The sequence below is a fragment of the Temnothorax nylanderi genome, unplaced genomic scaffold (genome assembly GCF_030848795.1).
Source record: "Temnothorax nylanderi isolate EJ_2023f unplaced genomic scaffold, tnyl_v1.0 TNYL_tig0201_pilon, whole genome shotgun sequence".
NCBI lineage: Eukaryota > Metazoa > Arthropoda > Insecta > Hymenoptera > Formicidae > Temnothorax > Temnothorax nylanderi.
The window spans coordinates 128,771-200,253 of record NW_027249263.1 but is presented as its reverse complement, the minus strand read 5'-3'; the positions used below and the strand labels follow the sequence as shown (position 1 = coordinate 200,253).

At 40.6% G+C, this 71,483-nt stretch overlaps 6 protein-coding genes and 2 long non-coding RNA genes across 14 annotated transcripts; 3 read left to right on the top strand and 5 right to left on the bottom strand.

Moving 5' to 3' along the window:
• The first annotated feature begins 15,668 nt into the window (after window positions 1-15,668).
• On the top strand, window positions 15,669-16,159 carry LOC139778911 (uncharacterized). Its single transcript, XR_011719725.1, has 2 exons — window positions 15,669-15,871; window positions 15,939-16,159. It is a non-coding gene; the product is annotated as an uncharacterized lncRNA (long non-coding RNA).
• Window positions 16,160-16,473: 314 nt separating this feature from the next.
• LOC139778894 (craniofacial development protein 2-like) lies at window positions 16,474-17,593 on the bottom strand. The gene is made up of 3 exons (XM_071717034.1): window positions 17,580-17,593; window positions 16,724-17,231; window positions 16,474-16,533 (listed from the first exon to the last, which is right to left on the bottom strand). The coding sequence occupies exons 1-3, from the start codon at window positions 17,591-17,593 to the stop codon at window positions 16,474-16,476; spliced, it is 582 nt and encodes a 193-aa protein (XP_071573135.1).
• A 4,952-nt stretch (window positions 17,594-22,545) lies between these two features.
• LOC139778893 (uncharacterized) lies at window positions 22,546-23,355 on the bottom strand. Its single transcript, XM_071717033.1, has 3 exons — window positions 23,266-23,355; window positions 22,852-23,191; window positions 22,546-22,757 (listed from the first exon to the last, which is right to left on the bottom strand). The coding sequence occupies exons 1-3, from the start codon at window positions 23,353-23,355 to the stop codon at window positions 22,546-22,548; spliced, it is 642 nt and encodes a 213-aa protein (XP_071573134.1).
• Window positions 23,356-24,435: 1,080 nt separating this feature from the next.
• On the bottom strand, window positions 24,436-25,023 carry LOC139778892 (proteolipid protein DM beta-like; the record flags this gene model as incomplete). Its single annotated transcript, XM_071717032.1, has 1 exon — window positions 24,436-25,023. A coding segment is annotated over one exon (588 nt), but the record flags the coding sequence as incomplete, so codon positions are not given.
• Window positions 25,024-27,777: 2,754 nt separating this feature from the next.
• Window positions 27,778-28,986, top strand: LOC139778890 (uncharacterized). Its single transcript, XM_071717031.1, has 2 exons — window positions 27,778-28,717; window positions 28,802-28,986. The coding sequence occupies exons 1-2, from the start codon at window positions 27,778-27,780 to the stop codon at window positions 28,984-28,986; spliced, it is 1,125 nt and encodes a 374-aa protein (XP_071573132.1).
• A 15,811-nt stretch (window positions 28,987-44,797) lies between these two features.
• LOC139778912 (putative nuclease HARBI1) lies at window positions 44,798-46,164 on the bottom strand. The gene is made up of 4 exons (XM_071717050.1): window positions 46,150-46,164; window positions 45,882-46,024; window positions 45,633-45,810; window positions 44,798-45,539 (listed from the first exon to the last, which is right to left on the bottom strand). The coding sequence occupies exons 1-4, from the start codon at window positions 46,162-46,164 to the stop codon at window positions 44,883-44,885; spliced, it is 993 nt and encodes a 330-aa protein (XP_071573151.1). The 3' UTR covers window positions 44,798-44,882.
• A 14,905-nt stretch (window positions 46,165-61,069) lies between these two features.
• LOC139778905 (uncharacterized) lies at window positions 61,070-65,776 on the bottom strand. 3 transcript variants are annotated; one of them, XR_011719719.1, is made up of 6 exons: window positions 65,335-65,776; window positions 65,171-65,236; window positions 64,564-64,700; window positions 64,399-64,452; window positions 63,367-63,651; window positions 61,070-63,063 (listed from the first exon to the last, which is right to left on the bottom strand). It is a non-coding gene; the product is annotated as an uncharacterized lncRNA (long non-coding RNA). The 3 variants fall into 3 exon arrangements; XR_011719718.1 differs by having other exon boundaries at window positions 64,399-64,700; XR_011719717.1 differs by lacking the exon at window positions 64,399-64,452.
• Window positions 65,777-65,806: 30 nt separating this feature from the next.
• On the top strand, window positions 65,807-70,038 carry LOC139778903 (uncharacterized). Of its 5 annotated transcripts, XM_071717047.1 has the most exons (10): window positions 65,807-65,939; window positions 66,117-66,244; window positions 66,409-66,625; window positions 67,100-67,224; window positions 67,647-68,126; window positions 68,242-68,416; window positions 68,519-68,587; window positions 68,814-68,929; window positions 69,286-69,499; window positions 69,571-70,038. In XM_071717047.1, exons 3-6 carry the CDS (start codon window positions 66,415-66,417, stop codon window positions 68,413-68,415), a joined length of 990 nt encoding a protein of 329 aa, XP_071573148.1. In that variant the 5' UTR covers window positions 65,807-65,939; window positions 66,117-66,244; window positions 66,409-66,414; the 3' UTR covers window position 68,416; window positions 68,519-68,587; window positions 68,814-68,929; window positions 69,286-69,499; window positions 69,571-70,038. The 5 variants fall into 5 exon arrangements, 4 of the variants coding, with proteins under 4 accessions (XP_071573148.1, XP_071573149.1, XP_071573146.1 ...); XM_071717048.1 differs by having other exon boundaries at window positions 65,807-66,244; window positions 69,286-69,452; XM_071717045.1 differs by having other exon boundaries at window positions 65,807-66,244.
• Window positions 70,039-71,483: the final 1,445 nt, after the last annotated feature.

Genomic DNA, 71,483 nt, shown 5'->3' with positions numbered 1-71,483 from the left:
AATCTCGACATCGCAGCACTTGCCCTCTTGACCAGCTCCTCTTCAGCCAGATCATCTCGTCGCCTCGCCTCCTTTCAATTTACTGCGCCAGATTCAAATCTCATCTCGAGTTTAAGTTAAATTCTGTGCGCGAACTTAAACCCATCGAGTGCCAACGAGAGCCTATCCACAGGACCCAAGGAGAGCCAGATATTTCAAAAAGAACCAGCTATTCGATCAGCGACAAGTAGTAAGTTCTACACACACCATATATATATATATATATATATATGCTCCCCTTCTTCTTCATATATCCACGCGTTAGGGAAGTCTCCCAGTATAACCCTTCCATCCCTCTTGCTACCCCTGTTCCGAATTAGCCGATTTATCGGTCGATTCCGAACAATCTCTATTGCTTTGAGTTAGCTGGCTCGGTGGACTCGGGGTATATTGCTTTGAGTTAGCTGGCTCGGCGGATCCGAGGTATGTTGCTCTGAGTTAACTGACTCGTCGGTGGACTCGGGGTACACTGCTTTGGGTTAGCTGGGTAGGCGGACTCGGGGTATATTGCTTTGAGTTAGCTGACTCGTTGGTAGACTCGAACTACTCTTTAGATTTATTCTCCAAAGCATGAGGAGACTTCCCCGCACGTGACGGACTTAAATTTTAACAATCCGCTAATTCGTAGTGGATTCGGCCGGTCCCACCAATAAGAAGTCGCGAAACGCCGCGAAACACGAGAGACGTCGCCACAAGCGGGCACGCAGGGAACCGGAAGAACCTTGTTCCACACAGCCCGGTGCTTCGCGTCTCGCCACTCCACCGCCCCTACCAGCCTTCTCAGAGAAACCCTGTTCTTCACAACAGTGTCGCCCCGTCATACAATCTCGCCCCATTATCCTCCCATCTCGGTTTTCCCCCGCACCTTATCGTCCGGTTTGTCGGGTGGCCCCATTTCGCGTGGTCCCCGTCAACCGCGATCCGGTCGCCCTCCTCGAACCTCCCGACTCCCCCTCCTCTTCCCGAACTCCGTCTCCGGCCCCGTCAACCGCCTCGACAGTTATAAATCTCGAGGAAGTAGACCAACCCGAAATGATAACCTTGGAATAGCAATTATAAAATACACTTTATTTATTTTAATTCTCATATGTTTCGCCTCAATAGAGAATTTCATTAAATGTAACCACGCAAATCGTCCAGAATCCGCATAATGTACTACAACCGTTTACACAACTCTCTTTTGTTTTATTGTATACACATACACATTTTACATTAACGCCTATATAGTCTATAGTTAATTATTATTTTTTTTATATACTAAATAACATCTTACCTATGTCAAATAAAATTAAGTATTTATGTTAGAAGCATCTCCATTCATTCTAAATTAAGACCTCCCCTACTCATCTTCCCTCTCGGAATTGCACGAGGTCCGATCCCGAGTTAAAGGGATTAAATTCCTTGACTCGAAAGAGGACCGACGATCGCACCGCTCACGGAAGGCGTCTTAGCGTCCCTACAGACGTTGACCCTTCCTGAGTCATAAAAGTGCGTTCGGGCTCGCGCCACGCGCCGTAGAGCGCGTACCTGCGAGCAGTATTCTTAAGCTTCGAGTTGCGTCCTTCCTTACCCCGACCCCTCTGGTTAGCCTTTCCTTCGCTTCCCAGATTTTCTTATCCTAATCCCGGGGTTGGACGTAACAGTTCCATGATTTTATCTATGGTAAAGCTTTAACGATACTTACCGATCACAAACCGCTAGAATCTATTAGCAAGAAGGTTTTGGCCAACCAACCACCACGACTCCAGAGGATTTTTTTTGACATCCTTCAGTATACTCCAACAGTCAAATACGTACCGGGCAAAGACATACCCCTGGCAGACACGTTAAGTAGAGACTGTAGAAGACATCAAGTAGAAGAGGAAACCGAAGCAGAAATTGAAGTATGTGTCGTTATTCCTTATTCACAAACAGCCCTGGAGCAATTAAGACGGGAAACTAATGCGGATCCTTTAATGGCATCGCTCAAAAGGACGCTTATGACAGGATGGCCAGACAATGAAAAGGATTTAGATTACCCCTTACGACAATTCTGGAATTATCGAGACGAAATTACGGTGATAGATGACATCGTTTTCAAGAACTGCAGACCAATGATTCCTACGTCGTTACACGCCAAGTATTTGCAGTTGGCACATAAGGGTCACATAGGAATACAATCAATGTTACATCGAGCACGTGAAGTCATGTTTTGGCCAAAAATGAACAATGATATAAAGGACGGTGTGAATAGATGTGCTGTCTGTCAAAAGACACAACGAATTCCGGATAAAGAACCACTGATCTTAAAGGAAGTACCAAAACTACCTTGGGAAATTGTAGCAGCTGATTTCGCAAGTATAAAGGGTAAACAATACCTTGTTATTGTGGATAGTTATTCAGGCTTCTACGACTTCACATTAGTATACCCAACAGATACATGTCAGACAGTGACAGCATTCAAACGCTGGTTTTCTGTACACGGTGTACCACGCATTCTAGAAACAGACAATGGGCCACAGTTTGCATCAGCGGAGTTCAATGAATTTACCAAGAGCTGGAACATCGAACATCGTACATCGAGTCCCAGGTTCCCGAGATCAAACGGCCTAGCAGAGAGAGCTGTGCAAGCTGTTAAACATCTGTTCCGCAAGTGCGCCATTGATAAGAGTGACATTTACGAGGCACTACTAAATATACGTAACGTACCGCGGAACAATGTCTTGGGCTCGCCGCACAGTGGGAAATTCTGTGCTGTTTTTGGACAAAATTCTTGTGACAGCACAATTTTTAAGATATCCCGTTGATTTTTTTTTTAAATGCTCAGGAAGACTTGTGCATTAATGCAGTACTGCGGAAATATATTTGTCGCACAACGAAAATTGTTAAACATAGAGTGCAATCCAGTAAATATGAAATTCATATGCAAAAAACGGTAATCCCTTCATAGACACAAGCTTCTAGGGTATAGTTTAACCGAGATGGATATCATTTTAATTATGTTTCAAGTCGTTGACAACAAATTCAAGCTTTAAATTTCAAAATTAATTTGTTTAAACAAATTATCTCAAAGTAAGATGTTTTATAAATTTTTATTTCAAAATCTGTGGATAGAATTACATAGAAAAAACATAGTAGGCCTTCAAAGTAATATCTTTTAGATCCAAATTGTTAATAATAATTTACAATTATTTTTTTAACTTAAAGTATAATATCTCCTATATCTTTATTTAAAGGAATTAACGGAAGATTATCAAGCGAAATGAATATAATTTTCATGATTTTTGATAGCTGATTACGAATTTAACCTCAGAATTGCAAAATTAATTTGTTTAAACAAATTTATTTAAACAAATTATCTGAAAATAATATTTTTTATGAATATTCATTTCAAAATCATTCTGCAGATGAAATTACATAGAAAAAATAGAAAAAGCCTTCGAAGTAACACCTTGTAGATCTAAATTGTTAATAATAAAGGTTGATTATATTTTTATAATATTTTTTATTTAGTATTACACAATAAATATATATTTGTATAATTTTCTCTGAATTTTCACTGAGTTTTGTTTAATGATAATAGTAATTTTCTTTTATGATTAACTGTCTTTGGTTATCGTTTTTAATATTAAAAGATGCTTATCTTCGCCACACAACACGTTGCTGAAGAATTGTCGAAAATCTTCTTTACATGGGGAGCCCCGACTATTTTACAGAGCGATAACGGTCGAGAATTCGTGGGTGCAGTAATACACAAACTTGTTTCCATCTGGCCTCACTGCAGGATTGTTCATGGACGTCCGCGACACCCACAGAGCCAAGGTAGTGTCGAAAGGTCAAATGTGGACGTTGAAAACATGTTAAGAGCCTGGATGGTCGATAATGATTCGACAAATTGGAGTCGTGGTTGCTACGAAGTCCAAGTAAGCTCTCACATATACAATTAAATTAATATTGTGTTGTTGAATACATACTTGAAAATTAACATACTGTAAATATTGATTTTAGTGGCAAAAGAATACATCGCGACATAGAGTCATAAACAGGAGCCCGTACGAAGCTCTACTTGGACCGCTAAAAAGAGGTATAAGAAATACGTCTTTGCCTGATGAAATTTTAAATTCGCTTCAGACAGAGGAAGACTTGGAGCAAGCTCTCGAGGAGCAGAATGTACAATTGAACGCGAGGTAATTGACTTAAAATATAATAGAACTAGTTAAATATAATGTAATAGAACTCATGTAGCGATTTGAACTTTAGTGTTGAGCAGTGCGAAGACGTAGGCAAGAGGAAGAGGGTACGAGAGGATGAAGAAGAGGAGGGAGAGGAAACACGGAAGAAGCGACAGATAGAGGTCTCGAGCAGTATACTTTGCACAAAGTGCAAAATAGAAATGCATAGCGACCGCGGACAGGCTACTATCTGTTCTTTGTGCGCTAGGGGCGAACAACTACTTGACACTCGGTCAAATTGTTTTGAGCGTCAAAAGGCAGAAGCCGAAAAAATGGTTACCTTTTCGAGTATCACTTTTCCACCCCTTCAGATCAATGACACCATTACATTATCTGTTTCCGCTGTTGACCGTGGGCCTCTAGATTTTAATAACATATTTGGCGTTGTAACTGATACAAAAAATGACGTATATCAAATTGGAACTAAGGATGGAGTATTGAAAGGGTGGTTTCCGCGTACTGAAATTGCAAAATCGGGCACTAATCTTATTAACATTGCTGACATTCCCAAAAATGTTCTTACTTTGAGGGAAGCTGTTGCGAAGCAGTCGGCAAGTGGTGGACAGGGATATAAAAAATGCTATTGCAAAATTGCTAAAGATCAGTGTCAGACAAATAGATGTGCTTGTTTTAAAGCAAAAATCCTTTGCAATTCTCGTTGCCACAGTAGCTCATCTTGCATTAACAAATAGTAATGTAGTGATAATTGTTTAGTAAATAAATTGACAACGCTGTGACAAGCATTTCTCTAATCGCCTAAATCGCGCCAGGCCGTTAGGCGAAAAGCCGACTTCTCGTCTAACAGGCTGAATTTTTCAGGCCATTAGACTATATCGTCGTCGATTAGCCTATCGGGCGGCATTTAGCTAAACGCCTAGGCTTTTAGCTAAGTGGCTAATTTCGCTATCGGGCTACGACATATATATAACCGAAAATTAAAGAACACTTTTTTGTTACCTGAAGACTCCGCTATTGAATCTTCGTTAATCATATCTCCTGTATCAATGATTGTATCATATTTATCAATTATATGAAGCGCTTCTTCCACCATGTCTTCCACAATTATAGGAGTCATTTGAGAGATATTAGTTGTCATTTCATCATTCTCATTGTTTGTGCCCACTTTCGTGATATATTTTGTTCTCCTTTTCCTCATCACATTCAGATAAACTCTGCATATTAGAAGTTTTTGATGATACAATGTTTGAGCAAGTCCTAAAATAAAAAAATATTTTTCAAAATAACACAAACTTTAAATATAAATGAAATATATACTTTAAAGAAACAGAGAAAGACGAACTTACTTTCTTGGCTCAATATGATCTACTAAAAAGAGCAGATCTGAATAATAATCCCATGTGGGTTTATACTGAGTTGTAGCACCAGCACCAGATTTAGGTTGCATATTGACGCATATTGCATTTTTCTACTTTTTTTACAAAAAATATCTCTCAGTGACTTAAATTTTCTTGCTGCTTCTTCTCCTAAATAAAAAAATATATAGAATAAATTATTGTTAACATTTAGATCAGAGATTAACAACTTAACCTATAATCTCACCAATATTTTTGAAGCTTTACATCTCTGAATAAAATAAATTATTGTAATAAATATTTATTATGAAATCTTATAAATTTACTTACCAAAACAAGGAGGACGAAAAGTTTTTCCCAACTCTGTCCATGTCAAGTTTTTTTATTCTTGGTTTTTGTACACTTTGGCACTTTTTAGCGTACAAACCGGAATTTCTTTCCACTTTATAAATTAACTCCCGCGTTGCCGCGGAATCCCATTTATATGTCATTTGGATATTATCTCTTATTTTACAGAGAGATCACCTTCTCGTCTCTCGTCTCGCCGAAACACTACAATGTGCATGAAAAACTGAGTTGCCGCGTTATAACACGATACGCTGATTGGCTGATCGCTTCGACGCAAGACGCGAAAGTTAAAGTTCGCCCAACTTCTGTGCGTCTTGCGTATTGAAACCTGCGGCCGGAAATACGTCACGCTGCGTCTGTCTTGCGACCTGCGACCGGACTGCGACTCGCGTTCTGCGTCTTATGTAGATAGGCCTTTACGAGGCTTGCGTTTTTCGCGGCGGTTTCCGTGTTCTTCAATTCGGACCGGCACACTTTAGCGATGTGGCCCTTCCGAGAGCACTTGTGGTATAACGCGTCGCGGAATGAGCATTTTGATCGTTGGTGGGCACAACCGTTGCATTTCACGTCTGTTTTCTTATTCGATGACGAGCGGTTTGACTGAGTCTTGCTTTTCTGTTTGGCATGGACGGCGTTGATAGCTGCAGTAGATGAGCTTGCTACCGGGAGCATTTTTAGGCTAGTTGATACGTTCATGTGAGCCTCGAGTTCCGCGACGATGTCCTTGAGTGAAGCGTTTGGATTCTTTTCGTAAAGTTATTTTTTTCAGCTCGTCATTTTCGCTTGAGTAGCAGAAAGATTGTAACAGCAGATTGTAAAGGACTCTGAGATTGTCATCCGTGAGCTTAGCGCGATCAAAGTCTGATGCATGACGGTTTATGCGGTCGATATGTTCTGTGATGGGAACGGACTTAATGCATCGATAGTTTAGGATCTCTATGCGGCGGCGCGTAATCGGCACTTTATCGCGAAAGAGATTTTTCAGCGTCTCGATGACTTCGTTTTGCGGCATCGTCGTCGGGTTTTGAGGCGCGACGTGATTCACTAACCTGTCGAACTCTGTTTGTCCGAGCTTATCCAAGATGAGTCGAGTCTGCATTTCCGGTAGTAGTGACGCTGCCTCTGTGACGACGGTGTATTCGTGGCGTTGCAGCCATTTTGTGAACGACTTCGTTTTATCGCCAAGCCCATATGCGTATTTTTCCACGCGAGCACTGAGCTGATTGTAGAGATCAGAGATGTCGTCGGATTCCTCGATGCCGGATTTTGCCTCTCCGTTTCGTTTCGTAGCTAAATCTGGAGAAAAGAGTTAATGGCCGCCGTGAGGGCCTTGAGTTCTTCCGATGTCGACATTGCGTTGGTTTCTTCTCACCTTTGTTCTGTCCTCTTTTTTTACACAGGTCTAATTAGCCTCCGCAGCGCCAGTTGTTGTGCCTCATATAAGGACGAGAGTGTGCAAATGAGTATAGACGATGAACACAGGAAGTATGCTAAATACGTATATTTATTATAACGAGACGTATCGTACAAGGGCCTGAGACCGACTAACTGTAGTTGTGGTGGCGCGCACGTACTGCCCTTCGGACGTGGCGCACTCTGTCGACACGCTAGCGTAGCTTGTGGTCCACAACAGAGACAAATATATTTTGTTAACTTATTGCACGAATGTGCACCAGTTCAGGAATTTCTTCGAAAAAGAATAGACGTCATAGATGGTATATGCATAAAGCTTCTAGTAGAACATTTTTACGCATGTCTCAAAGACGTCATAAACACGTTCAAAAGACGTAAAAAGTAAGAATTTTAACTCATTTTACTCATGAGAAACGTTTCTAGAAATCGGAAATAACGTTTCGGAAAAAAGCTTATAAAACATTTCTGAAACGTGTATGTGCTACCTGGGAATATACACCTATGCCACAAACTGTGATACACTATTAATGTACATATTACTTACTGATGTGAGTAGGGTAAATATGAGGATTCTACCCCGGGTGCTCTGAGGGGGGTGAGGGGTGGTACCGCGGGGTGAGGGGGGGCCGCGTTCGCGTTTTTGGGCGCCGCGGGGAGAAGGGGGGGTGGAAGTACTGCGTACGATCCGCGAGGAGTGGTCCGCGGGGAGAGAGGGATCCGCTAGGAGGGGTCCGCGGAGAGAGAGGGATCCGTGATGAGGGGTCCGCGGGGAGAGGGGAACCGCGTTCGCGTTTTCGACGCCCCGCGGGGGAGGGGGTCCGCATACAACGGCCGCGTCGGTCCGCATGACGTCACACGGCGCGCTCCCGCTCGCGTTCTCTCTCCCGCCTGCATCTTCTCTCTCCCTCTCACTCACACATTCTCGTTCTCTCTCGCTCGCAATTGCATTCATACCAGATCTTCACATTATTTCTCTCTCTCTCTCTCTCTCTCTCTCTCTCTCTCTCTCTCTCTCTCTCTCTCTCTCTCTCTCTCTCTCTCTCTCTCTCTCTCTCTCTCTCTCTCTCTCTCTCTCTCTCTCTCTCTCTCTCTCTCTCTCTCTCTCTCTCTCTCTCTCTCTCCCTCCTCTCCTCTCTCTCTCCCTCTCTCCTCTCCTCTCTCTCCTCTCCCTCTCCCTCTCCCTCTCCCTCTCCCTCTCCCTCTCCCTCTCCCTCTCCCTCTCCCTCTCCTCTCCCTCCCTCTCCCTCTCCCTCTCCTCTCCCTCTCCTCTCCCTCTCCCTCCCTCTCCCTCTCCCTCTCCCTCTCCCTCTCCCTCTCCTCTCCCTCTCCCCTCCCTCTCCCTCTCCCTCTCCCTCTCCCTCTCCCTCTCCCTCTCCCTCTCCCTCTCCCTCTCCCCTCTCCCTCTCCCTCTCTCTCCTCTCCCTCTCCCTCTCCCTCTCCCTCTCCCTCTCCCTCTCCCTCTCCCTCTCCCTCTCCCTCTCCCTCTCCCTCTCCCTCTCCCTCTCCCTCTCCCTCTCCCTCTCCCTCTCCCTCTCCCTCTCCCTCTCCCTCTCCATCTCCCTCTCCCTCTCCTCTCCTCTCCCTCTCCCTCTCCCTCTCCCTCTCCCTCTCCCTCTCCCTCTCCCTCTCCCTCCCCTCTCCCTCTCCCTCTCCCTCTCCCTCTCCCTCTCCTCTCTCCCTCTCCTCTCCTCTCCATCTCCCTCTCTCCTCTCTCTCTCTCCTCTCCTCTCTCTCTCTCTCTCTCTCTCTCTCTCTCTCTCTCTCGCACCGATGTTCACATTCTCTCAGGCTTACCTTTCCTACTCACCTTCTTACCTGTGTGTCATCCGTGCACGTCTTGTCTCACACTCGCCTATTTCTCTCGAGTGTCCTCTTCGCGTTCGCCTTCTCCATCATTTGCATCTAGTAGAGTATATATGAGGATTCTAACTAGGGAGCTCCGAGGGTGGTGAGGGGGGTACCGCGCGGGAGGTACCGCGGGGAGGGGGGGAACCGCGTTCGCGTTTTCGGGCGCCGCTGGGTGAGGGGGGGGCGCGTTCGCGTTTTCGCGCGCCGCGGGGGAGGGAGAGGGGGGAACCGCGTTCGCGTTTTCGGGCGCCGCGGGGTGAAGGGGGAGGGGGAAACCGCGTTCATGTTTTCGGGCGCGCCGCGGGAGAGGGGTCCGCATACAACGGCCGCGTCGGTCCGCGTGACGTCACACGGCGCGCTCCCGCTCGCGTTCTCTCTCCCGTTCCCCCTCGCGGATGTTCTCTCGCGCTTCCGTCCCCCGTTCGCGTTTTCTCTCCCCCGTTCGCGCAGTCTCTCGCGCTCCCGTCATCCGTTCTCTCTCCCCCGTTTGCGCACGTCTTCTCGTTCGCGTTCTCTCTCTCCCCCGTTCGCGCGGTCTCTCTCGCTCCCGTCACCCGTTATCTCGCCACCGTTCGCGCGCGTCTTCTCGGTCACGTTCTCTCTTTCTTATTCACCCGCCTATTAATTAAACTACATGCCCTTCTCTCTAAAAACTAATTTTTTAAATATATTAAGTATGTATTAAACTATGCCATAAGAATTCTAATACCTCAAAAATCAAAATCTTTTTAAAAAAAAGAAGATTAATAATGCAGCTTATATTTAAGTATCTGAAAATATTCTTTAATCTACATAATTATATATCGCAAATATTTTTATGATTTGTAAATATTCTAAATATATTTTATTATTATATAATTGAACTATGTAAGTGAGAAGAAAGGGGAATAGATATTATAATTATTATTTAATATTTTTTTCTTTTTATTTCAAAATTTTGAAAATTTATAACATAAAATTAAAAAACCATAAGTGCAGTATATCTATAGACAATTGAGCAAGTGGAGGATCTTTACCTAAAACACACAAATGCAATAATATGATTAATATAAAGATTCAATATTTTTTATTGAAAAAGCGATTAGCTTACCAGTATTCTTCTTCCTCCTCAAACTCCTCCCCGAAGAGTCTTTGTAAATAGAAAATATCAAATTGGTTGTGCTCCCACAATATGTCCTGCAGTTCTCGATTTGCCCGCCTCTCCGATTGCATCCACCGCCAATGATCAATGTTAATAAAACCTGGTATATAATAGTCCATACGCGACTGTAAAATCAACATAAAAAATATTAATTTTGTCTTAAAACACGCGCACGCACGCACAAAGGAAAAAAATAATACTCACATAATCTCAGGAGATGCGGATCCGCACCCACCACTCTTCCATCTGCACCTCGATTCTGAGGAATCGCCGCACCCATCGCGGCCACATCCACTAAACAAAAGAAAAACATATTTAAAAAACTCTATATTATATGTCACTACACTTTGTCACACTTCCGTACCATGATGTCCCTTGGGAAAAATACTTCTATGAACTCCATACTTAATCTGTCTACTGATGTCCGTTATACTGACCGCGCTCTAGCCCGAGTTCAATTTATAGGGCATTGAAAAAATGAAGAGAGAGGGTTGTACGTGATTTATCTGTGACATATTATATTATCAAAAACTAGCTATCATGAAACAATAATCTTCTACTTACCTTTGCATCTTGCAATCGCGAGTGGAGACTTTAAACCGCTATCGAATAAAATGAGGAGCGAGGATGCGCGTGATTTATCTGCGGCATATTATGTTATGCGAAAATAATCCTCGCGAGACAAAAGACAACTATTGAACAAGTATCAAACAACTAAAACATTTTTAAAAACAACTAAAACCTCTTTAAAACATCTTTAAAACAACTAAAACATCTTTAAAACATCTTTAAAACAGCTATTGAACAACTATCAAATAACTAAAACATCTTTTAAACATCTTTTAAACAACTAAAACATCTTTAAAACAGCAAATAAACAACTATCAAACAACTAAAACATCTATATTATTATACTACAAACTATGTCGGAAAAAGAAATAAAACATTGTAACATTTATATATACATATATAGTTTATTTCAAAAAATAATAATTATTTCTGGTGTTGCGACCACCAGTTAAATATTTTTAATACATTTTGTAATTCGCAGTTCTTAATATGTTTTCCAAAGTCTCAATGTTTAGGTTTTTTCTCGCATAATTCTCGAGCAGATCCACCAGCCATTCTCGTTTCTGGCATCCCTTGACGTACACAAGAGTCGACGTCTCGTCACCCTCTCCAAGCACGGCCGATGTAATTAGACGTTTCGCCATGCTGTACGGCACGTTTCCGTCCTCCGATCGTAGTCCATGATGATTCGCAATCAACCAGGAAGCGCATGACATGTCGGATTTTGTGAGGAGACTCCACGGCATGGGGCATGTAAAAATGTAATGCGCCAGAACGGTCCCGTTTCTCAGAACCGCCACCTCTTTTACGATAAATTTCATCCAGACGACGAATCCTTGCAAATCTACAAACGTTGGTACGATCATGACGAAACGACGGAGCAATCTGTATCTTATCGCGATACATCAATGCCTCTTATATTGTAATATCCGCTGATATTGCAATTTACATGATTTTGCGCACTACGTTCGACAACGGACAGTATTCGATTACGCGATTATGCAAAATGAGACAATAGGCGGTAGTATATGCCGGTACATTCTCTTTGCAGTCAAATTCTATTCGCACATCCACGGTGGCGCTCTTGACAGATTCGTTTTGTCGCGAGCAATCAATGACAACAAAAGGTCCTTTTGTCAGGAATGTAACCACGGTGCAAAGCGTATCGAAGCAGTCGTATCCGTAATAAGCTTTACGAAAACGCGCATACATATCGAAAAGGACGGCGTATCGATTTTTGCCAAAATCCAGATTCAAGTCATCGTACGGATAAAATTCAGAGTTTAGATAAAGTTTCACGTTGGTCAAGTTACAGTCATCGAATACGCTAACATCTTCATCATCATCAGTTGCGCTACAACCCAATGCGGGTCTCGGCCTCCTTTAATTTTTCACGCCACACATCCCCGTTCTGCGCCACATTGCGCCAGTTTCTGACCCCGATCTTTTTTGCGTCACGCACGACTCCATCTTCCCAACGTAGCCTTGGCCTTCCTGGTCTTCTCCTGCCACCTGGGTCCCCGTTGAGAGTACGCTTCCGGATGTTGCCGTCCCCAAATCTCGCCACATGTCCTGCCCACCTCAGTCTCCCAACCTTTATAAGCGTGACCACATCTCTTGAGTCAGTCTTCTTATATAAGTCATCCAGCTCGCAGTTGTATCTTCTGCGCCATAATCCATCCTCACATACTCCTCCGTAGATTGTTCTAAGGACCTTCCTTTCAAACCCAAGCAGAAGCAGTTCGTCTGTTTTACTTATGGCCCAAGTCTCTGATGCGTATGTGAGTACCGGTAGTATGAGCGTTTTATAGAGCCTGATCTTTGTTCTCCTGGTTAGGTTACTGTTTCTTAGATGCTTACGCAGTCCAAAATAGCATCTGTTCGCCAAAACTATCCGTCTCTTTATCTAATCAGTTACACAGTTCTGCGTGTTAACCGATGACCCCAGGTACACAAAGTCATGCACGACCTCCAAATTATGGTCTTCAATTGTTAGGTTCTGTCCTAAGTTTTGCGCTCTTCGTTGTGAGGTGGGTGACAGTAAGATCTTGGTTTTATTCTCGTTTACTTGTAGCCCCAGCTGTTTCGTCGCATCTACCAGGCTCAAATAGGCCTCCTTTGCGTCAGTTACCGATCTCGCGACGATATCAACGTCATCTGCATACGCCATTAGCTGCGTCGATTTTAAATAGATTGTCCCAGTTGTGTTTATCCGTGACATTCTGACTACTTTTTCAAGTGCGATGTTAAAGAGCATACACGCAAGCGCATTCCCTTGCCTGAGGCCATTTTTGGTCTCAAATGTTTCGGATATGTCACTTTGTATTTTGACCGCGCAGATGACCCTACTCATTGTTAACCTCGCGAGATCTATCAGTTTCTTAAGGATCTGCAGTTCTGCCATGGCATTATATAGCTTTACTCGCACGATACTATCATATGCTGCCTTAAAGTCGACAAACACATGGTACGTATCTATGTTGAACTTGAGGGTTTTTTCTAGGATTTGGCGCAGCAGGAATATCTGATCCACTGTGGACCTACCCGGACGAAGCACTGATAGTCCCCAAGAAGAGCTTCGGTGTATGGCCGTAGTCTTTCACACAGGATGTTGGAGAATATCTTGTACACAACATTTAGTAGTGTTATCCCTCTGTAATTTGAGCAGTCTAGCTGATCACCTTTTTTGTGCAGTACGCATATCAGCCCTTTTCCCCATTCATCCGGCATGGCTTCTTGCTTCCAGACCTCAGCCACTAGCCGCTGGAAATAGGTGGCTAATTCCTCACCCCCGCACTTATAGAATTCTGCAGGTATTCCATCCGCCCCCGGTGACTTGTTGTTTTTTAGCTTTATGATAGCGCTCTTCACCTCCAACAGGGTTGGTGGGTCCTGCACTTCAGCGTTGGTTTCCACCTCCTCCTCAGCATTGTCGGGTTCCTGCAGCATTTCAGCACCGCGGATTTCTCACTCAAGATGTTCCCGTTCTCGTCCTTGCACATTGTGACTCTTAGCTGAAATGCCTTCCGCTGTGCGTTCACACTGTGGTAGAACTTCCTTGTTTCATTCTGATCCCTCAGTTGTTCCAGCTCCTCCATTATTTGGTTTTCAAATACCCTCTTCTTCGTTCTGTGTATCCCCTTTTCGTCCCTTCTTAGGTCTCTATAGCGCCCCACATTTGCCCTCGTTCTTCGATGCTGTAATTTTGACGTAGAACTACGTCTTTCTCCGCGGTAGGGAGGGTACCCACGGATGAAACAATTGAACGCGACTATGCAACGAAAACATGTCACACTTTGAACGTTTATATCTTCGAAACTAATAATCGTAGAGTAATCATTGACATCTCATTTTAAAGCTTAAGAAGTCCCATTTATGATAAAACAAGTCCGAACTCTCTATTTTTTACCGTTTAGATACAGTAGCGTTAGAAAGTTTAGTTAAATTTCTTGTAGATGCAACGAAAACATGTCACACTTTGAACGTTTATATCTTTGAAACTAATAATCGTAGAGTAATCATTGACATCTCAATTTAAAGCTTAAGAACTCCCGAGAGAGAGAGAGAGAGAGAGAGAGAGAGAGAGGGGAGAGAGAGAGAGAGAGAGAGAGAGAGGAGAGAGAGAGAGAGAGAGAGAGAGAGAGAGAGAGAGAGAGAGAGAGAGGAGAGAGAGAGAGAGAGAGAGAGAGAGAGAGAGAGAGAGAGAGAGAGAGAGAGAGAAAGAAATAGCTTTATTACCTTCTCGGCTATTTTATACATAAAATATTCTTAAATTAATTTATACATATAATAAGCATGGTTTTTAAGATAAAATATTTAATTTTGCGCACACATGTATTCACGTACGTACACCCTTACATACACGCACAAACACACACACACACACACGCACACACACACACACACACACACACACACACACACACACACACATACTCTCAAATCAAAATATAGAATTCAGCGATAACAATAATAAAGAGGATTTACAAAATATTAAGCATGGTTGTGTGCGTGCACACAAACAAAAACACACACACACACAAATTAAAATTTAGAGTTCAGCGTTAAGAATAATAAAGAGGATTGACAAAATATTAAGCATGGTTTTGAAGAAAAATATTTAATTTTGCATAAATATGCATGTACGCACGCACACCCCTATATACACTCGCCCGCGCGTGCACACAAACAAAAACACACACACACACAAATACACACACACACAAATACATACACACACACACACACTCATTCACAAACACAAATATGCTTTAAGACACACACACACACACACACACTCATTCACAAACACAAATACGCTTTAAGATATACACACACACACACACACACACACACACACTCATTCACAAACACAAATACGCTTTAAAAAATATAGGCGACGTTGATAAAAATAAATGTTTATTTTGAACTACATATCAAAATAGCTATTATTTTAATATTTTTTAAATCCTCTTCCGTTTTCTTGTGGTGTTTCAAATTGTGATTTTCTCCATCAATTTCGTACCAACCGTTTTCCAATACTATAATTTTAAAAAATCAAGTGTATTTTATTTATATTTATAGTAAAGTTAAACATATTAAACATGTATATATATATATATATATACACAAAAGTTTACCCCCCCCCCATTGTCCGAAGATTTGGCGGAACGAAAGTTATGATACGTATTCTCAAAAAAGGAAAAGAAAATTTTGACATCAAGAATCTGAGATTCTCATGTAAGTTTGAACAACGAGTATCCTGCGAGAATTAAATAAGTTTCCTTATTCGAACATAATACACGTTTTTCGAAAATTACTGAGAGTATACTACGTTTTCTGCCATTGATCTTCTTCGAGCATCTTGCGATTCATGTTTGATTTCTCTAAACATCGAATACTTTATATAGATTGGCGAAATTTGCAACAAATTGGGGAGAACTGGAATATCGCAATGAGTTCTTATATCTTTAGTTCCCTTTTGAAATGTAAGTAAAATTAATATAGACGAAAAATATAACAATATTTGAAGTTTCGAAAAATATCGTTTTTCAGATATTGATTGATATGTTAACTGTGAGACAGCTATAACGAGAAAAGAACAAACGATCATACAATTCTTTCAAAAAAAAACATCATAAAGTGTACAGCGAGTTTGGACAAAGATTAACATGCGAGCATTCTGTAAGCTTTATTATTCAAGTAGCGTGGGCATTCTAACTTGAATTATATGAGTATCTTATGTTTTCTGACATAAAAGTAAATATAGAAAAACATTTATTGTTTTATTTCTTTAAAATAAATTTATGTTTGAAAAAATCAAACTAGCACAGTAAACAACTGTGCCGCAAACACGTAGAACTACGTCTACTGCACAGTATGGGCACAGCAACAACTGTGCCGCAATCAACACGTAGAACTACGTCAACTGTCAATGATGATGATTGACGTGATCAAGGAAGGCCAAGGCCCAAATGTAATTTTTTATACGCGACATTTTTTATGTTCGTCGCTGTCATACAGTCGTCATCGAACCATTCCGCTTTATCCTGTCGCCTGCACTCCCCCACGACCTCATTCCCTGCTATTGTTAAGGCGTTTCTGCATCTATTCCAGATTTCAGTATTTGACATGTTTTGCTCTTCATGCTCTTGCGGGCACAAATGTTCATTGATTGTTTCCTGAAATCTATGCACTACCTCTTCATCCTTGAGCCGAAAGACGTTGTACTTTTTTTGCCTCTCACTCGCGAGCTTTTTTTTATTTGAAATTCTGGCTCGGAATTTCGCACCAAGTAGGTAGTGGTCAGAGTCAATGTTTGCTCCTCTATAGCTTCTCACATCTAGCAGGTTTGACGCGTGCCTGGCATCTATTAGCACATGGTCTATTTGATCCAGTGTTTGACCATCAGGAGACACCCATGTAGGCTTTTGCACATCCTTGTGATTGAACTTTGTGCTTCCTATGATCATATTTTTAGAAGCGGCAAAGCCTATGGCCCTATCCCCATTTTTGTTGGACTCTTTGTGCAAACTATATTTACCTATATGCGGTTGATACCTTGACTCCCTGCCAATTTTTGCGTTAAGGTCCCCAACAATGATCTTTATGTCGTTCTTAGGACATTTATCGTATGCATCTTCCAGGGCAGAGTAGAATTCATCCTTCTCCACATCCGATTTGTCTTCTGTCGGTGCATGCACGTTTATCAGACTGATGTTAAAGAATCTTCCCTTGATTCTGAGAACGCTCAGCCTAGGTGATATCGGCTTGAATCCAATGACGAGGTGTTTTAGACGCTTGTGGACTATGAAAGCCGTCCCAAGTATGTGCTCCCGCTCATGACAGCTGTAATATACATCGTATTCCCTTTTTTGTAGTGTGCCTTGTTTTGTCCACCTCATCTCCTGTATAGCTGTTATGTCCGCTCGGTATTTTTCCAGGGTTTCGCCCAGCACTCGCAGCGCTCCTCCCCAGTAGAGAGTCCGTACATTCCATGTATAAATCCTTAAATCATTGTCCTTTTTCCTAAGCGTGGGTCGTTTCCGTGGGTTCTGTCCGGCATTCTCAATTATTGGCTTCACAACTTGTAATTTTTTACGGGAGGGGTTGTTAGCCCCTCGCCAACCCCCTTTTCGGAGGGCCATTTCTCCCGCTCTTGTTAGTCCTGACCACAACTTCCACCGGGGTTAGTACCCGATCTCCATCATGGTTGCTCAGGCTTCCAGGGTTCACCAGCGAAAAACGCACTCCGGGTGAGAAGATGAAATGTCCCATCCAGCATTTTGCATAATCTTTGCTTTGTCATTTGTAAACGATACATAGTTCTTGATGGTACTGGTTATTCCAACGTTTCTGTTGCGATCAATCTCCACACCATTGAGCTCGTATCGAATTTCATCAAACATGAACGCCACGCAATTATTCGCAAGCGTTGTCTCAGACTCGTCATTTTTTCTCTTTATCGTCAATCTTCCTTCAACGTAGAGAAAGCTCTCGCACGGCAACGTGTATAAATCCTGCTGTTGTATGGGTATTCTTATCTCATCGTTATGTCCAAACGTTGTGTTGGCGTACGGATTGTACGTGTATGTCTCAATCTTCATCGTATTGTTATTAGCCCGAATAATAATCAATGGGTGCTGTTCATCTTCGTTTGTCGAGACATTATTGGATTGATCCCATAAAAGAGCGCGTTTTAGATACATGTCTATATCACGCAGTTCGTACGATCCTTCGGGAATGGTAATCTCCTTGTCGTCGTCATAGTAGAATTTATTATTCGACGAATTTACATTCGGTATCGTGTGATAGGTTTCAAAATCTGTCAGACCGAGCTCGTAATCGCCATCGCTCAAATCCACGGCGGGAAAGTAGCTTACCGCGAGGATGCTGCTCTTGCCGGTGAGCGTAAATGTCAGTGACATGTTTGAATGAATACTGAGATTAAACAGCGCAATGCCGGTCTTTAAGGAGGTTCGATGGCTTCATCGGGGGGAGAGTGGGACGCGGGGGTTCTGGCAACAGCGCACTAGCGTTTAAAGTAGTGAGAGTGAAGGGGATTGCTCTGATTGGTCGCCGCGTGTATAGTGCGTGCTGCTGCTCACGACCGTGGTAGTCTAGCAGACAAAAAATCAAGAAGTTTATGCTTTAATAATTAATTTTTCTACGAAATGTGCGGTAACCTTTCCCTTTCTTTCACTCATTTATTTGTAAATTATTAAGTTACATGAGCATATTTTTTTTCCTATCATTTGCATTTTTTCTTGCACTTATTTTATTCTGAAGGTGTGCAATATGTCATTTCCCATAAGAACCTATGCTAAAAAGTACAATTTTTGGAGTAGATTTTTTTCAAAACGGGACGGTGAAAAATTCCCAAAAAATTCACATAATTCTATTTTGCATTCCAGAACAACATATTAAAATTTCATGAAACTGGCTGCATTTTTTTGTAGCCACTGAACCACCTTAAATTGATTGTCAACCGTCTGTAGAAAGCGCAGGCACAGTTGTCCGCAATTGCTCTGATCGTATCGCTGATAAGGCGTGCGATTGTACTCTATCTTCGTCACATTAGGTTTGTTCGCGTCGCATACTCCAATAAACACCAAGAGCACTTGGATCACGGATAAAAGGTGGCGACTGGAGCAGATGAGTTTTTGGAGTGCGTTGGCGTTGGGGTGATTAGGAGCATGGTGGGGCATGCGACGCGAACAAACCTATTGTTCTTTAGATACTGCGCCAATTCTCTCGGTGGTCGAAGATTACCAAAACTGTCGAAATATATGACACAATCTCCCCTCTTCGCGTAATCCACCCAGTGAGTACCCGGCCCCTCAGCATTATCCAAATTCACGATGCCACATTTGTTTCGACGTATACCGCCGATCGGTAACGAGTCGCGCATGAAAATACCTCTAAAATATGGAATGCGCATACGTTTTGCCAGTTGTTGCAGTTGTACGTTGGTAGTTACACCCTTGGGGATTTTTAGCGCCTCTTCGACGTTTTTTTTCTCGAGACTCCCCGTCCGCGTTTGTACGGAGCGAGATAAAGTCCGTGACCTTCCATGGCGCGATTGTGACGTTGCATCTCTTCCAGCTGACGCCGCGCGGCTTTGTTATCGTTCACGGTCTTTGCGACTCCCGCCGCTCCGCCGACCAACGAACCGAGAACCCCCAACAACGGCAGGATCGGCAGGATACCGCCGCGTTTCGCTACCGGAAGTATTCGCTTGTCTTTCTTCTTTTTCTTTGTTTTCAAACCCATACCGAGTTTCGTTTTAGCCTTCATGCCGCCCAGACGGCTGTAGCTGCAGCTCTCTCTTCGAGAGTCGAATCTTTCGCGGTGACACGTTTTCGCGCTTTCGCGGCGAGTATATTGTCGGCGACGTGTCGTTCTGCGAGATCGTTGCTAGGCGAGTAGGCTATGTCGTGCTCGCGACACGCTGCGTCCAATGGATTAATACCCCGATCACCTCTTGCCAATCGTGTTTCTAAATGAGTTTCCGGACCGCAAAATTGATAACCGGGGATATGTAATTCGATCGGAAGCGCGTTTATCGCGCGATTCAACAGACCTCGACCTATCTTCGGTGGCATTCGCCGCAGTTTTTTATCAACGGCGGCGGACCGTCAATGTGCGTTTGATGACACGGCAAATTATAATGTATTAAACAGCGTCGATATTGCTGAACCTCCGAATCTGCCTTGATATGTTCGGGAAGCTTATCCCACAAATAATCTATGTAATTATAAAACTGTCGTAGTAGAATGACCTTTGGTATATACTTTAACTGCTCGGCGGTTAAATCGTAAATATCGCTGTTATCCGACACGAGCAAAAACATTTTAAAGACTGAGCATCTCAGCTCTACGCGCCTCTATAAATAGGCCTGCTTTCTCGATACTGTTTTTCATTCGTTGTGGAGGGGAGATAAAATGCGGTTCGTACGACAATCGCGGACGATCAAAGTGACAAACTTTGACGATAGGATACAGTTAACGAAAGAGGTACGCAAACATGGAGACATGCTACCGATTTCTATACGCGGTATCATCTGCGGTCCGTCGAATTGCGGCAAGACAAACGTCTTGATAAGCTTGATGGAAAGTCCGCACGGTGTACGTTTCGAGAACGTGTATGTGTACTCGAAATCGTTGCAACAACCGAAATATCGATATTTGGAAAATATACTAACACCGATAGAAGAGATTGGCTACTTTACGTTCTCGAATAACAGCGACGTCATTCCACCGAGCGAGGCGCTCCCGAATTCTATTTTTATCTTTGATGACGTGGCGTGCGACAAGCAGGATACGATAAGAGAATACTTTGCAATGGGCCGGCACGCGGACCTTGACTCTTTCTATCTTTGTCAGACGTATGCAAAGATACTGAAGCATCTTATACGCGACAACGCGAATTTATTGATTATGTTTAAACATGATGGTACCAATCTGAAACATGTATACAACGATCACGTAAACACAGATATGTCTTACGATGATTTCAGTAAATTGTGTCATACATGTTGGCAACAAAAGTATGGATTCGTGGTGATAGACAAAGACAGCGCGATTTCGAATGGTCGATACAGAAAAGGATTTAACGACTTTGCGATACCGTAACGTGGTTAGTTGTTGTCGACGCGTCGATTGAACAACGGGTAATTATTTAGAATACACGCTGCACCTCGAATATCAATAAAATTATGCTCATTCGACGCGTTTTGACACGAAACAAAAGAATCTGGCAGCAAAATGCGGCGGTCTGCCATGCGAAGCGAGATATTTAGCGTTAAAGTTGACGACTCTCAGGTTAAGAATCCTGTCATACCGACGTGACGTAGCGACCATGAATATGCCCCGCGGCCACATGCGCATGCTCCGTGGTCACATGTGCAGCGACGTACCTTAACGCGCTCAACTTCGGATCGTTATTTACAACCTCCAAATCTACTAATGTCGTATTCAGTTGAGCAAATACATAATAATCCGTGGCTCGCGGTACAAGATGTTGTTGGCGATGCGAAGACGGCCGAAATTTATTAGAAAGATGTTTTGGGAGAAAAATTTTAAGGATCATAACAGAATGATTATTGTGAATTTTGCAATTTTAAATCACATTTCCGAAGATTTTTTGCATGATATCTTAAGTTTTACGTTAAAAAACGCATACACAGAGGAGATGTTCACGAAATCGCTGATTAATCCCGGCGTTGGAAGCGGGATGAGAAGGACGCGCGTGGAAGGTGTTAATTGATTACTCGTTGAATTAGCATGTAACTCAGAGCACAGTCTGAGCCGTCTTTAATTGGCAATAAATGTACAATCTGACCTGAGAAACGATGAGCGGTGTATAAATGAGAAGTCTGTTTGATTGTCCGTGTATTCGAGAGGCGATTATATTAATCGCCTCTTTCGTGATGAAGAGCCCGTGAGCCGGTAGGACACGTGGCGGTCGGCACTCGCGCACGTGTGAGCTTGAGCTGTCGTGTTGATGCACCAGAGCTGATGAGCGGTCTCTTTCACACGTTATAAATGTATCTCTGCAGCGTAAGTGACTGCGATGGCACTTCAATTCGTAGTTCCACTAGAAAAACGCACAGAGCACACGTCGTACGTCTGGTCACGGCGCGGACATTTTTTTTTATTCTAGTCGCGAGGGAGAACTTGGCGATGAGCGCGCCCGTGCTTGCACAAGCTGCCGCGTCGATCCGGCCTGTCGATACCCGATTGATGCTGCCACCTGATGGGTTGGCGCAACGTGATAACGGAATCTCGAACAGGAGAGGAAGCGGAATATTAAGGATAGATTCCGTTATTTAAAGCACGAGGTAATTCTTTTACTTTTAATTGATAACTATATGATCAAATAAGTATTATTATGTTTTTTATACTTTGTAGGAATTCGGGCAAATTCGACGCAGCGCTGTATACAGCTACAGCGTTTATTTGCAGGAAATGTTAGATTTAAATTTCAATCCAATTAACAAATAATAAAAATGTATTTAAATATCTAATATATATACATAATATGTTATTAATACAACAAATATTAAAATGTTATTTCGCAACGGTGTGTATCAAATATTAATTGTGAGAAGTGTGGATGTTGCAACACAGTTTCTTGTTCCGATGTCTTGTGTCTCCAAATGTTATTCTGTTTGCCCGGCCTCGACAGTAGACAATGGAGGATACATCTGGGCGATGACGTCGAAGAAGATTTTTATTCTCTCAGCCCTAGGATGAGCGTGTTTAAATAGAAATTCGAATAAATATCCCTCGACATGGTGCGATCGAGTCCCGTACTTTGGAATATTTGCTCGAACTTCTCTCCAAACACGCTCAATATGCTGAGTATGGGCGCCTGTAAATTAAGAAATATTTATTTTAACATATAGGTACTTGTAACTATATATTCATATCGTTAACGTTTTACTACATGTTTTGCCGTTACTTACCAGTATCTGGATCGACAAAGTTGTAGGTGTGATTGACTGTCAGATGTTGGAAGCCCTCATTGTTAAGACAATTATAGGACTTCCAGCAATCTGAAACAATCGTCGTTCCTGGCATGATCCACTCCTTAATGCATGCCAGGAGCGTTTCTTCCGTTCGATCCTCTACTGGCACAATAAAAATTTTCTTTGACTCTCGCTCGTATCCTCCAAATATCCAATTGCCTTTCAAAAGGCGACCACGGTTGTATTTACGATGGCCAATTTTTGCCTCGTCGATTTCAACGGTGCGTCCTGGACCTCCAAGTTTCTCGCTGCACTTATCGGCCCAGTAAGCACAGACCTGTAAATATCAAAAATAATAATAATAATATATATAAATATATAAAAGTAGTGCATAAAATTAAAATATATTACCTCGCGACAAAAACTGAACCAGTCGACAACCGTGGTGGAAGAAACACCAAGTTCTTCCTCGAGGTCTTCCTGTCGAGGAGGGCGTAGCATTAGGAAACTCGCTATAATCTTACAAATTGTAGCGAGTTCCAAATTACTGTTTCCAAACTACGTGCCTACTTTGGCACTTTTAGAAAAATTACATGACTTGGAGACACGTTTCTTTTTTGAAGACGTTGCTGTGGAATATCTTCTTTGACATCGGAACAACAATGTGTTTTTATTAATAGTTAATTCCACACCACAATTCCCACAATTAATTTTTGATGGCAACACACCGTGTTGAATTAGAAAATCTATTAAGTTTTCTTTATTCGCCATTAACTGAATGAATTCAAAGAACAGCATTTTATTTAAATAATTTTTATTACGATTCTTATAGGCACGCAGTGCATACGACATAGGGGAGACCGGGGCTAGACCGTTAGTTTTTTTTCGGTGCCGATTTTTAACAACAAAATAAATAATTGTAGTTAAATGTGGTATACCACTGTAAAGAGTGAACCTTTAGCTACAAAATTTATACAGGAAATTTTTATCTACGTCGCTTTGTTTAACCGGTATAGAGCAAAAACGACAACGGTGAAAAAATTGAAATCTCAAAAATGCCAGGGTTGAACCGCCACCCCCCCGGGGTTAATCCGTTACACTGCATTTTCAATACATATACGTACATCTAATCCTGAAAAATGATAGGATACATTTTAATAATTGTTTTTTAAGAAAAAAAATAAAAATTTATTTCAAATTTTTATGCGAAACATTAAAAAATAATTGTTTTACCTATTCTATAAAACAATTTAGGCACTTGAATACAGAGGTTAACCAAATCGTAAACTCCCCAACGGCACGTCACATTGTCAACGCGGGCAACCACGGGGAACACGCGTGACGGCGTTCCGGTGCCATAGGATCAGCGCGGACCCTCGAGCAACCTAACCAAGCCGCGTTTCTCGCGGGTGAGCGATAAATAGCGACAGGGGGGTTAGAAAAACTCGCGGTGGAGCGCGACCATTTTACCGACTCGACGGCGTCCTCGCGCCGATTCCTCGACGCGCCGACGACGACGACGGCCACGACCACCAGGTCACGACAGCAGGTCTCCAAGGTAAAGAGCCTCTAGTCGATAGACTAATGTAGGTAAGGGAAGTCGGCAAATTGGATCCGTAACTTCGGAATAAGGATTGGCTTGCCTTGCTGCGAGGCTTCCGTGGCGGTACCCATTCCTGGCTGCGGGGAGTCCGGATCGGTCGCGTCCTGTAGGTACTGCAGCTCCTGCAGTTCCTGGAACTTCTCGTGATCTCGTATGTGCGCGTAGTTAGCGGACAAGCACATCAGGTAGTGTATCAAACTTAAAATCACGAGCATGCTCGCCACGGTCGCCAAGATGAACATCACCTCGGCCTTCTCCACAAAATCCTTGCAGAAGAGCTTGACCTCCTGGGGTCCACACACTTGCATGTCCTGCACCCGTGTGTTATTTGGAAACATGAAGCCAAATTGAGTGAAATCAATGCAGTCATCAAGAGACTGGACACGTGGATTGCTGCACAGGCCCCAGAATATGGTAAATATCAGCGTAGTAATAACCAGGAATGCAAATATTAGAAGCCAAACTATTTGCAGGATGTAGATGATAGTCATAAAAACAGCACAGGAGATACGCCCACCCACTCGGGATCTCCACGCACGGTAGACTTTGTGCCTCGTAGCACCGACGACGACGACGACGACGACGACCACGACGACGACGACGACGACGACGACGACGATGACCACCACCGACACCACCACCATTACAACGGCGGCGACAATGACGCCGAGACGATGCGGCGAACGCTGGACGATGCGGTCGCACGCGCGACTGTCACTGACACAACGACCAACAACGACGATCTACCGCGCGCGCGGCATGTCAACTCTCGCGCGGAAATCGCGGAATCTCAGAGCCGTGCCGTGTCTCGCCGTACCTCGCTGACGTGCCGTGAGCGCGAGCGATCTCGAAAACAACGGTCCGCCATCTTTTCGGTCGGCCAAAACACCCGTTTTGCTACGATACGTGCGTACCATTTCCCTCCTATACAAACTGACGCACGTGCAAGGGAAGACAGAATCACGCTCGAGGGAAACCTAACCTGAAATCGCCGTGTGCTGAAGTCGTGCGCCCGGCGCGCCACAGTGACGAGACTAGCGGACCAGCCCCGGGTGCTTACTAGCGGATAAGCCCCAAACATAAATTTCAGGTTTGATCGCCCACGAAATATTAGACATTAACGATAATGAAAAAACTACACTGAATTCGTGTTCAGCATGCAATACTCTTTATAGAGATTTGGAGAGCAAATATTATTGCAGATATTACAATATTTCCACGCGCAGAAAATTTCACTTTCACCTTCCGAAAACACGTTTGTCCTCGTAAAAATCATAACACGGCAGGTAACCTGCTGAAACTCCGTTGGTCACATGGGTACCATAAGCAGCGTCTACAATGTTAATAGCGAGTTCGCACAATATACAGGTTCCGAGATATTTGATTTGGCGGATTTACCCCGTTAGCGGTCTAACCCCGGTCTCCCCTATATCAGACGTAATATTGGCGCGCTTCACTTGTTTAAAATTTCGCGATCGTGTCGCTACATTTTGTTGGTATGACAGAGATTTCATGACTTGTCAAGTCGTCAAATATGTACTTTTTATATACCAACTATTCTCTGCTTTAACAAATTATATCTGCTACAGATATTAAGCGTCAAAGTTAACGAAACAGAAATAATTTGTTAAAGCAGAGAATATTTGGTATATAAAAAGTACTTTTTATATACCAACTATTCTCTGCTTTAACAAATTATTTCTGTTACAGATATTAAGCGTCGAAGTTAACGAAACAGAAATAATTTGTTAAAGCAGAGAATAGTTGGTATATAAATATGTACTTTTCATATATACCAACTACTAGGTGCGCAACTAAGTTTCCGGGTTTCACACATAGATGGCACCAATAACACATGTACTCGACTTACATGTCTGAAGTTGTCTGAAGTTATAGCTTGGACATCTGTTAACAATAACCAGTCGTTATATAAACACATATCGCAACGCAAAAATATTTTTTCTAACAACGGAGATGTCGAGTTTTGTGCCAAATAAACAGCATTTGCGGGAAGCTTTGCTTTTCTGCTTTAACTTGAAAAAAAAATGCAGCTGAAGCACGTCGTTTGCTTGAGGAGGCCTACGGCGAACATGCACCATCGAAAACTACCTGTGAAGATTGGTTTAAACGCTTCAGAAGTGGCGATTTCGACACTGAGGACAAGGAGCGCTTTGGTGGGACCAGAAAGGAATCGTGTACTATGAGCTGCTGAAACCGGGCAAAACTGTCAATTGGCATCGCTACCGACAACAACTGATCAATTTAAACCATACATTGCTCGAAAAACGGCCAGAATGGGACACGAGACACGAACGAGTGATATTGCAGCACGACAACGCTCTGTGCCATCGCAGTTCCATCGTCCAGGACACCATCAAAACGCTGAAATGGGATCTGCTACCGCACCCGCCGTATTCGCCAGACCTGGCGCCTTCCGATTATCACTTGTTCCGGTCGATGGCGCATGGCTTGGCTGGGCTACACTTGACCAATTTCGAAGAAGTGCAAAATTGGTTGGATGAATGGTTTCGGTCCAAAGACGCGTCGTTTTATTGTCGCGGTATTCATGTATTGCCAGAGAGATGGCGAAAATGTATAGCTAGCGAGGGACGATACTTTGAATAAACCATTTTTTGTATTTCTCTTGAAATTTTCCATTTTTTATTGATAAAAAAAACCCGGAAACTTAGTTGCGCACCTAGTATTCTCTGCTTTAACAAATTATTTCTGTTTCGTTAACTTCGACGCTTAATATCTGTAGTAGAAATAATTTGTTAAAGCAGAGAATAGTTGGTATATGAAAAGTACATATTTATATCTACTTATTCATTGTACATATTTATATGTTCTATGAATAGTTGGTATATAAATATTTACTTTTCATATACCAACTATTCTCTGCTTTAACAAATTATTTCCGTTTTGTTAACTTCGACGCTTAATATCTGTAGCGGAAATAATTTGTTAAAACAGAGAATAGTTGGTATATGAAAAGTACATATTTATATTTATGCATTATAAGTATGCATACGTTTCAAATTCGCGCACTTTTGCATGCGCGTGCGGCCACAGAGCTTACAGAGCATGCGCATGTGGCCGCGGGGCATATTCATGGTCGCTACGTCACGTCGGTATGACAAGATTCTTAACCTGAGAGTCGTCAACTTTAACGCTAAATATCTCGCTTCGCATGGCAGACCGCCGCATTTTGCTGCCAGATTCTTTCGTTTTGTGTCAAAACGCGTCGAATGAGCATAATTTTATTGATATTCGAGGTGCAGCGTGTATTCTAAATAATTACCCAACAACGTTATCGTAACATGGACAGCGGCGAGGAGATTAGAGAGCGCGAAAGGATAGCAAATCAAATTCCGAAAACGAGCGATTCGATTCGCAAAAAGTATCACGCCTTGAAAACTGGTAAAATGGAAGAAGATATCGCATTGGAGAGACACTTTAAGCCCATCATCGAGCTTCTAAGGCAAATTGCCGAAAACACCGTTGGCAAAGAATCTGATGTGTCAAAGATTGAGAATGAAACGGTGTGGGAAGACGAAGAGCCAAAGCTCAAACGAAAACGACCAAACGCCTCGTTTAACGACTCTGTAATGGCTTCAACTCCGGTTACGTTGAAACGATCGATAAATGTGCCATCTAATTTGAGCGAAATAACTAAAATTTTACAACTGCGTAAATTGAAACGATCGAAAGGTCCATTGAATAAACCACCGATAACCTCTGCGCCTTCCGTACAACCCATAATGCTCGAATCACTCGCAAACGAGGATGTTTTCGAAACTACGGGTGACTCACTCGTGACGTCCGTTCGACAGCAGTTGCAAACATCTGAGGGTCGAGAAACGTTGCGAGATTACTTGAGTCCATTGAGCCAAAAGTACGTCGGGGCAGTTCTGAGCGGCGATCAAGAAAGCGGTATAGACACCGTTTACGGTGTTTATTTCAGCAATGATGGAATAATGCTCGGTAATAAACGTTTTGACGTGGACAACGCGGACAACAAAATTATCGACGGCATACGATACGCAGGCACACGCGGTCTTTACGAGTTGATCTTTAAGAAAATTCCCAATGACGAGATCTACACGGGGGAGGACGACATGCAAAAGTACAAGAGCATTCTGTTGATGACGAATGCTCATAAACGCAATCATGATGCTCACGCTCGATTAAATGGCAACAGGGGATACAAGTACAGACAAATAATCGCACCGTTGATTTCGGGTAAAAAAGCTGGAAAAGGTATACCGCGTGCCATGACATTAAACGGCAACAAGATCGAACATATAATTGCATCGTCGATTTCGGGTAAAAAAGCTGGAAAAGGTATACCGCGTGCCATGACATTAAACGACAACAAGATGGACTATGTTCATTGGGACGACCCCAACGAGCTTGTAGATCGTCTCCAATTGCTCAAGGCTTCGCGCCTAGCGGGTCACAACGGTCACGATAACGAGATCCTGTCGATTATCGAGGAACTTTGTGAGGCTGGACTTATTATAAATTAAACCGCGCGTCGGCGAGTCATTCAATCAACATCGAAATGCCGATCAACAAGTTTGGTATATTGCTCGGAAGAGGCGGTGCGGAACCGTACTATCAATGGAGCGGATTAATCAGAAATTACGTGCGCGATAACGCTCTTTGCATGGTCGCCACCGACTTTGACGCGAAATCGCGCAAAATTCGACGGATAGCGCCGTCTGTAGATGATAACGATGCCGCCAATAAACGTTACGTGCAGCAGAGCGTGCAAATTTTGAAAGATCGACAGGATGAAATCGAGAGAAAGATGGTCGCATTCCAGAATAACGTGCGAATTACCTTAAACAAACTTCAAAAGGTGATTCAAGATGTAATTGCGAATCATCGCGAATAGATAAGAACGTACATCTGATCTCTGCATCAGCTGCGCGTCATCGTCATGGCTAGTAAGAAGCAATCAACTGAGAAACGGAGGCTGGTAGAAGAATTACACGCTCCTGCGAGAAGAAATTTTTCGCGAAGACGCGTCATAGTGCGCGGATACGATGACTTGAGGCAGGCGGATGTGGTCGAGATGCGTCCATACACGCGATTCAACAGAGGCTACCACTACATACTCACCATTATCGACGTGCTGAGCAGGCACGCATGGGCCGTACCGCTCAAGGCCAAAAGCGGAACCGAGGTTACTACGGCGATTGCAAAAATAATTCGAGACGGCGAAAGATGTCCGAAAAATCTGCAGACTGACAAGGGGAAAGAATTTTACAACGCCAACGTACAGAAACTCTTGAAGAAACATAATATCAATCACTATTCGACCTATTCCGTAATGAAGGCATCGGTCGTCGAACGATTGAATCGCACGCTCAAGAACGACATGTGGAACATGTTTACGCGCAATGGAAATTACAAATGGATCGACTCGCTGTTGGGTCTCGTATCGGATTACAACGCGCGAAAGCATCGAACTATCGGCATGCGACCCATCGATGTTACCCCCGCGATCGCCGACAAGCTCCTAACAACGGTGTACAGTAGTCACGTAAAGATCGCTGCTCCCGCGCGATTCAAAGTGGGCGACTCGGTACGCGTGAGTAAATTTAAGACAATCTTCGAGAAAGGATACACGCCGAATTGGACCACGGAGGTGTTTAGAATCGCCAAAGTGCAGAAAACTAATCCCGTGACGTATCTATTGGAAGATTCCTGCGGAAAACCCATTGCCCGCGGCGGCTTCTACGAATACGATGTCCCCTCGGTCTCGCCGGCCGAGAAGGAGCGCCCCGTCATTTGCTTTATCGAAATTCTTACTCTCCACTCGTCTCAGATGGTAGCTCAACCAATCCTAATTTCCAAAGCTTAATATGGGCGCCAGGTGCGAGTACGCGCACCACGTTACTCTAACTCCATCAATACTTAAGCGCGAAATATCTCAGGTGTGGACTCTAGATGTTTTAGATCGCTGTTCGATCTCGGAGAGAGGGGAGAGAAAGCGTAGCGCAATCACACACATGAAATAACCCAAAGGATAATAACAGTAGAAAGTATATTTAACAATAGAAGGAGCATATAAATCAGTCCGACGAGACACTCGCGCGCAATCTCCGGAACGACAATTAGCGCGAAGGTACAGCGAAATCTCTTAACGCGCGATAAGCTCTTTTAGCGCGAACCTGGCACGATACTCTAACGCGGGACGATTCATTAACGCGGAGCGACACATAAGCACAGAACAATACCTTACTATACGTCAACGTAGAGCGATACTTTACAAGCATTCACGCAGAATGATACTTTACGATGCATTAACGCAGAACGATACTTTAACGATACATTAACGCAGAACAATACTTTAACGTGGCACGGTGCATCAGCGCAGGACACGACGACTCTAGCGCGAAAGGTAGTTCGCCCTTATGCGACCCTACCTGGCTCTCAATAACGCGAAAGGTAGTACGCCCCGATGCGAACCTACCTCGCCTCCAATCACACGAAAGGTAGTCCGCCCTTATGCGAACCTGCCTCGCTCCCCAAAAATCCGACGCAGAGGACGCCCCGCACGCCACGACGCGATCACGCGGAGCCCACACTGCGGCCCCACGACGATATGGTGCCGGCCCGTGCAAAGGCTCCCCGTCCACTTTATTTCACGCCACGATCCGCGTGCACCGCACCCGTGTGACTTTAACAAGACCCAAAACAATTACGCGACACTCCTGTTAGGCATTTACCTGTGTTCCCCGCGCGCTCAGTTTTACGGCGCGACCTACACGCCCTGTTCGCGTGTGACTCTCTTAACGCGGAACAACACGATAACGCCTACGCGACATTCTACGCTCGCTCATTAACAAACCGATCCCGATTACGCGACATTTCCACGACACGATCTGCACGCCTTAACGCGGAATATACGCTAACAATTTCCCTCGCTCGCGGACTGTCGGCGGCCGCCCGCAAGTCCCCGCACTGTGCGGCCAAAAGTCGAAAAGTTAAGGGAACGATCTACAATTTCGTATTAGGGGGTTTTTGGGGTCGCTGATTACGAATCCGTTATCAGAATTAAAAAATTCAAAATGGCGGATCCAATATGGCGTCGTGTTATACGAAAAAACTTGTCAAAAATAAAAAAAATTTAGCAATTGGTCTAAAACTTATTGTTTTGTGGTTATTAGGGTCTGTGATTACGAATTTATCAAAAATGAAAAAATTCAAAATGGCGGAATGCAATATGGCGATACAAAAATTTTTATTAAAATTAAACATAGTAATATACAAATTAAGAGTTTTTAACTGTAATGTAATATGCATAAATAAACTTTATATAAGATACACTTAAATTCTACGTTTACAAAATATTCCCTACGCGTAGCTACGTAAAAAAATTTATGGCTCTGAAAAAAATTATATTACAAGAAAAAGTTTTCATTGTCGTAAGAGTCGTAAGCCTCTACATCTGTACCTGACTCAGAGGCCGAGCTACTTTCAACCATTTCTTGTTCATATTCTTCTTGAATATTTACAGATGGAGGTGATAATAAATTAATAGTTTCTGTGGACAAAGATTTGAGCGGTTTAACAGGCAACTTTCGGCAACTGGAAATGTACGGATCAGATGCAACTAAAAATTGCAGTCTCGTAAAGCCACCTTGAGTCGAAGTACTGAAACCTAAAAAACAAATAGCACTGTTATATGATAGTTATGGGAAATATGTTAATATATCATATAAAATTTGTAACTTAAAAAAATTAAACAACAAATCTCTCTCTTTCTCTCTTTATCTCTTCTTTTTGTTTTCTGTATTATATTATACATGTATATTTCTGTCTTTCTTTTTCGATGCTCCTTTTTTTCTTTCTTTTTCTCTTAATTTTTTTATTTGTATGCTTTATTTCTTTCATTTATTATTATAACTCTTGAAACGAATATCCTACTTCATTTTTGAAAAAAATTCATAAAAATTCAATAGGCAGATATAGGCAGCTGAATTTTGTTTTATTCAGTAGATAATACTTTTATGTATAACCTCCAAAAAATTTTAAAACAGCATTTTACGGCAATCTATTACTTTTTTATCTAACAATTCAAATTTTCTTAATAAAAGAAAAAAAAACTTCACTTATATTTCTATTTCTAACAATTTTCTATTTAACAATTAATTCCCAGAAATTTTTTCACATATTTTACTAACCTTCAGATGTTGATTCCATTTTGTTCCGCTTGATTTTCTTTACTTCAAAAACTTTCACACGTTCGTAACGAAAGCGTCCACCGTCCGCTCTGTATCTACAATAGTGTAGCGCTCGACGAAGGCCACATTCCGACTGAGATTGAGGAGGGGATTTAGGGAAAGGGACGTTACTGTGAACGGTTTTCGTTTCTTAGGGGATCCCTTTAGCCAACCCAATGATGAAAAAACCCTAACTAGAAACTTTTTTTTTCAACTTTTGGCCGCACAATGCGGGCTTCGGCCGCACTGTGAGACGGGCTGTTGCGGCCCTACTCTACCGGGCCCTCCCGCGGTATTTTTCTCAGCGTTACTATTCGGATTTCATGATGTTCGCGGCACACCGCGACTCCCGGGAGGGCCTTGGAATCAAGGCGGTCTTACTTGTACAATACGCGGTGCCTGAGCAGTGGCCTTACAATATGTCTCCTGGCAGCCGGGTGTCCTGATCGCTCTCGGGCAGCACCTCGCTATCAGACGGCTCGCGCGACAGTGCCGGCTCCTTCGGCCCGGCGGGACCACGCTGGGCCCGCGCGCCTGCGCGCCGGGGTTGCGAGCCCTTTTCCGCTGCGACGCCTGTGCGATCGCCGCGCCCGACTACTGCTGTGCCCTGTGCGATCTTTGCGCCCGACTAAGGCGCCTCTCGCATCCGCCTCCACCCACCGGCGGGGGTTTCAAACCCGCATCGAGTCCGGCTGTCCAGGCCGCGACTCGTGAACCGGTTCGTCGACGGCCAGGCTGGACGGGCCGTGGCCTGTCGACCGGTGGCGGAACTCCGGTGGTGGTTACGTGTTCGACGGGGACCTTCGTCGGGGCGTCCCCCTCCCCGGTTCCTCCGTACTTGGGCCGTTATACATAGTTGCGGGCTACGCGCTCTCCTTGTTCGGTGCTCTGCTGTCCCGGCTGTTGGCCTCAGCGTGACCCGCCCGTCGGCCGTCCGTCCTCGGTAGGCTTCCGGCTGTCCACCTGCAATAACCCCGCGGTGCGACTTTACGTCGTTACATTTTTCAATGGCCGCCTGCTCAGCACCGCCCCGTGATCTGTAAGTCTCGCAGAAAAGGCATTAACCTAACCTTAACCTCTAACGCCTCGCCCCTCTCGGGTGGAGGCACCACCCTTGACGCCTCCCTCGGCCGAGCTACCATCTGGGCCGGGGACGTGACTTTGTCACGTCACAAGTGGTTAGGATTTGATAATTCACACAATTCATGGATACACAAGAATAATGTATTGTAAAAATTTATTACAATATAAAAACATATTAGACATACAAATGAGTCATTTATTTTCAAAAATATCTAAATGTAATTACAATATATATTTACGATGGAATTTTATAATGCCCCCATGGCAGCGTCTCGGTAGAACCGGGTATAATGTATCGCTTATCGTCGTACGGACTTAGAGCTATTTTCGTTTCGGACACGGTGTATACCTTGTGTAGTTTGAACCTTATGCAAGCCTGCTGTCGCGTCATTTCAATTTTGTCGCGCAGACACCGGGTGTAATCGTCGAACGTTATCGACCTGGCTACGACGTTACTCTTAACACCTTTAACCTTTTTCGTATCTTTCTTACCGTCGACTCGCAAGGCGTACATCTTTGCTCTAAGCCCAACGAATTCGGTCATTATCGCACCGTTGTTTTCGTCTTTCATCAAACCCGGAACTTTTTTATTGGCGAGTGAGATACCGTACGCATTATCGATCGCGTAATCGCTAGTGTCAAATCTATTAATGTCGCGCTTCATGGTATCGTATACTCGTAAACTATTATTTACTGTATATCCCCGTAGGGTTCACAGTCTAGTATCTTACGGCGTTTTTGCAGGGACGTACCCAACCCTATCCCACTCTCATCCATTTCCTTTGGACCAATGGTTTAACGTCTCTTCCGAAAGACGGAGCCCAGTTTTTTCCGCACAAGATCTTATCTTGCACGGAGGGCGCAGTTTCTTCGGAAAAAAACTTTTTCCATACTACATGGCTCTAGTGGACTCGAACCTGGTTCCTCAGATTACGAGTCTGGCGCTCTACCACTAGACCACACTGCCGCCCCTCATGGTATCGTATACGTCGTCGCATTTGATGTGATAAATGAGACTGTCCGTATCGGTGTACATAACTTTACACCTGTCGCGATACAACGGTAACATGTACTCGTGATGAAATTCATACAAACATGTCTTGGATATATCGAGGATGCACATACCCACGTAGATTGGTTTGTTGAAGTTCACCTCGAGTTTTCGCATTTCTATTGCTACTAGATTCTCCGAAAAGACGCTTCGACTGTGAAAATTTGGTTTCGCGATCATTGCCTCCGCGCCGTATCTATCCTCCCAATGAGTCACGAGTCGCACGTCAACGTGATTGCGCACGTTCTCCATGGTTTTGCCAAACACAGCGTTGTTCATCAATTTGTATAAAGTTTTTTCGAAATCATTCTTGGCCAATGTTCTAAATTTCGTATTAAGTTCTATATAATCGCGAAGCCATGGGGATTGCGCGAATTTTAATACGCGGTGAATCTTTGCTATACGGAGACCGTGACGAGTACACTGCTGCAGGTTGCGATAATGTATGACATAACGTTTCTTATCGTATAATGTTGCGAGGAGCTTGTCCTGACGCTTACCGGGTGGTTTATCGCGCGTCGGACAGAACGGTAGGTCAGTGTGCGCGTCGTGAAGATGTTGAGGATACCCCAAGTCGACTTCGAGAATGTAGCCTATCGAGGAATCCAACGCGACATCCATAACATTAAAATCGGTTACGTCGTCGATCCATTGAAAATCTGCGTAAGGCAATGGTTGACACATTGCCCAGCCGTACAAGTTGTTTACATCGAAATACATCAGGTAGACGTAGAGTACGACGGCGGTTTCGATGGATCGTACGACTGCATGTACTTGTTGTTGGCCCGCGCGTATCTGTTTGAACATTGACTCAAACCGCCGCGTATATCGCGTTCGATAAACATGACCATGTCAATGTCGGTGAGCAGTTCGAAATTGAATACGTGTATGCTTCAACATAGCGTCCCACGTAAAACCTGTTAGAGTGTAATAATACGCGGGATCGAGTCCATAACTCGCGACGCAGCTATCGCGAAAATTTTCAAAGATATCGGCCAACAGCAAGACATCGGTTTTGAGATATAAATCGCTGTAGTCACCGAGCGTTCGAATGGAGAACCGCTGCCAGACGTTGACGGCGTGCGCGTAATCGTTCTCGGATACGGTGTCAATGAACTGTAAAACGAGTCGCGCGGTGGTAAACACAAGTCCTCCAACTTTTCGACGCAGTCAATGTACTCGTACGGAAATACGCCTTTTCGTGTCAGCAAATCAAAATTTTCTGCGGATAATTTACAAAATTCGCGTTGTAATATTCGCAGTTTATCCTTGCTGAGATAAGATGCCAATTTGTCGAGACTAGCGGTGAAAAACTTGTATGAATCGATAAATCGCAATTTGACGCAAGTTTTCTTATCTTTATCTTCGGTGCTTTTAACGTTTTTCGTAAACAAAATGTATTTTTCCTTCGTGATTGGAAGTAAGTCTACACGTCCTTCGTACGCTGTAGCTATTTCCGTGATAATAAAATGCGCGTCGTAGCCCGATAAATTGTGAAAAACTATGGGAATGCAATGCGAATCTTTGTAATTTAAGTTGCAATTTGAATGCGCGGGACCTCTGTATCGACCGGTCAGATGACAATGCTCGCGTACTCGCACGTCGTCTGGCTCGAACGGTTTTTCGCACACGTGACAGTGCGTTGCGCTGTTAAACTTTTCCCACTCGTCTCGCGTGAAATCCGCCATGGGTACATTACCGGACAAAATAGTCTTTACGTCATGTGCTAAACGTCTTAGCTCCTCGGCGAACCACGCGACGCAATCCTTATCGCGACGAAACCGATACATTGATAATGAGTCGTCGTACGAGCAACGCACGTAGTACCCTATGCTAAATACGCGATGATGTCGATATGTGTACGTGGACGTTTTTGGATCTGCTTCCATCTTCTCCAGGGTACATTCCAGGTCGGCGTATACGATAAACGAAACTCGTTCCTTCCTGTTGTAATTCTTAAAAGTCAACCACTTGTCGTTATCACTCGGTAACTTGATCGCGCAGTCGTTCATCTGTCGACAGTCGACAGTGTGGGCTTCCAATTTCTCGCTGGAGCTGAAGTAGTGCAAACATCTGTAAATAATAAAATTTTTAATATATTTTTCACGTAAGAATTATTTTTATTTTTATTAGGATGTATACTCACTGATCGCAAAAGTATTTCCGACCATGGTGCCTGCTCAATTGCGAGCTCACGAGGCGAGATAGGTTCTTGATCCACGCAAAATGTCCCACGTTACTGACGTTAATGCGTTTGATATGTTACAGAAATATTATTCGTGCAATGCAAACGTACTATTACTTTTATAATGTTTCAGAAATAGTTCTGAAATATTGCATCTGCTACATTTTTTTGCAATATTACAGAAACTTACAAATATTGTAAACAACTTTCTGAAAGATTTCAGAAATATTGTTAATGCAATATTATAAAAAACATGATGCAGGTACATTTCTAAAATATTTCAGATGCATAGTTACAAATGAAATGTTAACGAAATATTTCTGCACCATTTCCGAATATTTCAATATTTCAGCAACATAACATGCCGAGTGGGTTGCGTAGATACTGAAGATGAAGTCGGTGTGTTAATCGATAGGTTCTCTTTCCCTTGAGTCAAATCGATAGTATCTCCGGGAGTAGGTGGTCGATCTGAAGGTGCATCTACACGACTAGAGGTTGGGCGATGAAGACCTGTCTTGATCGAATTGATAGAGTGACTACTCTTGGGGCGTTTAGGAGATGAGTCGCGTGATCGATTAGACGAGGGACGTTCTTCAATGAGCCTATCCGAGGTGTAGAAGAGAAATCGCATCTTCTCTTTTTGGCGGTAATGGAATGGAGAGGTTGTAGCCGGACGATGCTATCTGAGAGCACGATTCACGCGATATGTCTTCCTATCATACGGTCGCCACTCGGTTTGACCTCTAACTACCGAGAAGGTTTACTACTGATATTGTTTAGATTATTAGTGATATTCTAATAGTCTTTTATTGTTTCAGGTTGATGCCCACAATGAATCATCGCTGCTGCTGCGCTTCCCCGGATCCTCGCATTACCGCATACCGGATTGTTGCTCGCCACGATTATTAACGATACTTTATTACTCTTTTTTTGTTTCAGGTTCCTGCCCAGGATGGATCATCGCCGCTGCTGTACTTCCCCGGATCCTCGCTTCATCGCATACCGGATTGCCGCTGGACAACGATGGATCATCGCCGATGGACAAGGTAAGTAGAAGGTAAGTATGTTTAAATAATCTTGGAATTATGTTGCACAATTAACGAATCTTTTTATTTTAGATCGTTGGTTTCAGGTTACAATGTGTTTTCACAAAGATGAATTTCCGCACTTGAGTGCTCTACGCCATACGGCTAACACTTTACTTCACTCGGTAACTAAGTGCTCCTCGCTATTGTTAAACGAGTATTTAACGCGCAAGTACGCGGGAGTTTCCGGTTGTTATATATAACTGATAACTATCGTCGGTTCCCTATGTCCGTATTCGAGTGACCCAATGCCCCCGATTGTAATATACTCTATAGAGACGTCCGTTCGCTACCGCTATATCCGAAAGACTGTTTCGAGAAACGTAGTTCGATCACGCTCCCCGCTTTCTCTCGCTATCCCTACTCTAGTACTTGTTATTCTCGCCTATTGTATTCGGCACGTATTTACCGGCGCTATCACGTGATCGCTGCATGACTCTCACGCATCCGCCTAGTGAATTGTTTCCAGAACTTTCTATCCGTGGATGATTCTCGGCGTTCTTCGGTGGATTTCCATACGTCTCCTGACGCCGATTTCCCAGGTTGACAGTGTCTGACCAACTTCCTCGGGCGTTGACGAGGACCTCTGCGCACGTTCTCTGGGATGCTCCTCGTTACGTTCCCGATGCCGCTTCTCGGCAAAGTTGCTTGATTTAACTTTACCGTGTCTGCCGACGACGCCAACCCCTCTGTCGTGTCTCCTGGATCGCTCCTGCGTTAATTTCATTAATTGTTTCAGGAGAAGATGCGGGTGCCGCCAATTCTCGGCACGATGGATTCTCCTCGACGCCGACCTCATGGGCATGTCCTCTGGGTCTCCCCGGACGTCTCCAGCGCCTGTTCCAGGAGATGACGCTGTTGCCGCTAACTCCGAGCACCGTTGACTCCCGTCGACGCCGACCTCATAGATACATCTCTAGGCTCGCTTTGAACACTTCTGCGTCATTTGTTCCAGGAGAAGACGTTGGTGCCGCCAACTCCTGGCACCGTCACTTTTGGACGACGCCGACCCCATGGGCGTGTTCTTAGGATGTTCCTGAGCTTCTCCATATAGTTTGTTCCAGGAGAAGACGTTGGTGCCGCCAACTCCTGGCACCATCATTTTTTGATGACGCCGACCCTATAGGCGTGTTCGTAGGGTCCTTCTGAGGCTGTCTATGCATGTTGTTTCAGGAGATGGTGCTGGTGCCTCGAACTCCTGGCACCTTGGTTCCCGGATGACGTCGACCTTATAGGCGTGTCCTTGGAACCCTTCTGAGTCTGTTAGTCATGGTTATTCCAGGAGATGATGGTCGTGCCACTAACTCCTGGCACCTTGGTTTCAGGATGACGCCGACCTTATAGGCGTGTCCTTGGGACCCTCCTGAGTCCGTTCGTCATGATTATTCCAGGAGATGCTGCTCGTGCCACGAACTCCTGGCACCTGGGTTCGAGGATGACGCCGACCTCATAGGCGTGTTCCTCGGCTTATTCTGATGATGGCTGGGGCCCTTGTTCCTAAAGATGACGTCGGTGCTCCTAACTTCCGGCACCGTGAACTTAGGATGACGCCAATCGCATAGGCGTGTATGTCGAATGTCGCGTAATGTATTCTTAATGTTTATTCCAGGCGAGGACGTCGGTGCCTCGAACTCCTGGTTCCGCAACGCTACGTCTCAGCCGCTTTTACGGGCATGTGTCTCGGGTACGCCACTAATAGCGTTTTCGATTGGGAAAAAGTTAGTGCGCACCAGTGCGCACTCAGTTCACATGAACACTGGACAAGTTCCATGGGTTGCACTGAATAGTGCAGGTGAAAAAGAACACGCCGAAATTTTCAGTGCCACTTGAGTTGACTAGATCGCGGGAAGAACGAAAAAGTAACCTCGGCATCTCGTGTTCAGTTAAGTAATGATTTTTACTATATGTAATTAAATAATATAAAAGATGATCAAGAATATCACGTATTTATCAATAATTATACACATTTACATGCAATAAATTATTACATGCAATGGCACAAATAAAAAAATTTTAATTTACCTAACCTTGGAACCGCAAGCTAAAGCACACGTTTCCCTGTTAAGCCGGGAACCATCCGTGGAGGGAGATAGCATGTCCCACGAACCCGAGAACGTTACCCAGGCGCCAGGGGAGCACGAGGTGCGGAAGGTGCAGATGGTGCAGGCGCACCGACAGACTCAGGGAGGCCAGCGAGCGACGCAACAGTGCGCCACCGAGTCAGCGAGACGAGAGGAACTTCCGGATGAGGAGGTGAAAAGGCTAATGGCGAGGGACAACCCGAGAATCGAGGAAGCGACATCGCCCGGTTCACAAATCTTCGCGGTGGAGAAGACGGTGCAGCAGGAGCTGCACTCTGAGCACACCAGCCAGCCCGAGCCTGACGCGAACGAGATACACTCGCAAGTGTATACTCAGCTTTGAGCCTTTATTAATGTAAAAGACACAAGATTATTTTAAGCGTGATTTATTTATCGATATTAGTCGTAAGAGTTTTAGTCGAGTCAAAGGTACAAAGACGAGAGCGCGAGAAGCGCAAAGGTTGAATTGATTTTATTTTATAAAGATTTTATTATTTTTAACGATTTTATTACGGTTACCGTAAAGCGATTAGAAGCGATAGACATTAGTAGGTTGTAAGAAACACATACACCTGACACACTACAAAAGTACAAAACATTATTAATAAAAAGATATACACATAAAAAGAATACTTACCCATCAAGATTCCTCCAATCCTAGATCAACCCGACGGATACGCGAAATACATAACATTAACATTGAAATGGACTCAGATAAATTCAAAATAGTAGTTTTATCATTTATATTCGTTTTATTTGCAATTGCAGTAATCTGCATATTATTACTCACATATTCGCACAAAGTGCTACCAGAATCACATTACGTACCCTAAGTACAACGAGATGAAGTTTAAAGAGTACATCGTGGTCTCCTTCATCATATTTTATCCATTATTCACTAACTTTCCAGATCCTGACATAATAATCACAGCATTCATACTATTCACACTTTATATAATAACATTAGGAGCGGAGATAGATCCACGACCGATCCGCGAGTGACGGTCCTATTAAACATAACAATTAAGCTACACTTTTTATACCAACAGCGAGCAGGACGTATTCCTGGACATAGGCATATTTTATTTTGATTTTACAAACGTTAATTACATTTACACTACGCTACACTTTACAGCGGTAATTACACTTTACAGGCCCTAAGCCGATGAGAGAACGCAGAGACAATCTGTAAGTGGAAGAAATTCCAGTTCAATATAATTAACAATTTTATTAAGTTCTAACAACATTTCCAACGTTTAAACAATAATATTAAGGCCTTCAGCCGACGAGATGCACAAGGTGCACAAATACAATTCGATACACACTTTATTCAAGATATCTAAAGATTTTATTACAGAAACGACCCTTTGGGGCAATATTCAATTAATTAAATTCATTTGCAACATTTTAAAGCTATTAACAAGATTTACACCTTTTTACTACACTTCTACACTTTCTACACCTGTTTCTTAGATTCAGCGTGCGAGACAAGCCAGCGAAGGCTCTACACTCTAAACTACACTTTCAACACCTTCTACACCTGTTTCTAGATTCAGCGTGCAAGACGAGCCAGCGAAGGCTCTACACTTTTCAATTACACCCACTACACTTTCTACACTTGCATGTTAGATTTCAGCGTGCGAGAGCGAGTCACCGAAAGGTGCTACACCCATTACACTTTCTACACTCGACGACTTAGAATAAGCGTGCGAGATGAGCCAACGACGGCAGCTACACTTTGATACACTTTTAGCACTCTGAGTGCAGATTTATTAAGTTCATAGAATTTTCAGCATATTATTTACAGTTACATCTCACGGAAGAGAAACGAGCCAAATGGAGTCATTCCAGGCGAAGATTTATTTAACATTGCAAATAGCATTGATTTTCATTATATTCAGTTACACTTTTTTACACTTTTGTGAACTTTCTACACTTTTAGACGGCATTGAGCCAATTTGATATTATATTCATTAATTTGATATTTAAACAGTATTCCCTGTCAATTTAAGAATTCATTATTATGCAATTATGCGTGCGGTAATTTTAAGCCGCGTTATACTTACCTTTATTACACCGACTCCGGTGATTAGATGAGACGATTCCATAGCGATCCTGGGTACCTGAAAGAAAAGAGAAATACTTACCTGGTTTACATTGGATTCGTCTTTAGTGACGTTGAGAGTCACTCGATGATAATCGAGTGACTTTGAGTTCGCTTGCGCGAAGTTTGCGTGCAGCGACGCGTTTGGTTCACGCGGGTGCGAAAGCCAAGTCGCGCCGTTGCACTTTAGTGTAGCATCTCACGAAAAGGTGCCGAGTCCCAACAACGACTCGGCAAGCGAAGTGCAGATGGAATCGTACCATCTACACCCGAAGGTGCGTTCCGCGAGTGCGAAGGCTGCGCGCCTAAAATGAGGACTCAGCGCATGCGTGAGTCTAAGGTGGGAGAACTCGACCCGTTCCTCCTGGACAGTCCGTCGTGAATTTTCGAGGCGTCAACACGTACATCGGTTGCGCCATACAAATCGGAAAAGGCGTTCTTATCCCGTTATCCGCTAGCGTTAGTAGCGTGAACGAAATATTATTACGGACAGTCCGTCGCGAAGTTTCGAGACGATACACGTACAACGGTTTCGTCATACAAATCGAACAAAGGCGGTCTTATCCCGTTATCCGCTAGCGTCAGTAGCGTGATTGAACATTAATTAGAGACAGTGAGTGCGCGATACGGGATACCCCATTGCGCTTATATTGATCGTTAAGATCCGCTTTAACCAAAATAACGGCGTTTCGATAACAACTCGACGTAGCAACACGCGATCGAGCGAACACGTGCGTTAGGAGAGATTGCTGTACAATCTAGTATTATAATAAATTATTATTTGTTTATAATAAACAAAAAGCATTATTTCGCGACCCCAGTGAATATCCTATCCTCGTAAATACGTTCGCTTAACAAGGGCGTGGCCGACGGCCTTGAACGCGCCTGCGACGTGAATCGACAGCCATCTTGCCGAGAAGGAAGGACGGGGCAACGCAGTAAAACAAGGTTTCTGTATTCAATCCAGAAAATACAGTGGCGACCGTAAACTCAGCCCAAGTAGTAAGTGGCTATAATTAATAATTTTAACAATTTCATTCGTTGTTCCGGTCACAACCTAACCTAATCTTTGAGTTTTTACTAATATTTGATATTATTCATTTAGGATTGAAAGCATTTTCATAATGGAAAAAAAAATGTCGCGTGCAGTTTCTGTGGAATTGTTGGATCATACAAGACTATATTGAATCATATTAATAATGATCATCCCGATCCAGAAACTAACAATTGTGAATCCCAGGCTGATGGATGTAGCAATGTTCAGGAATCGCAAGAAAATTCAGAAGTAGACGAGACTGATAATAGCAAAAGTAATATATTTGTTTTTTGTGGAAATTATGAACAAATAATATTTTTTACTGTGCTGCTTATGGCCAATTTTCTCACCTCTAGATAACTTTATCTAACAGATAACTTGGTGATTATTGGTAAATAAATTATAATAGACATTTATCAATGCAATGAAGGTCTAATAATACAAATATTTTAAGATTTGGCAGAATGGAGTGAAGGTGAAACGAAATTTCTCCTAGATAAATATGGTCAATACATGGTTATGATTGGTCCGATGAAACAATTTAAAACAAAGAAAACTATGTGGGAGAAAATAGCAATGGACTTAAAAAATATTTTTGGTGTGTCCAAAACATCCCTGCAATGTGAAAATCGGTATAAAACCATCATGAAACGAAAGAAGAAGGCAATCGATAACAACAAAAGTACAGGGCGGAGTAAAATGACTGTTCCTTATGAAAATGAATTATCAGGAATTGTAGGATTAGATGATAGCATAGAACCTGAGGTATAATTTTAATTTTAAATCATGTAATCAATCTTATAAATTTTTAATTATATTTTGTAATTTTAACATTATTTGTGTATAAATATAGGTTTTAATGGACGCCAAGCATCTAGTTGTAAACAAGAAACGAATATTATCTAATCTTGGAAATGAAACCAAAGAAAACGTTTCTGATAAAGAGACAAATGCTAAGAAAAAGAAGATTTCTAATAAGAATCGAAGTGTCGAAGACACTTTGAAGGAAATACATGAAAAGAAAGAAGAAGGTAGAGAACGAAGACATCGAGAAAAACTTGAGTTGTTTAAACAATTTTGTGAGAAATATTACGAAAAGAAAAGTGAATAATATAACATTCCTAACACTTTCAACGAATAAGTTATATACATTTATATATATGTAAACCCCTTCAGGGTTAGCCGAGTAAACGGCATTACTTCCAAATATTGTACCAAAGTATTTGCATTATTTCCAAATATTCTACCAAACTTAATATTGTGTCATGTTTTGTGTTCATTATTATTATTTTTTATTTTATTTCAATTTTAAGACTTACACAAATTAAGGCATTAATAATAGAATAAGAATTTTATTTTATTTTTGTAATTTTATTTTATTTTTGTTATTTAGAATAAGAATGTAAGTGCAATGGAAGAAATAGATATAATGAGATGCAAGAACTATAAACATTAAAACATTTAACAAGTAATAGATATTGTTTTATTTTTTATTCATGTTTTTTAATAAAATGTACATATGATCCAAAAACCTTTAAATTTAAAACTATCACCTATTTACTATTAACTATTATCAAATGATTTGCATATTTCATTTCTCTTCTGCTCTCCTCTTCTTTTTGCTTCTATTTCTCCCAAAACTTGGGGATCATTGATATTAAATATTTCATCATTATTGGGCTCGTTTATTAATTCTATGTCGAATGAATCCTTCAAATCAATACACAAATTATGCAATACGCAACATGCCATTATAAATTTTGACATTTTTTTGACATCGTGAAATTGTAATTCTATTAGCTGACGAAATCGCGACTTTAACAAGCCAAATGCATTTTTGATAAGCACTCTAGTTCCACAAAGCTTTTTGTTATATATTCTTTGTGATCGAATAAGATTTCCATAATCTTTATAAGGTGTTAAAAGATATTCCTTTATTGGGTAAGCACTATCGCCTAACAAGTGATACTTTCCATTTTGACATATACCACTAATATTTTTGCTTATGAAGGATAATGTGAATGTCCTGCTATCGTGAAGTTTGCCAGCCACTCCAGTGAAGGCGTCAATAAATCTCTTCTTATCATCACAAATTCCTTGTAATACAAGACTCGTTTTGTCATGTCGATTAGCGTAAGTAGATCTTATTTTATACTTAGGAGTTCGAATGTTTATATACGATCCATCAATACATCCTAATACATTTGGAAAACCTGATATCTGAAAAAAAATAATTATTTATTATTTTAATTTATAACAATTCAATAATAATTAAAAGTAATTTTCTTTTATTTAAGTAACTTTTTATGTAACCTTTGAAAAACGATAAGCCAGCTCATCTTTTTCTTCGTCATTATTAGGAAACTTTATAACATCTTTCGCTATGCTTAAAAGATAATTCATAACCCTTGATAAAATCGTTTCGCAGGTTGAAATAGCTGTATCGAATCGATCTGCTACGTCTCGCATCGATGATTTGTTTCCTGCAAACCTATAAAATATATTATATCAATTTTTACACAATTATAATTATTAAAAGGAACTGTTTTCTGCTGTACTAACCACAAAAAAGATAAAATATGCTTTTTAGCAGAAACTGCTGATCTACCACCATGCATTTCATTTTTTGGAAAGAAATCTGATTGCTGAAAACCATCTATTAATTGCTCACATGTTTCTGGACACATTCTGAAGTGCCTACAGAACTATGACAAATATAAAAATTATTATTATTCAGTATAAAAATGCTATTATATTACATTAAGTACATTAATTATATTTTAAAAAAGGGTATAGGTTCAATGTTTATATAAAAAGATATAACACTTACGGTGTCATTATCCATTTTTTTCACACATTCTACATAATTTACAGTTTTTGGAATTATTCTTCTAGTTCGAAGAGTTGTAATTATTTCTTCTTCCTCGCTTGAACTAGAAGAAGATTCCAAAAATGTCTCCAAAATATTAAAGAGAGCCAAATCCGAATTGCTCATTATGAATTTTCGTTCGTTATTATTCAAAAGAATGCCCTACTGCTTGCATGCATCCAGTGCACTGAACTGGCACCGTCAAAATATTTCGTGCCACTTAGTGCGCACTGAGTGCGCACTATGCGAGTGTCGTGCGTTCAAACGAACACGCAACACTAGTCAAGTGTGCATTGGCACTGCCAATCGAACACGCGCCTGACACTCAGTGCAGCCAGTGCACCCCAATCGAAAACGCTATAAGTATTACATGATTGATTCCTAGGGATTTTCGCGATTCTTGTTTATTACGCACGCCGCCATTTCCGATTCGCGTGCGACTCGATAAACGAAACAATGATCATTAATCTCAACACCAGTACCATCTGAACCACATGAAAATAGAATCGGCTTGAACCAAACCAACAGCAAGATGTTTATTGTGCTTCGCTTAAGCACGCAGAATTACGATTTTATGTAACCCTTTAGGCGCGGGATAGCCGTCTTTAATATTACCCATAACCTATTTCTTGATATAAGTCCCCATCACCTAATAAAATGCATGCCTTATGGGCCTATCGCACTCTTACGCCTAAGGAAAAAAATCAATTGCCATATGGGCATAACGCTATCTTGTATCTAGCAGAAAGAAGTAGCCATATGGGCGTAACGCTGTCTTAACCTAAAAAGAGAAGAAATAGCCATATGGGCAATGCGCAGTCTTAATCTAGAGGGAAATGGATAACCAGAATGGTCGCCTGGATTTGACGCCTACTCCTCACGACGAGTCTCCCTTTCGTACTCGCCGGGAGATTTATTCTCATTTTGCACCGGATGCGTTCTCTGTCGCGCACGCGTCGTCTTTTTCTAAATAGGACATGATATAATTCGCGAGTTTTTTGGCTCCGGCCGCTGCCTGGGACCCTGTAGAAGCCGGGTGTTGGTCCGGTCGTTACCTCCGCTCGCTCCGCCGGTCCCTGCATCCGCTGGCTCGTTCCCCGCGGGCAGTCACCCGCTCTCGGCTGCTTACCCGAAGTGTGCGGCTGCAAGGTAAAGGCTGCGTCCGCCGTCTTTTAGTGGGATCCTCATCTCTGGGTTTGGAAGTGAAGCGTTCTTCGAAAAGTCGCGGCGTTTTGCCCAGGGTGGCTGGTCTAATAGGTTTGGCGTGCGACGCCAGGATCGTATGTCCTCGCACGAAGGCGGCCGAGCGCTGAAGGGTCAGCAAGCACTTCACGGCTGAAAGCGACCACGCGCCACTGCCGAAGGAGTCCGTGCGTCGAGGAAATCGGCGGATGACTTATGCGCCACTGCCGAGGGCGTCCGAGTGCCGAGGAAGTCGGCGGGCGACTGTGCGCCACTGCCGAGGGCGTCCGAGCGCTGAGGAAGTCGGCGGGCGACTGTGCGCCACTGCCGAGGCAGCCGAGGGCGTCTGAGCGCCTATAAGAGGAAGACCTCTTACAAAAGAATTACACCCACTACTTGGGTATCGTAGGCGGCTAGCGCCCGAGAAAAGATGGTTTGGCCTCGTAGGGGGTCTCCTTATATTCAGGTCTCAGCGAGCCTCTGTCTTTAATTTGCAGTTCATGTAGACAGGTAACAGTGTCTCTGGGCATTGCTCCTCTTGTCCCGATAACCATCAGGAGGATCATACAGTCTTTCGCCCCTAATTGAGCTTTAAGCGGGGCTACGAGGGACGCATATTTAGCGAGCTTGTCCCTTCTACCTCTGTCGAGGAGATCACCATCCTCATGGCAGACTGTGATGTCAACCACAAAGACCCTTTCCCGATACTGTATGATCAGGTCCGGTTGGAGATTCCTCAAATGAGGGTCCTGCAGTCTTGCCTCCTTCGTTACTGCCATGCCACGCTGCCCCAAGACGTGTCGTTCAATGCAGTCTCGAATATCGTTGTGCCGTTTAATTCTACTAGACTTGGTATACGTGCACTGCCTCAGTATGTGGCCTAGCGTCTCAGGCTGCGCCTTGCATTTTCGGCACATAACGTTGCCGGTTTTAGCGACTCTATTGAGCGATACCTTGTTCGCTGCCACATTGGCTCTCAGCTTGAGTGCCGTAATATACCTGGACGATTTCAACAGGTTAGGACGGTATAGCCATTCGTTGCCTATTTTGTCGTTTTTGTAGGCTTGCCCTCCCTTGCCTTGGGAGGGCAGCTCCGCCCATCTCTTCCATTCGTCTGCTTTGGCTTTGAGCTTGTAGCCGTCGATCTGTTTGGTCGACTGTAGTGGCCAGCCAAGTTTGGCTACATGCGCAAGGCGCTTTAGTTTGTTCTCCAGCCCCGACGCTACTACTAGGGCTTGTATTGCCGGGTTGCTATTAGTTAGAAAGCAAAGTCCAGCTTTTAGAGTTGCGGACGTTACAACAATTTCGAGCTTCGAAAAGCCCATGCCGCCATCGCGTTTAGATGCATATAGCAGACCATCTGCTATAGACTGTGGGAGGTGCAGATAGTCTTTCACCGCCGTCCTTAGTGCTTGGTCCAGATCTCTTAGCACTGTGGCACTTATAGTGCCAGCGGTGAAGGCATACAGAAAGTGCGGCAACACATACCGTGCCAGGAGCTCGACTTTTTGGTGAGGCTTCAGGGATAGCCTTTTAATTCTTGGGAGCGTGTCCCTTAGCCGTGCGATTGCACGCTTAATAACTACTCCTTCCCATGGAGTAACCTGTATACCCAGGTATTGCATTGACTGCGCAGGGCCGCAGTAGGCGACCTTCTCGCCATTACTGTATATTTCTGGGTCCACCATATACCAGCTATCTTTGGTGGTGACAATACCAAAGGGAACGCACTTCCCAATCGATAGTGCCATTCCCCATCTTGAAAAGAAGCCAACGAGCTCATCCATAAGCCGACTCGCCGCTATTCGATCATTTGCAATTAGTATTATATCGTCGGCAAAGGCCAAGCACGATATGCTAAGGCCTTCCTTAACTTGGAAGCCTTCCATCCTTTTCAGTTTGTCAATAATTAAATCCATACAGACATTAAAGATAAGTGGAGACAGAGGGTCGCCTTGTTTGACACCTCTTCTCAACTCTATGTCGAACGTTTTGTTACGACATTTCATGGTCGTTTTGACTCCTTTATACGAGTCCATTATCAATGCGACCACTTCCTCCGGCAGCCCTTTGCTAAGTAAAGCATACTTAATAACTGGGTGCGGAAGGCTATCAAACGCCTTGGCAATGTCCACCTGAATGACAACGATTCCATTGCCCTTTTTGGCTGTTGCAAGGACTTTGTTTAGCAAGTTGATGTTATTATAACATCCCATTTCTGGCACAAAGCCTTTTTGCCGTGCATTCAGGTGAACCACGTTTCTTAGGCGTTGGTCCATAATGCCCCAATATAATCTACTCAGTATCGAGGAAATAGTAATTGGCCTGTAGTTAGCCGCTACTGAGGGATCCTTACCCTCCTTGAGCAATAGCGTTGTTCTATTGCAGCGCCACGCGCTTGGTTGTTTCAGTGCCAGCATGATTACATTAAAGATCGCTTGGAGGATGTATCCTCCCTCATTTCTCATCAGATCTTGCGGAGTCCGTCAGGCCCGGCTGCCACCCTCAGCCGTGTAGACCTGAAACGTTTCAGAACCTCCGCACTGGAGATAGGGTGCAGAATCTCTGCTGGGTTGTACGGCACCGTGGTTTCTCGCTTCTCTTGGTCAACATCACATCGACCTGGGCTTCCCCATAGCCCTTCGTAGAGCTCTTTGACGCTCTCCACTGATGGACTCACCGATTCACCTGTATCTTGCGCTTGAATGTCCATACCCTCTCTTACCATTTTAGCGAGGATAGCGGGGTTATTTCTGTATAACTCTTGTGTAAGGGCATAGGCTCGGGCTTTGCGTTCGCTTCTCCCCGAGAGCCCTTTCCTCCGACTCTGATGCTTCCGGGAATTACCGCCTTTCTTCCCAGTTGCAGGAGCGTGGAACAAACTGACCACCAGCTCGTAAGCTGTGTCTACTTCCTCCTGCGTTATTGCCTGACCTTCACTCTTTGCCGTCAGGAGCTGGATAATATGCCGTTGTACTTTCAGCGTTTCCTTGGGCTCCCTGTTTTTGAGCTCCTTAAGCACAGCCTCAATGCTGGCTTGCCTCCAATTTGTGGTTGACGCAGACTCCTCAAAACTGTAAATATCGCTTGGTGTCTACTCCGCATCTAGAAAAACATCCTCGATGTCCTCTGCATCAACAAAAACCTCGTCAACCTCCAGTGGTGCACCATCCACTTGTTGGTCCTCTTCATTGACAGCCTCTTGATTAGAAAGTGTACTACTGAGGCGTTGCTCTCTCCATCTTTTATAACACGCCTCATTCCTCTTGTCCCTTATTTGCTTCAGGGTTTTCTCCGGCATAAACGGAACCATAGCTCTCGCTATGTTCCTCTCATCCTTGAGCTCCACTTCAAGTTCGAGAATCCTGCTGATATCTTCAGCAGAGAAAACTCTGCCCCGTCTTTGTTCATTTACCTTCGGAGCTGTTTGCTCTGATCTCAATCGGTTCCTTGTTACTGGGTGCGCCAACCTCTGGTGTTGCGACAGCCCTCGCTGTGAAGTGAAATTTCTATCACAGTCAGGGCAGTCGAACCGGCCCTGCTCTACGGTTCGCTGCCCTTCACTTGCCTTGGCTGCTGGGCACTTTGGTTGGTGGCATGCGGCCTCATGATACGACGCATACGACTTGCCACACCATTCACACTTATACCTGACGCTTAGGTGAGGGTGCACTTCCTCGATATGCCGGGCCTCATCTTTGATAGTGAGAGTCATATATTCGCCCGCTTCGGCTGCGGCGCAACTCTCGCACCGCCTTCGATTGAAGGAGAACGATAATTCACAGACCTGTATTTCTTGCCTCGGTTGTCTTCGAATAGCCCTCTGGCCGTGTTCCAGGGGAATGGGGCCGTGTTCCCCATCGTTCGAGACCTGTGTTTCTTGCCTTGGTTGTCTTCGTATAGCTCCCTGGCCGTGTTCCAGGGGAATGGGGCCGTGTTCCCCATCGTCCGAGGCTTTGCCATTTTTATATTTAGCGACTTTAAGATAAGCCAGCCGGGGTCGCTAGCCCGCGATCAGCTGTATTGCCCTGGCGGGAGTGATACCCGCTGGCACCGGTCGAAACCGGCCGAGAGCCCAGGGTGTGCTCTCGTTATTACCCTGGCGGGAATGAACCCGCTGGCACCAGTCGGAACTGGCCGAGAGCCCAGGGCATGCTCCCGTGTCGCCTGAACCCCGTTATAGTCTAAGATCCCGACCTACATCGACCTTCACCCATCTGTTTTCCTAATAAAAGGTATTTTTTATCAAACATAATGAATAAACAAACAAATCGCGGATGGGTTGCCTAATTAAATCAGCTCAAGGCTATCCTTAATTAAAAATAATTTAATTAATTTTTTTTTATTTCTACACTCATTTATATTCTCAAAAAATTCAGTACCAATCGAAAGTACAAAGCATAAGTAGAAAGGAAAAGTTAGGTTGCCTATCTTTTACTGCTTCCTATTACCGGGTTGCCAGGTATAAACAGGTGAGTTGGTATTACCAATTTACACTTATCTTTATTCTTAAGTGAACTATATATTAAAATAAAAATAATTTTATTGCGAACACAGTGGTATTAGGTTGCCTCAGCAAAATCGATCAAGACTTGCGGTTGCCGCGCTTTAAAGTTCGAATATTTGAGTAAGCGAGCGGGGTGCGACAGAGAAGCGCTGAACGTACTATTCTATGCAATAGAGGAGGACGCAGCATAGCAATTGTGCATGAAGCAGTTGCCGAGTGAAAGAGAGCGCGCATGCTTTTTTTTCCGTGCGATAGAGAAAGACAAGCGATAGAGAGACGGCCGCACGGAGAAAAAAGCATGCGCACTCTCTTTCACTCGGCAACTGCTTCATGCACAATTGCTATGCTGCGTCCTCCTCTATTGCATAGAATAGTACGTTCAGCGCTTCTCTGTCGCACCCCGCTCGCTTACTCAAATATTCGAACTTTAAAGCGCGGCAACCGCAATTCTTGATCGATTTTGCTTAGGCAACCTAATACCACTGTGTTCGCAATAAAATTATCTTTATTTTAATATATAGTTCACTTAAGAATAAAGATGAGTGTAAATTGGTAATACCAACTCACCTGTTTATACCTGACAACCCGGTAATAGGGAGCAGTAAAAGATAGGCAACCTAACTTTTCCTTTCTACTTATGCTTTGTACTTTCGATTGGTACTGAATTTTTTGAGAATATAAATAAGTGTAGAAATAAAAAAAATTAATTAAATTATTTTTAATTAAGGATAGCCTTGAGCTGATTTAATTAGGCAACCCATCCGCGATTTGTTTGTTTATTCATTATGTTTGATAAAAAATACCTTTTATTAGGAAAACAGATTGGTGAAGGTCGATGTAGGTCGGGATCTTAGACTATTAGCTCCCCGGCAAGCCGGGTACCCAGCGGACACCGATCTTGGAGGTGGGGCAGACTTGGGGCGCAAACAACGGGCTGCGCCCCCTTGTGAACGAGCAACTATGACTCCCATCCAGGAGGACCCGGTTCCCAGGCGGGTCTCCTCGCTCTCCCTGAGCCGGCCTGAATTTATGGTACGACGCATGGCGGGTCGCGCGTACGTATTTTTCCGTAGTCGGAAATTTCGAAACCGTCGGCAAAACAGTCCGAGTGCAGCCTTATAGCTTGCATAAATCATCTATCGCCAAAAGGATGTTATGTTTGACCCCGGCCAAGGGTTCCTCTCCACAGGAGACCGCCCAGAGCTTGTAGTAAGTCCTGCAGTTATAGGCGGAGCGGTCTATGTAGAAGAAAATGAAAAGAAAGAGAAAATCAGAGCACCCTACGCCTCAAGCGGAGAGCGACTCTCCGCTCGCCCTTAAGAGAGTCATAGTTACTCCCGCCGTTTACCCGCGCTTGCTTGAATTGCGTTGATCTCTGTGTGCGTTGATCTCCGGGCGATGATGGCAACGGCGACAGCAGCGAAGGCACCGTCCAGCGAGGAGAGGTGTAGCGTCGGAGGCGTATGTTCCACGTCGTCAGCAGGTCTCGTGGAGGCCTGGTGGGCGGCCACGGTGGCGAGTCCAGGCGTATCAATTTCCACGCAGCAGGGTGTATGTCCTGCGGCTACACGGGCTGTTTCGGCGGCAGCGAGGTGCGGGAAGTTGGTGGCCTCGTACGCTTCCACTGACGCAGCGTTACTAGCTATCAAAAAGCTCTCCGTTCAGCAGCGTCCTTACTGGAGAGCTGCTGAGCGAGAACAGCTGAAAGTGCCGTTTTTTGTTTATTTTGATCCTGATATCTATATATGGGTGTTTCTACGTAAATAGCGTTTTTTCAGATTGCAAATCTCTCAATTTCAAACATACCTAAAAAAATTTTTTTTTCCTGTTTTTAAGTGAATATAGAAGCAGAAACATACTCTGAAAGCCAGCGTACTACAACATCAAAAACCTGAAAGTAATGGCTTATTCATCAGTGATCTGGTAAAGTGCGGTAATGAGTCGACTTTGCATGTCTAGTAAAATATTGAATTACCTCAACAATGAGTGATTTTGAGAGGAAATGTCAAAAAAATTCCTAAAATTACTTATTCCCGAGATAAATTCACAATTAGCAAAAAAATTCAATTTGATAAATGCCGGTTTACCATTTTCGTATTTGTACCGTATTTGATTTTATTTCGCCGTATTTTACCGTATTTGATTTTATTTCGCCGTATTTTACCGTGTTTGATTTTATTTCAACGTTTTTTACCGTGTTTGATTTTATTTCAACGTCAAACCCATGAATGGCCAGGTGAATGACATGCCAGTAGACTGACATTTCATGGTTGAATTAATCTCACTTTCTCCTGAATTGACGTAAACCAATTTCCATTAAAAATCAAGTTTAGCCTACCGAATATCATCAGAATTTTACCACTAGAAGGAAAAATTTACTGCGATATAATAAAAAAAGATGTGCCAGGCAAATGACGCGTAATTTTATGACATACCTTTTCTCAAGTGAAATACACGATTACGATTGTATCACGCTCAAAACAACCAACCACCAACAATGTAAACAACACACCTAATGTCCAATTCTTGAAATCTCCACACCAGACTCCCATTGAATCGATGCAACATGGCGGAACCGCGGTAAAATTCAAAATGTGCAATTTTACTCCATATGTCCGGACCAAGTTTGAAGCCGGTTTTTTCGGTTCCAAAGGGAGATTTATGTTTAATAATGATGTTAAAATCTTAGTTCTATATTATGATTGAATGAACATGGGGAATTTTCAATTGAGTTTGCAATTGGAGGGAGTAAGTGTAACTGGAATAGAGAATTTTCGACAATGGACAGGCCAGGTAACTGACATTTTTAGGAGTTTCTGCATGTTTCCATTGGATAAGCCACTCCCCAATTAACAGATTATTGTGCGATACTTCAAATACGATGCAGTAGTGAACTTTCACAACGCTTGCTTACCCTCCTCTCAATCATGAACATATAACAAGCTTGGACAGTAAAAAACGCTATTTACGTAGAAACACCCATATATAAAGGAAGATGTCCTGACTCATTCACTCACTCATCAACGCCCAGCCCAAACCCCTGAACCGAATTTTTACTAAAAGTATATGAAATAGGGGTAGAATTTTCCGGGGAGTGCCACTATGTGTATGGTTTTTCGTTACCGATTTTCTGGAAACCGGTTTTTCTAATTTTTCTAATTTTTCGGGAAATAATTGACCGAATCTTAAACTCCTGAATCGAATTTTTACCAAAAGTATATGAAATAGGGGTAGAATTTTCAGGGGAGTGCCACTATGTGTATAGTTTTTTGTTATCGATTTTCTGGAAACCGGTTTTTCTAATTTTTCTATTTTTTCGGGAAATAATTGACCGAATCTTAAAGAATTATAGATTAAACAGGGGTAGAATTTTCTGGCGAGTGCTATAAAGTGTATAATTTTTCGTTACCGATCTTTTTGGAAGCCGGTAACGAAATTTTTTCAATTTTTGGGGAATTAATTGACCGATTCTTAAAGAATTGTATATGAAGTAGGGGTAGAATTTTCCGGGGAGCGCCATGATGTGTATAGTTTTTGTTACTGATCTTTTTGGAAACTGGTTTTTATAATTTTTCCAGGGTTGGCAAAAACATGTTTTTTTTATTTTAAACAAAAAACATTGTTTTTTTTTGTTTAAAACAATGTTTTATGTTTTATTTGTGTTTTAAACTAAGGTATAAAAAAACATGTTTTAAACAAAAAAACATGTTTTAAACAAGCAAAAAAAACACTTGATAGCTTTGATCTATGCAAGAAGATTTAAAATATGTGCGGAGCATCCATAAGTAATAATAATGTCAGCATTTTTCATTGGCAGAACTAGTGCGCACTCAGTGCACATTAAAGCCGTTGTACACTGATTTAATCTTTAATATTTAAAGTAAAATGCAAATATTTTGATTGATAAAATACCCAATACATATTTTACCAAATAGTACAATAAAGTATAGAGGCTTTCGTGACTTAACCCGTTTATATTAAACATACACTTTACGTTGATTTGTGTACAACGGCTTTAATGTGCACTGAGTGCGCACCAGTTCTGCCAAAGAAAAACGCTATCAGGCATTTAAATTTTTCGCTAGCGTAACATTGAACTGTAAATATATAAATAACGTTGCCAAAATTTAAAAAATTGAAAACGCTAACGGCGGAGGCTGTGAGAAATAAGGCGCGCCGTTAAGCCCGGTCTACATAGGCCGCAGTTCGCAAAACGCAAGACACACGCACAGTCTACATGTCAATCTAACCTCTCTGTGTATAGAGAGATAAAACAAGCTGCTGTTTGGAAAGAAATAAGAGAAGCACCAGAGATCGAAGAAAAAAAGCAGATGGTGGGATAGTGAATGTGTAAGACTAAGGAGAGAAGCACGAGAGAAACTAGTTAAATGGAGGAAGGGAGAAGTAGATAAAAAGAGGTACATTCTAAAGAAAAAAGAATATGAGGAGAAAATAAAAGAGAAGAAAGAGATAGAAAGGGAGAGAGTTATAAAAGAGGCGAGAGAAGCAACTAGCGAGAAGGAAGTATGGAGATTTATAAACAGAGAAAAAAAGGGTAGAAAAGAGGTTTGCGAAGAAATAACGGAGGAGCAATGGAATAAACACTTCATGGAGCTATTGGAAGGAGTAACTGTGAAACCGCGTGAAAAAGATAGGAAGGGAGAGGAAAGAATGGGTAGCAAAGAGGAGCAGGAAGGAATAAGAAGAGAGAAAGTGGAAGAAGTAATTAAAGAAATGAAAGAAAAGAAAGCAGCAGGTACGGATGGATTGCCAAATGAGGTATGGATATATGGAGGAGAGAGATTGAAGGAAAAAATATGGGAAGTATGTGATACAGCGTGGAGGACAGGAGAAATAGCAGAAGACTGGAAAGAAGGTATAATAGTACCAATAGTAAAGAAAGGAGAAGGAAAAGAAGCACAAGATTACAGAGGGGTGACATTAATGAACACAAGCTACAAAATATACGCGGCAATTTTGCCGAAAAGAAGGAGGCGGAAGAAAGAAGAATATCACCATAAACACAGGCAGGGTTCAGGAAAGGAAGGGGTACAATGGAGAATACATACGCACTGAATTATGTAATTGGAAAGGCTGTTAGCAAAAAAAGAGGGAAGCTAGTGGCAGCATTTATTGATCTGAAAGCAGCATTCGACTCCGTGAACAGAGAAAAAATTTGGGAGGTACTGAAAAGAGAAGGGATTAGTGAACAGCTGAGAACTAGGATAGAAGATCTGTACGAAGAGACAAGAAGCGTGGTAAGAGTGAAAGGAGAAAAGGGATCATGCTTCTGGACGGTCAAAGGAGTCAGACAGGGATGCCCGCCGAGCGCTATGCTCTTTATACTGCTGCTGGCAGACTTAGAGGAAACAATGAGGAGGGGGCAAGATGGAGGCGTGGTAGTAGGGAGAATAAAATTTTGGACGTTAGCATACGCAGACGATGTAGTAGCTATAGCAGAGGACGAAGAGGAGATGAAGAGGATGATGAAAAGACTGGAGAAATATTTCGACAGAAAAAAGCTGAGAGTGAATGTAGGGAAAACAAAGGTAATGAGATTCAGGAAGAGAGGAGGTAACATGAAGAAAATGGAATGGAAATGGAAGGGAGAAGAAATAGAGGAGGTAAAGGAATTCTGCTATCTAGGCTACACATTCCAAAAGAACAGAGGACAGGAGGCGCATGTAAACGAAAGAGTAAGGAAAGCTACCATAGCAATGAGACAGGTTTGGGGAATAGGAAAAAGGTTATTTGGAAGAGACTGGATAAGAAGAATTAAGTTATACGATTCGCTGGTAGCAAGCATAGCTTTATATGGAGCAGAAGTGTGGGAATGGAAAGAGAGAGAGAAAATAGAAAGAATGCACGAAAGGTATATAAGGTGGACATTAGGCCTAGACTGGAGCACACCCGGATACATAATAAGGGAGGAAATCAAGAGGGACAGAATGAGAGTAAGTGCTGGTAAAAGGGCGATGAAATACGAGGAAAAACTGGAAATGGGAGAGGGAAATGAGATTGCAAGAGAATGCTGGAAAGAAATAAAAGGGAATGTCAGGAAGGAAAAGGCAAATTGGGAAGAAGAGAGAAGGAGCTTCTATGAAAAAAGTGGATACGCAACTGAGGAGATAGAAAGGAAAAGAGGAAATGGCTGGAGCAGTATAGAGGAGATAACAAGAAGAGACAAAGACATTCAGAGTCAAGAGAGAGATGAAAGAGTAAGAGAGTCTAGATATAACAGGTGGTACAGGGAGATAGCAGAAATCAGAAGGCCAGAATACCTAGAGAAAAAAGGGAAAGAGAAGTCCATGATCAGGATAGCGAGATTTAGGCTACGTAATGAGATGAGAGGTGGAAGATATTGGGAACCAATAGAGAAAAAAAGCTGTAAAATATGTGATGCAGAACCAGAGACATGGGAGCATGTGTTAGAGCGGTGCACAAGAGGAGAGGAGGAGGAGAAGCCAGAAGGAATTGGCGAGAAGATCATAAGGATACTGAATAGTAAAGGAGAGGGAGAGAAATGGATGGCAGAGCTGGAGAGAAGAAGAAGGCAGGCTAATACAGCGGCAAGTTAGTCAGAAAGATTAGAGAATAATACTGATGATTTTTGTTGAAGAGGATAAGCGGAAGGTATTGGATGCAAAGAGAAAGGAAGAGAGCGGATTGAGGGTGAAAATGGACGAGGATAAGTCGGTGGAAACGAGGGTAAGAGAAAGAGAGGAGAAAAAAGGAGAAAAGAGAGGAGAGGAAAGGAAAGCGGGAGGCCAAAGAGGACCGCGGAGGAAGAAAGAGCGAAAAGGATGGAGGAGAATCTCCTTATGGATACGGACGAGAACGAAGCAAATAGGAAGAAAAAAGAATAGGAGAAATTTAGGATGGAAAGGAGAGATGAAGGGAGATAAAGAGAGAAGCATTAAGGGAGAGGAAGGAGAGAAGGAGGTAAGATTGTAAGAATGTAAGAATAATCTTTAATACAGTTATTTGCAGAGTGAACGTAGAATAAGAAAGAAGGAAGGCGTCGAACAAGAGAAGGGAGAGAGCCGGAAAGAAAAGGGAAGAGCAGTGACAGAAAGGAGGAAGTCAGAGGGGTGCGGAATTAAAGGAAGCTGAAAGAGATGACCAGAAGGGTGCTGAAGGGAAGGGAAATGAGATGTGAGGTCGCTCAATGACCAGGTCGGGGAAAGAAGAAATAAGAAAAATTATATTATAGATATAAAATGTATATGATTAATGATTGAATGTATAATGTATATGATTTTATTTGTATAGCAGAAATTGTAAAGGTTTTTGGGAACGTTTTTACTGAAAAAAAACGCCTTTCTAACCCCGGAAGGGGAGTGAAATAAAGATTAATTGAATATATTAAATATCAATAACTACAACTACGAACTACTGACCTGCTACCTGCTATACACTATTACTTTAAAATGCTAAAATGTACCTGCTATGTACTATTATTTTAAACTGCTAAAATGTAAAGTCATTCAATATCTACTAAGTTAAGTAGTCTTTATTGTGATGACTGTTATTTAATATCTAAAAATAAATATTCTGCTAAAATAATAGAATAATACCCATCTTATCATTTTTAATTTTTATTTTAGTATATATATCTTTATATTTATATGCTACATAAATAATATAGATAAAAAACTAAATAAAAGTTTAGTTTTTGTTTTTTTGCAATTTTTTCTAAATAATCACGTTTTTAATTGCAGTGTTTTAAACAGTTTTAAACAGTAGTTTAAAACTGTTTAAAACAAAAATGTTTAAAACAGTGTCCACTGTTTTAAATCAGTTTTAATCAGACAGTTTTAAACAAATTGTTTAAAACATGCCAACCCTGGATTTTTGGATATGTTTTCCGAGCAACGAAAAAAAGTGTTGCACATCACCCCACACAACCCTAACTATAATGGTTTTCGAAAAAATGGACTGCGAATGTCGCGCCCATACTATTATAGTTATGAAAAAATTGAATATACTTTTTTGTAGACAATTTAATAAGTTTTTATTTTAATAATAACTATTTTTTCAATAAAGTCAATATTTTACGAGATATCTATATGCAAAAAAACCGAAAAAATGTATTTATTTTTCAAGATGGCAGCGAACTCTCACCTTCAATTCATCAAGACTTTTCAGACATTCATTAGTAAGCCTAAACGAACATCTCTACCAAGTTTCAAAACTTTTAGAATTATTTCTGTGAAATGCTTAAATTGAACCTATTTTGACTATGCTATATGATGTTAATTAATATGTATAATGCATATGTTAAAAACATGCTAAGCAATTATGATAATCATCTTTCATCATTTTTTGTGCCCTAACAGCGAGATTTACTTCATTCTAACCCTACTGAAAAAAATCATGTGAGAACACACATGAGACCTCATATGTGCTCTCATATGAGGTCTCATACACTAACACATATAATTCTCTTATGAGATCTCATATCATGTATCGTGCCAAAATCTCATATGAGATCTGAAATGCGATCTCATATATCATATAGGTTCTACTTTTATAATTTCATAATTTGTGTGTATGCGGCGTGCATGCGTGTGTACGATCTTTACAGAAATTATCAGATATAATAGTTAACGAAATAGTATTGTAGAATTTTATATCCTGAAATATTTGGTGAAAAGGTGCAAAAATAATAAAAGTTGTTGATTAAAAATAAAATATTTTTAATATTATTAAAAAAGGATATAATTTTATTTAATACAATTGATATAAATGATATAATGGATACTATTGAACATATTACTTTTTTTTCTATACTTTGTATATTGTGTAATGTGATATTTGAAATGCTCACGGTATTGATAAGATTCCTGTGATTATTTTGTCTATATTACAATAATATTTACAATACAATTAATATTTCAACGATATTTTTAAAATGTTTAGTGTTATACGTAAATACATTAATAATGATAACTATTTGGCAATGTTGCTATATAGCAATTTTCATGTACTTGTATAAAAACGCATACTTGTTTAATTTTTTTTGTTTCTATAGCTATAATTTCAGTTCCAATATTACGTATTAAAATTAAAAAATTACATATTGAAATTGATGTATTCACAATATTACAAAGAGTAATTTCTTTTTTATTTTTATTATCTACTAAAAAATAGAGTATTCGAATAAAGGTATTGTCGGAGAGCATTGCGAAACTGTTGTCAGAACGTTTATTTTTTCTTGTCGATGACATAAGCAGACAGCCATCTTTTACAACTCTTTCGTATACTATTGTAGATTTTACACAAACATTAAAATCTTTTAAGGTATTTTTATCGATACTTGTTCCATTTCCTAAATATGTTACTGTCGCTAGCTTACAACTTTTTTGAATTTTTTTAGTCGACAGTTCCTCGCAATAATCGATTACTAAAGGTGAAGCATGAGGGTATATACTATTACGTAAAACATGCACACTATGTTGCATGTTAATGTAACGGACGATTTGTAAATTTACACCTTTTGCGCAATAAATTGCTTGAAGTGTATCGTGATTTGCAGATTCGAAGGGAAACGTAGAGTGAGCCCAAAGAGGTCCCCAATTAAGAACACTTTGTGATATGTGAAAAAGTTGATGCACATTAAAAGTCATACCTTTCTTTGAAAATAGTTTTTCTGTTAAAAATGCAAACTTGTATAAGTCTTCATCAACTTTATTCAAATCATTAATGCTTATATCACATCTTAGTAATGTATGCAAGCTTTCAACAAACAAAATCCAATATTTCACCATGCGTTCATTTAAAGTCAATCGAAATAATGGCAGACTATAATAAAGAATGAAGTTTTCCCATTCTCTACTTTTCCACTGATTAATATCATCAAAAGATCTACTCAATCGACCTATTTGATGGGGAACTTTTATCTGTAACAGAATTTTGTTCATTTCTTCCACTGTTGATGTTTCTATCATGCACTTTAAAAAATACTTCGTGATTTGCTTTCCAACACCACTAAGGCAAGAATGCATGTAATCAGGAACGAATCCCTGTACAATATCAAAATAAGGTAAATTGATTAGAGGTGAAGTACACTTTACTCCATAAACATCGTCACATTCTTCGATTGTAGCCCTTGTCATAAACTCAATCATATTTCTCTTGGTTCTTTCTTCTGGACAAGATTGTAAAATGGGGTACCTCATACTACCTTCGTACCACTCGCCTTTATGTAAACACCAATTACATCCATACTGTCCATTAAACAATTTAACTCCTTGCATAGGAGCCCGCGCAACCGAGTCAACGCAACAAATTAAAGTGTAGACTTTAATCAAACGCTTCTCATTATTAATAGTGCAATCAATACCTTCCGTTGATAATCGAACTATTGTGTCAGTAAAAGGTTGTAAGAAGGCTGTCATTTCAGGTTTGTTCTTGCCAAACCACATACCACAAGTTATGATTCGTTTTAATCTCGATTCAACAGGAATTTCGTTCAACTGTAAATATATAGGCCAGATAGAGTACTGGGAGCATTCAAAACGAGGTGCGCCATCAGTATTGAAAATAGTTGTGACGTAATTGTGCCTTTCATTAGTAGGTAAACTTTTTACAAAAGATCTGTAGCATTTGCCATCAAATATATCTCTAATTCTTCCATCATATTTTCTTTCTTTTACAATGTATTCATAATATTGTTGATTATCTTCCAGTAACAGTTTAATACTTTCTGTTGGATCGATGAGTAAGAAAATATTTGAAGATAATGGACCATCAAATTCAACTATTCCTAAACATACTTCACAAGTCATAGAAGATTTTAAATCTCTTATTTTTCCAAGATATTTACTACAATTAGGGCATATTCCATGATACTCTAATGTACTTTTCGAATTTACAATATTGTCAAATATCCATCTTGTATCAGGCAACAATGTTCGTGAAAAAATGGTATTAATAAGTCTCAGTAAACTACATATTTCACTTAAAGATGACCTATGTCTTAAGCTATGCTCAAGAACCATCAAAAATATTTCGCTTCTTGATTTATCAACACAAATATCAATACAAGCTAAAAAATTATCGTTACAAATAAAATCTTTTAAATTTCGTGAGCGGCAAATATCATTATCTTTATCATCGTAATCTCTTAAATCGTCATATATATTCACATCCCATTCCAGTTGTTGGCTTCTTCTACAATAAATCTGAAACATTTTTTATTTATTATTAAATACATTTTGAAATTGTTTTTTAATTTTATTGAAGCATGTTTAACAATTGACTTTGTCATAAAGAAAGCTTATTAATTAATTATTGTTGTAGTGTAATCAGAAAACAACTTTGTGTTTATAATATTCAATATTATTGAATAATTAATAATTTTTTAGAAAAGTACATTCCAGTAAAATAGTAGTAATTTGAAATTTGTATATAGATGAGCATTATGAATGAATGGAAAAGTTATTTAAATAATATTTAAAAAATTATTTGTTATTAAATTTGTTAACCTGGTCATCATAGATATCAGTGGAATTAACATTTGTTATTTGCTGAATTTCATGAATATTGTGAATTGAATCCTGTAGCACTTCACGTTGATCGTCAATAAATTTCTTTTCTTCATCTATGATGTTGATGAATTGTTCAACTTCTTCCATTTCTTCGTCATTATTTAAAATTTCGTGCATTGTATCGACATCGTTATTAAAAGATGTATTACTATTCGTGCAATGAGCCCCTTCCATTTCAACATTTTGATGACTTTTTGTAGCATTATCGACGTCTTCAAAATTCTAAAACAAATGATTAATATTTATTTATTTTTATTTTCATAATAAACTTTATTTATAAATATTATTCGCTGTATTCGACAAATGTTATTTTGAAAAAAATTTAATTTAGTAGCTACTTTTATAACTTGTTACATGGTATATGAAAGTATCTCACTGAGAACTATAAAAGCGATTGGATAAAAATGGCATTATGAAATATAATTTATAGACATTACAAATATAAGGTTCTGTGATTTTTATACAACTATTGTTTGTAGGTATTATTACAAAAAGCAGAAAAAATCGATTAAAACCAATAAAAATTCAATTGATTCAGTCTTAATTTTGGTACCAATTTCCACATTTCAATCCAATCGATTTCGTGTAAAAATCGATATAACTATATTACGACTGATAAAAAAAAATAATCCGTCCAGAAGTTAACAGGGCAAATCACATTATTTCACCGCAATTGGGTTGTCTCTATAAAAGCTGCTAATTCGTCTACATATTCAATGAGGAAGATACCATCAGGAATTTTTATACGAAGAATTTCGTCACAAGATATTACACTTTAATTGTTTGTGATATATATCTTTAATTGTTTGAGGCAAACGTAAATCTGTTACAAAGAAATGTTGTAGACACATTTTTCTTCATTTTTCCTACAGGATCGATTGATATTTTTTGATTTTGCAAAAAATAATAAATAAAAGTAATTATTACACATTTTCTTAGAAACAAATTGAAAAAAGAAAAATCACTTACTTCTACCATATGCAAAAAATCCAATAATTAGTCCATTTTTCAGCTGTGTTGTACCTTAATAAGTTATTCGACTATTATGGGCCATTCCCAGCACGGATATGTTTCAATTTTATGACGAAACCTTTAATCGTTAAAATAATGTAGGTTTACTTAACAATTACTTACAAGACTATATGCTGGCATTACAGATTTATATTTTAATCTTTTCTTAATCCTTGGACTAACATCTTCTATATTGCATGAGCGCAAATAATTTTTATATCTTCTGGGATGTTTCTCAACCATAATTCGTGCAGAATTTTCTACATACAATACAATATTAATATTGTTTATTAATAAATTTATAAACCATACAACAATATTCGAGAGGAATTGAACACATAGCACGCGAGTGTATAAACAATGAATTATTTAACATCTCTTATTCTCCTGTTAAATGTATGAAATTAAAAATGATTAAAATATTTCTCCATAGTAACCGATAAATAAGAATAGTAATTTCTAGTTTTGAAATAATTTTTTTTTATTTGACGTATTAACTGAATTAATAAAATATAACGATATTTCTTCAGATATTAATAACTTATCAAAATATTTTCTGATACGTACATGAAATAGTAAAATTATGTACAATTGTTTCACAGATATTCATTATTTAATATATTGATAAAAAATTGAATAAACATACGGCTATTAATTACATTTGTAAATCATTATAAGTTGATTTCAAAGATAATAAAAACTATTTATTATATTCTTCATCAACACTCACCTATTAAATTCAAAAGAAAGTATAAGAGGTAAATAACAAAAAATTCCAGGTAATGTGAACGTTAACCTATAAAAAGGAAATTGTGAAACATTTACGATATGTACATACTTTTTATAATAATATATAATAAAAATTATAAATTATATACCATGTGTTATACATACCATGTATCAATGAATTTTTATATTTGTTTAACTGGTGAACAACAAGGATAACATGATACACGGAGGCACTATTCTTCTTCTTCTTAATTTTTCTGGCACCTGATCTCTGCCGAGACACAATACGGCCAAATAGCGATATCTTATGCCCACTTAGGAGCGAGGTTATTTCAAAACGTAAAGTTGCATCAGCAACCTTTAAAAATTTTTCCTTTAAAGCCCCTTGCACCAAGGATGCCAGATTGGCGGTTTTCCGATTGTCGGTTAGACAGCAGAGATCTATCTATCTTCTTCTACCGCTCGACGCTCGAAGCTGGCTGCTGAAACGTAAAGTTGGCATCTCTGCCCATCCCCACCACTGGCTGGCAGTGGCTGTCGAAAACCGCCAGTCTGGCTGCTGGCATCCTTGTGTGTGCGACGTGCGTCACGAGACCATCCCCACTATTTCCCTCACCCATATTACCAAATGCTACCGAGGCTGTGTTCCGAAATTCGCTGTCAGTACCTAAAATTTATAATGTGCGTGACATAAACTATAGATTTGCAGTACTGGCAGTGAATATCGGAACACAGCCCGAGAGGCGAGGACAGGTCCTATCCGACAGGATGTAATACGCGCTAAATTGAACGCAGTCATAGACCGCTGTTACACGTCGGGTTTAATAACATCGGTAGTTCTTAGGCTGGCAAATCACAGCTATTCCCTTCTTCTGAAGAATGAGTGTGATTGGCTAGTCTAAGAACTACCGATGTTATTAAACCCGATTAACGGCGCCGTGTAACAGCGGTCATAGAAAACTTGTGAATGTGAAATCACGAATTTTACGAACACGCGGGTTAAATGTGTAACAGCAACAGAATAAAAAGGCTTCGTCAAAGAAAACAAATTCTGTGATACCATCGAGGATAATAGGTATTATTATATTATTTTATTTTTAATAAAATATATCTGTTTCATTGACTACAATTGTAACCATTAATGGTTATAATTATATCTAAATTTTGTATCATAAAATATGTTCTTACATTTTCATATAAAATATTAAGCAATAATAATGTATCATTTTTTCCTAATAGGTAATTATGGATACGAATATGATAGCAATATCTGAACCAACACATGCTGCTATTCGTTTCTATTCCGATGAAAGGAGAAAAGTTGAGATCATATCTACCAAAGATATAGAAAACTTTAATGGGAAAATTTGTTTCAATGAACCATATTATGTAAAAAGATATGATAATCAGAAGAACAATTTTCATCTATCACCAGCTGAGGTATTATCTGTCGGAAGTAAGTGACAGCCATTAATATAATATGTTTATAATTAAAACACTTCTTCATGTTTTTTTCATAAATATAAGTAAAAGTAATTAATAATAAATCTTATAATGGTATTTATTTAATTCTTTGACTTAAATTTTGAGAATGTTATCAAAAAGCTATGAGTCTGAAATGTATTTAATCTATACGTAGCATATTTTAAAGATTTACTTTCTTATTTGTCATTAGTAATGACTCATTACTTCTAAGAGTTGTTAAATATTTTTTTATATTGATATCTCTTTAAAAAATAAATAAAATTCTAAAATTAGTAATAAGTTTTGTAAATATCAGTAATTTCAGTTTATCTCAACTACTTACATTTATATATTACATATACAAAAATATTAGTTGTCCGCAAACTTTTATAAATTGTAATAAATAATTATAAAATTCATGAAGTAAAAAACATGCATTTTTTATAAAAAATAATTTTTTTTCAAGGTGAAGAACATTTATTAAATAAAAAAGGGAGATATAAATTTTCAAAAAAACGCCATAGTGATGCTCTTCAACAACTGCGATTAAAAATGGAAGAAAAACAGAAAACATCAAAAAAGAATATCAAAGTAAGTGTTTAAGGTAAAATGATCATACAAGTACATTAAATTCTTCATACATGTTTTAAGGCTCCTGGTCCCTCGCCGACCATATTGAAATCGAAACGTCAGAAGCGAGAAATTACACGAAAATTACATTGCAATTTACTGTCAAATAAAAAGATATTTTGATTAAAACACACTGTAGGTCGCTATAGCACACTGTAGTGTGTTAAAACGATTTGTAGTGTGTTTTTATTGAAAGATTTCTTTATTTTACAGTAGTTTGCAATTGTCACCGTAAAATTTCTTGCTTCTGACATCACGTTTCAAAATGGCCGCGGTCGGTACCTAGGAGCCTAATATATATTTGACAACGTAAAAATTAATTTTGCTTAAATTTCAAAAAGTTTTCATTAATTTAAATAATATGTTAGTATTATTGCTTATAGATTATGAAACAGAAACTAAAAAAATTAGGTATAGCACATAATGGGAAACAGCAACTAGAAAAATTTTTAAGTAATAGAAAATGTTTAAATCCACTATCTGACAATGATGAAGATACAACAGATCATTCTACACACGAAATATCACCACAACCTAGGCCTTCAAATGAAACGCAATCCAAAAAATGTACAAAGTCCTTGCATAATGTTCCACTATCTGACAATGATGAAGATCCAACAGATCATTCTACACATGAAATATCACCACAACCTAGGCCTTTAAATGAAACGCAATCCAAAAAATGTACAAAGTTCTCGCATAATGTTCCACTATCTGACAATGATGAAGATACAACAGATCATTCTACACACGAAATATCACCACAACCTAGGCCTTCAAATGAAACGCAATCCAAAAAATGTACAAAGTCCTCGCATAATGTTGAGGACCTGTCTTTAGAAGATGAAAATGATCAATCAGTGGTACAGTTATTGTTACTGATATTGTCGTTGCTATTGAAATCTCGGAAAATTGTGACTTATATTTTAATCAATTACTATCTAAAGCTACATTTTCATTTGTTATTATTTATTCTAGATGTTACAGAAAAAACGAAAGAATTTAGAGAGAACAAAGATTAGTCTGCCGGGTAGAAGCAGACATTCCGAAGATGAAAGTGACACAGAAAATAACGAGTCAGGCAATATGTTAGCAAAACAATCGCGAATATTTGAAAATCAAGAAGATGATACAAATCACAATGACAATTAGAGTATAAACCATGATAGAACATCATATAAGAAATTATAAAATTAAATAGATGTCTTTTTAATTCATTTCGAATAAGACTAAACTGAATAATTTGTATTAATAGGAATTACTGAGACTCCACGACATAGACCACGATTCAGAAGAAACAAGGTTTACCGATTAAAATTACAAGGTATATTTATTGTAGGTATATTTATAAATACTTGATAAAAAGTTGTCTCAATAGTTATAATTACAACCTGAATTGTAAATTGTAGTAGATTTGTTCATTACACAATTGATTTAATACTCGTGTAATTTAAAAACAAAAAATAGTAAATAACGTATAAAACTTAAAACTTCTCAAACTTTTATAAAACAGTGAAAACAGAGTATTTGTCAATTTTTTCATAATTTAGATGCACCATACGATTCTGATGAAGAGGCTGCAAATGAGTATGACAACTCAATGCGTCCTGATACAAGGGACGTAAATCCTGAAGAAAAGCAGTTATACGACATCGAAGGTGACGAGGTACAATTATGAATGAACGCTGCATTCCTAATTATATCAATTATTCTCTATCAAGTATTCTCTACTATTTTATTATTTTATATTTTACTATTTTATTCTCTACTATTTTATGGTTATTAACATATAATAATCACCATGAATGGTACGATTTCATCAATAGTACAATGAACAATTATTTAGAAAATTTACCTAATTTCGAATTCACGGTTTTATTTTAATTTTTAATTTTATTTATCTTATATGAAAGCAATGCTTCTGATTAATAAAAGTTTATTAATTAGTAAGCAATAACTAGTATATAAACTTTTAACATTAACTGATGTTTTTGACAAATCTACAACGAAAATATTTTTTAGATATATATTGGTTGCGGAAAAATGATAAATTTAGCTTTCTGGGAATATATGAAACATTGAGGTCATTGGGTATTTCTAAGAGAGTTGTTGGAAATTTTGTGGACAAGAGAAGCATTGGTAAATCGTTGTTTCAAAACATCAAGGATAACTACCGAACTTGAAAATAGGTCTCCTAGAAAACGTTTTACTCCTCAAAAATATAGTATTTTACGACGTAAGTATTATACATATAATAATCATGATTTAAAAATAAAAATAATTATTGATTTCTTTTTTATTGTTTAGGCCTATTTAAAGATTATCTAAATAAAACTTACGGACATTCAACGAAGAAAGCGAAAATTCTAAGAGACTTAAACAAACAGATTGGTTATAAAATAAGAGATCTTCGTAAATCACTTTACAAAGTCACATAAAAGTTGTTTTTTATTATTATTAAGTACTTTTGTTATGCTGAGTCATAAAAATTTTTTTTTTAATATAATATTTTATATTAATGTTAAATCATTAAAATGTTTTACGTTTGAAAAATTTAATTAAGGTTTTAGTATTTTAATGCTTAACGCTTGGAGAATAGTTTTATCCGTTTTCGAATGTAGAGCGAGTTTGTCGATCTAGATCCTCAATTTATCTCGCAAGTTTAAAAACTTTAGATAAGGTTTACTAATGTAATTTAAATATTATTACTGTGATATAATATATATTATCTTAAAATGTACATACATATTATTTAATAAATAATATTTAATTTTATTGTATGTTTTAATTACATTATTTGAAACTATCAATGAAAAATTAATATCAAGTTAGTATTCTTTAGATAGAAAAATAATGACCGCCATATACTTAGAACAATTACAGTTCATTACATTTCAAAAGTTACGAAGTTACATTTTATTATTGCTAGATTTACTTATAAAATTTCTAAAATATTACTTCTCACTTTATTAGCTATCAGTATGATTTCTACTGTTCAATATCAAATCATTATTTTATATATGCACTATTTCTTATATCCTTTTTTAATAATATTAAAAATATTTTATTTTTAATCAACAATTCACACACACATTATGAAATTATAAAACGTAGAACCTATATGATATATGAGATCGCATTTCAGATCTCATATGAGATTTTGGCACGATACATGATATGAGATCTCATAAGAGAATTATATGTGTTAGTGTATGAGACCTCATATGAGAGCACATATGAGATCTCATGTGTGTTCTCACATGATTTTTTTCAGTAGGGAAATGTGTCACTATTTCAGGCACATTATTTAGCTGTTTCTTCAGAACGCAGTTTCACAAGAAATATTTTGTCCAAGTTGATTTCAAATCTCCATTGGAAAATATTCCATAGTGAACAGTCTCTTTTAGATATTGAAAAATTCGTTTAACCATCTTCCAGTGACTTATCATCAGTTTACTGCAAAATCGACTCAGATAGTTAACAGCAAAACTGATGTCAGGTCGAGATATAGTAGCTAGATATAATAGGCTTCCTATGGTTTCACGATAGGGTTCAGACTTTTCAAGCGGTTTGTCATTTACACGATTTTCTTCAGCTGTCACCATTCCAGGTTCCATTGGGTGGATGCGGGATTTAACAAATCGAATTTGAAACGCTGAAGGATTTTCTCCGTGTATTTTGACTGACTAACAAAAATTCCATTTAGACTGTTCTGTATTTGCATGCTAAGATATGATAGTTTGCCATCTCGTGCAATGTCAAAAGTGATTTCAAACTTTTGCTTTAGTTTATTTAAGACTTCAATCATGTCATCCTCGTCTGTTGCAGCAACAAATCCATCATCGACGAATACGGCGAGTATTATGCTTCTGTCTTCGTTGTAGTAAACATAGGGATCATCATCTGTGTTATCAAATCCAAGTGACTGCAGAAACTCGGAAAATGCATCGTTCCAGTTTTTCGGATCTTGCTTCAGGCCGTAAAGACTTTTCTTTAGCTTACAGATACGACCAGTACCATCATTAAAGCCTTTCGGTTGATGCATAAAAATATCTTCTTTTAGATTTCCATATAGGAATGCTGTCTTAACGTCAAAAGTCATCAATTTCATATTGTTTGAAGCTGCAAGACTGAAGATCAATCGAATAGACACATGATGAGCAACAGGGCTAAAAGTTTCGAAATAGTATATTCTCTCTTTCTGTTCAAAACCTCTGGCG

Bases quoted from the DNA above. Each gene is read 5' to 3' on its own strand.
- LOC139778890 (XM_071717031.1), top strand. From the start codon at position 27,778: ATGGACAGCGGCGAGGAGATTAGAGAGCGCGAAAGGATAGCAAATCAA. The intron at 28,718-28,801 runs GTATACCGCGTG...AAGCTGGAAAAG, and splicing joins GGGTAAAAAAGCTGGAAAAG to GTATACCGCGTGCCATGACA.
- LOC139778903 (XM_071717047.1), top strand. From the start codon at position 66,415: ATGGATACGAATATGATAGCAATATCTGAACCAACACATGCTGCTATT. The intron at 66,626-67,099 runs GTAAGTGACAGC...TTTTTTTTCAAG, and splicing joins TGAGGTATTATCTGTCGGAA to GTGAAGAACATTTATTAAAT. The intron at 68,127-68,241 runs GTACAGTTATTG...TATTTATTCTAG, and splicing joins ATGAAAATGATCAATCAGTG to ATGTTACAGAAAAAACGAAA.
- LOC139778894 (XM_071717034.1), bottom strand. The intron at 16,534-16,723 runs GTGAGAAGCTAT...TGTGCCCGCAAG, and splicing joins ACGCGTCAAACCTGCTAGAT to AGCATGAAGAGCAAAACATG.
- LOC139778912 (XM_071717050.1), bottom strand. The intron at 45,811-45,881 runs GTTAGTACAGCA...TATATTTTATAG, and splicing joins CATATTTTATCTTTTTTGTG to GTTTGCAGGAAACAAATCAT. The intron at 45,540-45,632 runs GTTACATAAAAA...ATTTTTTTTCAG, and splicing joins TGGCTTATCGTTTTTCAAAG to ATATCAGGTTTTCCAAATGT.
- LOC139778893 (XM_071717033.1), bottom strand. From the start codon at position 23,355: ATGCTACGCCCTCCTCGACAGGAAGACCTCGAGGAAGAACTTGGTGTT. The intron at 23,192-23,265 runs GTAATATATTTT...TGATATTTACAG, and splicing joins GGTTCAGTTTTTGTCGCGAG to GTCTGTGCTTACTGGGCCGA. The intron at 22,758-22,851 runs GTAAGTAACGGC...CTTAATTTACAG, and splicing joins CTTTGTCGATCCAGATACTG to GCGCCCATACTCAGCATATT.